The sequence below is a fragment of the Schistosoma haematobium genome, chromosome 1 (assembly GCF_000699445.3).
Source record: "Schistosoma haematobium chromosome 1, whole genome shotgun sequence".
Taxonomy (NCBI): domain Eukaryota; kingdom Metazoa; phylum Platyhelminthes; class Trematoda; order Strigeidida; family Schistosomatidae; genus Schistosoma; species Schistosoma haematobium.
Window position 1 is genome coordinate 48,158,785 of NC_067196.1, and position 72,089 is coordinate 48,230,873.

The following is a 72,089-nucleotide window of genomic DNA, read 5'->3' on the forward strand; positions in this document are numbered from 1 at the left end:
TAGATCATGTTTCAATTCTGTGTAATATATTCTTTAGTATAACAGTCTTTTCAGTTTACTGTGACATCTATTCAGTGTGCCAGTCTCTTTACATCAGTTTACTGTAATATTCATGCACCACAATATTCAGTAGATTTTTATGTTGATTCAGGGAAAAATCACTTGATGACTAATCATCAAATCACCGTAAGAATCTATGTACAAGCAAGTTTATGTAGAAGAGTTACAAAATGTTTGGACTATGAATAAAATCTTTATTCGCCTTCAATTTTGCATTCTCTCTTGTTCTTGTAAATGTCAGTTTGCAGTTTTCAAGTAACAGTGAACAGGATATCACCTGAAAAGATATATTTACGTGAAAAAAATCCGAAGTACTTTACATTACAGGGTATCAAGATAGAATAAATAAATAACGACAGTGGATAACTAAACAACTGTATCAAAACAAGAAGTTTCCACCAGAACGAAGCAGTATGAATGCTTGATTTCTGCAGTTCCGGACCACGATTGACGTGTGGAACTGTAAAACAGAGCAGTCACAGTCATGTCTACAGTGGAAGTGGACGACTCATACAGACAAGACATACTTGTCACGTCGAAAGACGGTAGTGCAAGTATAATAGCAATAACTAAAGGTTGGAGACTTTACAGGAGAAATATTAACGGAAGATCCAAGGGAAAAATATAAAACTAACAGTAACCTGAGCGTCAACCACACAGCCACCTAAAGAGAACCTAATCGTTATGAGGGGGGACAACTAACTTCTCGGTTGACTCCTCACAAAGACCTACCAACATTTAACCAACTAAGGAGAGGAAGGCGTTAGAAATGAGTAATTATGTGACTGTAAATTAATTACGTTGGTTGGCTTTAGAAGTATAATTTTATTATATGGACTGGGTTTCTACTTTATTTTGTCAAATAATTGATGTATAGTACTAATCAATTAAATTTATTTAAACTTCACTGTTGATCAGTATAATTGAATATTCAAAGCTCAAGGTAGTCAGATATGGTTTTGACCCGCTTTCGGTTCATAATAAATTTTCATGTGTTATAATTGTCTTCTTCCTGAAGTTGATTATAATACCGTTTTGTTCGATTGTAATAATATTCAACATAGTTATAAATAATGAATGTAAAATTTAAACTATCGTGAAGCGAAGAAGACATTAATAATAATAATAATAATAATAATAATAATAATAATAATAATAATAATAATAACAATAATAATAATAATAACAATAAGTTAAAAATAGCTTTTCACTTACTCGGAACTTCGGATGCTGAAAAAATAAGGTCGCTGATTAGTTTATTCACTTAGTAATCTTAATTGTCGCGTTTTATAACCCACTACTGATTTTTTCAATCTAAAACTTATTTATCGTTCTGTAAAACTTATTTGAGTTACTTCTTTCAGTAAATTTTGATGACGGACATGTTATTCGTCAGGTTTTAATTATCGCGTGAAAATTGAAAAATAAACAAGATTAATGGGAAAACTTTTACACAGAAGTAAAAAAAAAGAGGCGTTTAGACTGATTATGGATTCGTTACTTGTCTTCTAGTATTTTTAAAGAAACCCAGTCAGCGAAATTTCAATTTAAGAAATTATGCACGACGCTGAACATCGTGTAATTCGGTAGAGCTATAAACAACAATTTCCACTCTTCCTTTTGTAATGTCGAGGCAGAAAGGTTAAGTACCAAGACTAGACGCCTCGTTTAGAGTGTATTAGTGTGAATGCTACTATGAAGCAAGTTACATTATCCGGTATTCTCAGAATGTACAAATACATCAACTTTAAAATGCTATTGTGTATGCAATTTTTAATGGATAACTATGTAATTCAATACTATACTTGATTGTGCATTGTATTATTTACTTCATTTACGATTGTGATCGATTGTATTACATGCACAATAGAATAATCAATTTTCTGTTCGAAAAACTGCTTACACTAAAATATAAATTTCAGTGAACCAGATCAATAGTTCACAAATGTTACGCGATCAATTAAATACGTATCTTTTAATAACTTAATAATTAGAGGAATAAGGAAAACGCATTATAATCAAAGATAGTGGCTAGCAGTGGGATCCAGAACACGAGTTTCGTCTTATTTTGGACTCATCAGCTGGATGTACCTGCATCTCAGGGCTAATGTTCACTCTGGGACTCGAACCCAGTACCGTTCGCTTCAAACGCCATCGCGTTATCCACTTAACTATTGACTTCGGATAGCCGCCTGCTTGTGCAATGTGGTGAAGTTAAAATTCACTTGGTTTTTTTTACTGGTCAATCGCAGTCCTAAACATCAAGTGGAAAATTCAAGTAAAAATACCAAGTGAATTTATGAGGAAAAAGCGTTATTTAGCTACTTATGATTAGAAAATTTCAAAATAAACACTTATTATCTAAATGTGTTTTTGATTTCGAAATAGTCATATTTATTATCAATTCAAACCTATTTGTATTGCACTGAATGAGTATTTTTCTGTAATGTAAACATAATAACTTACCTTTTATTGATTCATTAAGTAGGCAAATCAATATTATAATTCCGAGGGCAGATCCCATAGTTAATTACTGATCTTTCTCACAAACAAATACTAATAATCTATATTAAACTCGTCTTTATATTCTTCTTGAAAGACTGAAATTTCATAATAAAAACATTAACGTATCAAATTCCTTTATATAATTTTATTTATTGACTTACTTTGTTTAAACAAGTTAATAATATCATAACCGATCAGTAAATACATCGGTCTGTAAAGCATTTTATTGTTCATCATAGCAAACTTAAGAACAAATGAAGATTCTGGACATTACTGTTATTTTATTATTAGATTATGTCACTATTAACTCCGCCTGAAGTCCCTCCGGGGGCTACTGCCGGTCCCAAGCCCAGATAAAGGAGGAGGGTTGGGCATGTGGTTAGCGACCCCATCCCGTAGAGAACTAACCCTCTAAAAAACGCTAACCAGAAAAAATTATTCTAGCCATTTAAATTCTGCCCTGGGAGTTAGAAGGTCTTCATTTAGAAGAACTATGACGCCTCATGATGAAAGCCGAATTCCTTCCGAAGTCACGAAGCCGATGCCCCTTCTGACAACCAGAGCAACCATTTATTTAGGTAAATGGAATACTCTTACAATTTGGGAGACCGGGAGAGTCATCCAAATTGCTGCAGAAATTATGAGATACAACCTAGAGGTGCCTGGGATCAGTTAAACACATTGGACGCAAGTTGGACAACAACGACTAGCTTCAAGGGAGCTTCTGTTATACTCCGGCCATGATGAAAAAAATGCCCCACATACACAAGGAGTTGCATTGATGCTGTCCAAACAAGCACAAAATGCACTTATAGGATGCGAATCTCATGGATCAAGGATCATCAAAGCCTCCTTCAAAACAAAGAAAGAGGGCATTTCAATGAACATCATCCAATGCTATGCGCCTACCAACGATTACAATGAAGACGCTAAAGATCAATTCTACAATAGGCTGCAGTCAATCATCGAGAAGTGCCCAACAAAGGACCTGACCATTCTGATGGGAGATTTCAATGCCAAGGTTGGAACGGACAACACCGGATATGAAGACATCATGGGACGACACGGACTGGGAGAAAGAAACGAAAATGGTGAGAGATTTGCAAACCTATGTGCCTTCAATAAACTGGTCATAGGCGACACCATATTCCCACATAAACGCATTCACTAAACCACATGGACTTCACCGGATCACTCCACACAAAACCAAATCGGCCATCAACAAAACGTTCAGGAGGACGATGGAAAACGTGAGAAGCAAAAGAGGAACTGATATAGCCTCAGACCATCACTTGCTGGTTGCCAAGATGAAATTGAAACTCAAGAAGCACTGGACAATGGGGCGGACAATATCTCAAAAGTTCAATACGGCCTTTCTTCAGGATACTAACAAACTCAACAAATTCAAGATAGTCCTCAGCAACAAGTTCCAGGCTTTCCATGATCTACTCAATGGAGAAGGAACTACTGTGGAGAGCAACTGGAAGGGGATCAAAGAGGCAATCACTTCAACATGTCATGAGGTCCTGGGTCACAAGAAGCACCATCACAAGGAATGGATCACTGTTGATACACTGGATATGATTCAAGAAAGGAGGAACAAGAAGGTAGCAATCAATACCAGTCAAACAAGAGCAGAAAGAGCCAAGGCACAAGCTGAATGCACAGAAGTAAACAAGCAAGTGAAGAGGAACATCAGAACCGACAAGCGCAAATATGTGGAAGATCTAGCAATGACGGTTGGAAAGGCTGCAAGAGAAGGACACATGAGACAATTGTATGATACAACAAAGAAACTCGCTGGAAATTATCGTAAACCAGAACGATCAAGGAAAAGCAAGGAGGGCAAAGTATTCACCAACATCGAAGAGCAACAAAACAGGTGGGTAGAACACTTCAAAGAACTCTTGAATCGATCAGCTCCACTGAACCCACCCAACATCGAAGCAGCACCCACGGACCTCCCAATCAATGTTGGCCCACCAACAATTGAAGAAATCAGCATGGCCATCAGACAAATCAAGAGTGGCAAAGCAGCAGGACCGGACAACATTCCAGCAGAGGCACTAAAAGCAGACGTAGCAGCAAATGCATGGATATTGCACATTCTCTTCTGCAAGATTTGGGATGAGGAACAAGTACCAACAGACTGGAAAGAAGGACTCCTGATCAAAATACCAAAGAAAGGCGACCTCAGCGACTGTGATAACTACAGGGGAATCACTCTTCTCTCAATACCGGGAAAAGTCTTCAACAGGGTATTGTTAAACAGGATGAAGGACTGCGTAGACGCCCAACTTCGTGACCAACAGTCAGGATTCCGTAAGAATAGATCGTGTACAGACCAAATCGCAACTCTACGGATCATTGTGGAACAATCAATTGAATGGAATTCATCACTCCACATCAACTTCATTGACTACGAAAAGGCATTTGATAGCGTGGACAGAACAACACTATGTAAACTTCTTTGACACTACGGCGTGCCTCAGAAGATAGTCAATATCATACAGAACTCATATGATGGATTACACTGCAAAATCGTGTATGGAGGACAGTTGACAAAGTCGTTCGAAGTGAAGACCGGTGTCAGACAAGGTTGCTTACTCTCACCCTTTCTCTTTCTCTTAATGATTGACTGGATCATGAAGACGTCAACATCTGGAGGGAGACACGGGATACAGTGGACTTCTAGGATGCAGTTAGACTATCTAGACTTCGCAGATGATCTGGCCCTCCTATCGCAATCGCAACAACAGATGCAGGAGAAGACGAACAGTGTGGCAGCAGCCTCAGCAGCAGTAGGTCTCAATATACACAAAGGGAAAAACAGGATTCTCCGATACAACACAGAATGCACCAACCCAATCACAATTGACGGAGAAGATTTGGAAGATGTAAAAACCTTTACGTATTTGGGCAGCATCATTGATGAACAGGGTGGATCTGATGCAGATGTGAAGGCGCGGATCGGCAAAGCAAGAGCAGCATATTTACAACTGAGGAACATCTGGAACTCAAAGCAACTGTCAACCAACACCAAGGTCAGGATTTTCAATACAAATGTCAAGACAGTTCTACTGTGTGGGGCGGAAACCTGGAGAACTACGAAAGCCATCATCCAGAAGATACAGGTGTTTATTAACAGCTGTCGACGCAATGTACTTTGGATCCGTTGGCCGGACACTATTAGCAACAACCAACTGTGGGAAAGAACAAACCAGATCCCAGTGGAGGAAGAAATTAGGAAGAAGCGTTGGAAGTGGATAGGACACACACTGAGCACCTAACTGCGTCACAAGACAAGCTTTCACATGAAATCCTCAAGGCCGAAGGAGGAAAGGAAGTCCAAAGAACACGTTACGCCGAGAAATGGAGATAGACATGAGAAAAATGAACAAGAATTGGATGGAATTAGAAAAGAAGGCCCAGGACAGAGTGTGTTGGAGAATGCTGGTCGGTGGACTATGCTCCATTGGGAGTAACAGGCGTAAGTAAGTAAGTTACATCACTATTATTTTACACAAAGTAAAGGAACTTTTCATAATTAACTAACAGTTGTTTTAATGAAACATAGTAACTGATAGAATTAAAACACTTAATGTTATTTATGGTATTTTATCATTGTTTACTAAAACAATTTGAACTCGTCTTGTGGACATATAATACACTTTATGTCATAAATAGAATAACCTTAGTTTTTGTATTTAAAAGTTGTCAGTAATTATATTTCTTTTACATCGATAGTAAACTTGAAAAATAAACTTAACAGTTTTCAAATTCATTTGGATCTTCATACCTTTTATTCTTCACTATTTTTGTACTTACAATTTACCTAATTATTTGTATATATCCATATATACCTCAGCCAACTGTATAAATTTTACATAATAATCTAATGTTTGTTCTACTTTGAATGTTGAGATAATTGTTTATCATTTTGTATTATCTTAATTGCTCTTATTACAACTAATTGTCATTTTCTAATTATCACTTTTAAATGTTTTAATTTTAATTTTATATACTCCTATTTGTGTGATCATTATCTTTAACGCTAACTCACAAATTAACTGAATTAGTTAAATGTTTGACATGCTGTAAACAATGCCATAAAAGTATTAGTAATAATAATTTAGGTACTTATTTAACTAGCTTAAGAAAGAGCATCTGTGTTTTTTAAGTTTTTCAAGCACAATAATAGACCAAGACTAATACGGGTTGTATTGAGCTCCAGGGATTTTGAGAAACATTTGGAGATACCTTCTGAAAAGATTAATATATATGAAATAAATCCTCTGCTCAGACTGTTACTTTACGAGATCAACTGCCTATCAACATCTACCTTCACGATTATCATATCTTCATATAACTGGTATTCTCTTTGCCACTTTACATATGTATGGATATGAAGGACTAAAACCTGTTTAGTACCATGGAACTTTATTATTTATGTGCATACTATGTACCAAATACGTATACACAGTCATATATATATACAAAAGCTCAATCTTGCAGCATCTAGTTGATTCCGGCCACTTTGCTTCACCAGAGGCCTTCTTCCACGACACAATCCATTCGTATAACTTGCTTATGTCCTCTAGAATTACCGTTGAAATATAGTTTTCTTTGGTAAGAAACAAGAATCAACAAACTTCTTTTAGATCAGAAAGGAAAGATTTACCATGTTAAAAGAGTGAGCACGTGTCATTGATGAAAAGGAGAAAGATTAATGGACCAATCACACTTTCCCGTATAACCCTACTGGTTACATTCATAGGCTTAGACTATCAAGATTCAAAGAGAACGACATGGCTATGTTCTGCTAAAAAAGATTTGGACCAGGATAAAAGGGGATTCCGTATGCCAAATCAAGAAAGGGTTAAATGATTTTTTTCCATGAATCATGATAGCACTTATGTCACGTTAATGAGCCTATAGTTAGTAATATCGCTACTTGATCCCGTTTTGAATCTAAGGATGATAAGCGATGTTTTCTATACATATGAATAGGCCCCATAGTTTATAGATAGATTGGATAGTTTCAATCGAAATAATGGGAATTCTCTATCACAGTACCTCACGAACGATGCACGAATCCCATCCGTTTCACCTTCATAGATCTTTTTTCAGGGTAGTTATAGACTGATTGATGTTGGTGGATAAATGATTAGGTGTCAACATTTGAAGCCTGTTGGTAAATGCTTTGGTTTTTGTGTTGTAGTATCGCGAGTAATGGCAACTGAATTGTTGACAAACAGTATCGGGGTCGTCTACAATTCTACCGTTAACTAAGATGTGTCTGGCTGTATTAGGAAAATTTGATTTCATGTGAGCTTTGCGAAGCCGAAGTATAAATAATTCTGAGCCTTTACTTTTATTCTACATAATCATAAGATACTTACGTTGAGATGAATCATCTACGTCAATCAAGTATGCTCTGAAGTGTACATACGTTATGGTACTTGTGGTAGCGGTGCTTCAGTTTTCTCAGCTTTCTCTTAAAAAAATTAAAAGTATTTTCGTCCCTGTTAGCATTACAAGTCATATGGTCGATAACTGGAGTACTGCGGAAAAGGCGATCAGTTGGATTGAGGTATAAATTGGAAACTCAGTGTCAACGTTATTTGTGAGGAAATAAGATTCGAATGGTAAGCATCGAATAAGAGTTCCAATGTGCTTCCAGGTTTGTTGGTCAAACTGCCTGCTCTGGTAGACTGATGCAGCCTCAGAGTTCGATAGTATAATGTTTAAAGAATGAATAATACTCAATACAACTCTGCGGTTCCTCAATAAAAATTCATGACTGATGTGCACTGAGATAGAGTCAGTGTTGATTATAAATGTTAAATCAAGTATATTATTCCTCCTAGTCGGTTTTTGTACTTGTTGAACCCATTCACAAAATTCGACCTGATACTGAAGTCGAGTTCCATGTAATGTACAACAGATTAAAATCAACTCCGATAATTTGGTGAGAAGCAATGAAAAACATGTTTGTTGACAATTTGCCAATTCAGTATCAGCACGGAGTGGTCTGTATATACATTTCATCAGTAAACAATTATGTGATCCACAATTTACAGCAACTCAAATGGAGCACTCTATATCATAGAAACACATATACTTAAATTTACACGCCCGAATTTTTGAACGGTTATAGATAATTCTACCACTTTTTATTCCATAATATCGATCACGTCGAAAGAAAACGTAGTTATCTACGGTTAAAGAGTGCTCAGATATGAATGATTTGCACCATGTTTCCGTAGTAAGCACAATACTTGGATTTAAAAGTAGTAAAAAGGTTTTAAAATAACTAGATTTTTTGGATATAGAGCGGGCATTGAATGAAAGAATAAGAAACTGAGAAGTATTGTAACGGAAAGAGAACGATGAAAATCCCTCTGCAGCTTCTTTGTTGAACAGTATTGTCATTTATTTGTTCCTTCTCCCTGTTGTGTATTTTAACCGTTGTTCAGATCCCGATTAACCACATCTTTTGTTCTTCAGTCTTCCTCGTTTGAGCCTTTATTATGTGATTCTGATTAAAGACTCATCTTTTGTTACCTAATTTTCTATTGCATGTTGCCGGACTATTGACAGTAAGGTCGTGTTTGACTTAGCTAAAGGTCACGGCGTGGTTCAATGTGTGACTGTTAACCTTCTGACTGTCTGCTTGGGAGGATTGCTGGAATCCCTGCAGACAGATATTTGATCCCATCTTGTCGGGAATATTTGTATTGATTCTCAGGTATCAAACCCTTTGGTATTAACTGTCTCTTTCATTGTTTAGCGCGCTACTTTGCGTTAGAGAAACTTCTGACTGTATAGCACAGGCTGTACCGTTTGAGGTATTTTGTATTTTTGATGTAATTTGTTCTGTTTTCTAAATTAGAACAGTTTATATTGAGCACAGAGTTTGTGTTTTGATAAAATATAATACGAGTATCTCAAAAACGCGTTGTGAACTATACAGAGGAACATGGTCTGGTCTAATCGAATAAATTTTGGGTTCGTCAGTCCGTTGTTCCAACCAACTATTGGTTGTTTGGTCGCTATAGGTATCATGAAGAAGCAGGTTAGAGAACTGGTCATAGATAAAGGTTTCATGGGTACTCATGGGATCGGCCAAGGTATGAGTTATTTTTCGAGGGGCGATAGATTCTGTAATCGTAGTGTTTGTATGAACTATTGATTCCTTTGTACTTGCTGAATGCTTAACTTAGAATTCCAAATACCGTTCATTCGTTCGTGCTTATCTGTAATTCTCGATTCAATTTCGTTATTTCTGGGATTCTTAGTTTGTACCATAATTCAAATACTGCTAATAATCACAGCAACTTTGTCATTACTTGTAACATTTACCATTGCCTGCAGAGAACCCTGGAGAAGCACAAAAACGTCTCCTGACTGTTATTGACTTTTGACATCTGATGTTGGCGTGGTGTACATCCTGGGAGACGGAACAAGGAGGCTATCCGGTCTACGTAAGCAGTCATGTACAATTCTAATTACTTTTAATACCCGATTTATTTGTAAAGTGTTACAGACGTTTATTTTTAAGGTTTTTAGTTTTTTAGCCCCTTTGTAATTTGAGGGGATTCGAGTGTCTTTAACCATACTTCCGGTGGTTTACAGGGTCCGAATATGTCGACGTCTAGTGCATAGGTAGTTATATAGTTATTGCAACTATTTCGCCCGTTGGCCGTTGCATAGTTACTGAAACTGGGTATTGCAGTGACGTGAATGTGAACTGTATTGTCCAATTTGTCATCAACAAAAACATTTATGGTCAGATCTAAGCCAACATTTTAAGAAGACGGACACCATTTACATCAGGGTCACTTTCCTCTGGGTTCTGAATTTTAAGAGATTCAAGAGAGTTGTGTACTAAAAACTCCGTGTTGAAAAGATGAGAACTAAAGCAATCGAGCGAGCACTTTCAACGTCGCTTAAACAATTAGGGTGTAACTGAAAAAGATATACTTCGTCGGCGGATAAAGTTCACCCCAGCTCCAACTATTAAAGTGAATTGCTGTCAAATTCTCCAGATCTAACATGTCGAGGCGCCAACAATTGCTGACACTAATTATTGCCATCGTGATTACGGAATATGAGCAGTGAGGATGTCTATGGGTTATTCGATGCTCGAGTTGTTCCTGAATGAATTATTTGATTGAATAATTCTTTCAATCCTAGCTTTTCAGAAGCTAGTTGGTATATTTTTAGGAATCCAGGTGACCCTGTATTTGTGATCTGGCATAAAACAATGCTTATTGAGCACAAATTAATTCTGCTAGGCTTTGTGGCGTTTAGGATACCTACCAATTCTCGATACGAACCATAAACCGAGAGTATCCTCGAGTTAAATGCGGCATACCCCAGACCAGAAACTTAAGACCTATAAATAACCAGATTTTACATTTTTCCGCTAACCTCTGTTGGCTTAAGTGGACGATGTTATAGGTTGCGATGTTCTATAAGAGATGAGCGAATGGTAGATACTGGAACGTCAGCAGTAACAAAGATCTAGTGAATCCGTTCGCGTAAACCTCAGCTCAGATAACTGTGATGATCATCCTCTCAGTTGCCGCCAGTAGATAAAAAATGCGGTCTTTCTGAAGACCTTTCAATTTTGTGAAGTGGATCCTCACTTCTGCAATAGCGTCGGGGCGCAAATGAGCCTTTGGTGATGCTTAACTGATGGTCACACCAATCGGCTACTGTAAATAAACAAGAAGGCTTTCCAGAACAATAGTTGTAGTGAGGGTTAGGTTGAAGTTGAGGAATCTGTAGGATTTTCTAAATTTGCCAGACGACATTAAGTACTTTTAGTGGTACCGGAACCATCTACGGATATTTTTGGTGTTCGAAGATGTTTCTAATGCGAATAAACTCCCTAGGGATTGTCAGATCACACAATTTCGTCTTAGAGACTGTTGAAACGAGCAAGACTATTTCAGAGATCTGGGTACGATGAGATTTTTCCTCGACAGAGAAAACGTCAGTGCTAGGAGTTCACATATTCTCTAAACATCTGATGGAGTGTAAGGCCTTTTTAACTACGACACTATTGTTAGACGACTCAACAGAGATCTACACTTGTGGAATCTTACGTTACGAAAGTTCATTTGAGAGATCTTAATTGAAAATCCGTTGACCAGTAACTTTCTCGTTTCGAAGCACTTCTGTTTTCGAACCGCGTTCTGTTCTGATTGTCTGAGGCTTATCGATCAGTGAAATCTTCACACCCACAGACAGCGGTTTTAAGGGTCTTGTAAGATGCGGGCTAGTCATTACCGAACATATCTGATGTAACGTACCTGTCCATCTCGCATACCTATCCTCTAATAATTTTGTGAAGCTGTATATGCGGGTCAGTCACATTGTACTCACGAAGATGTGCCTCTATGTAGGGGCATTGAACTCCTTTATTGCCAGGCAATAATGGAATTAACTGTAAGGTGTGAGATTTTAGCGTATTCAATCTACTATGCCTACAAGTGTTTTCGGCTGTTATAAGAATAGAAATATATAAATATCAGAAAACGTATCAGAAAATGCAATACGTGCAAACAATAAAGCTAGAAAGTAACTTAAAAGATATCCTCAAGACCTAAGTAACGCAGTGAGACCACTAATGAGAGGGGGTCGAATACGACCGGAATTGACAATGTATATATCAGGGTCTCTCTTAATGGGAATTTTTGAGGACAATTACAAAACTGAAGAATGATTGAGTAGGAAGGTCTATCTCGTAGCCTATAGTTTATAATCTGACTAGTTACCAGAACTATACTCTGATTCATTCTAAAATATCTGATAAAGTTCAAACAAGCGCCTGACATAGTCAATAAATTTTACTCTGTTGTAACGTTTAGTTCTTGGTGGATTTGCATTTAGTGTAAAGATGCGTTATATGCTGGTAAGGATTGTGATGAGAACCAAGCATAAAGCAACGTTGAAGCAGGGTAAATGACTGCTAAGGCAAATGATGCGCCTACCTTTTGGTGGTGGAAGGAGCCCATAATGACTATCAAAAACACCAACGTGAAGTCTTAATCATCTGGTGGCCGAAACTGAAAGTTGTTTAGGAAAAAACGTGCTTTGTAAATGAGCAGTATTATCTTAACGTGGTTTGCGTTCTCAGACTTTTAATGCGTTCTTAAACAACTAAAGTTCCATTGCCGATCCAAAGAATCTGTCATGAGCTTCAGTTTCGGTAGTTTTTTCCCTTTTGTATCGTATCCGAGTTAATAGATAACTGTCGTTTTGCCTTGGCTTACCATTTGGTTTAGCGACTTTTCATGTCGTGGCCAGCTCTACCATATCCCTACGTTTTATACCGTTCGTTTTTATCCGTTCTGAGTATATTGTTTTTCCACAACATCAAACGTTTGCTAGATATTTTTTTAACAACTTATATTTCACCATAGTTACTAATATCACATACAAACGACCTGGATAGCGTTTTGCTGACACTTGTGGTGTGCGCAATATAAATGTGAAGGTTGGTGTCGTGAAGTATGTACAAACAATACAGTAACTGGTAACAACAAAATTAGAAGGTAAAATTGTAAGTGAGCATGTGATTTATACAACATGAATGCTGAGGATTTCCTGAGCAATATCATCCTCCTGAAAGGTTTGTGGGAAATTTGTAAGCTACCCTGAAAACGCGCAGTCCTGATTTGGATAAACAAATAAAGACGCACAGTGATGTAAAGAAGGTCTTGAACAACATCAGAATTGATAGAAAAACACGGCCACTAATGTGGATTTGCCGAAACTCAGTATAGCTATGAAAACGACGACGTGCCCTCAGAACAAACTCTCCAGATACAGCCGTGGTCTTCAAAACTTTCACGGTAGGCAACTGAATCCACATTAATGGTGTAAGTGTGAATAGAAGGTCACCGTCGAAAATGCTGGAAAGCTCAGGTCTTGAAAGAAAATCAGCTAATAAATTGGTCTTTCAATCAGCCCTTAGGCCGCAATCTAACTGTCAAACATCGGAGAGCTCCACCTTAACGTACTCAAAAATCTGAGAAGACTATCACCGTTCCAGATGGTTCTCCCATAACCATAAACCAAAAACACAGTTCTAGCCTTCTTCCCAGTCTGTAGAACAAAAATTGATAAAATAACTTGGGAAGAGCTAAACAATAAGCTCAAACTTCCCAAAGTTGAGCCACCAGCAGTTACAGGACCTATTTGATGGAAGAATACCAAACATGGAAATAATCCAACACTTCTTCGCCTAACGTCTGCAAACCCAACTGATATAGAAGTTGTTCTGCTGGCCAGTCGCTTGCCAAAATCAGAATGGAATAAGAGTATATTGTTTGATAGACCATATTCTGAGCACACTCTTATTAAAAACACCCTAAACTGATTACGTGAGAGGTCGTTTAGCGGAATAAATATGGTTGCGTAAGATGTCCCAGAAAACACAGACCCTGACTATGCAGACTATGATATTTTGAACCAACTATTTATGACAATTATAAGTACTCAAAGTAATGTGCTAACAATTCCCGATATAGTGCAATCCAAGGCAGGTTAATCAAGGTGAGCACAACTGAACACATTATATTTGGAATTTGCGATTTGGTGTATCAGAAACAGCACCATCTAAACAAGGACACCTCCTGGCTCCGATATAGTTCATATCGCTGTGATAGAAGTAGTAGTTGTTGTTGTTGTTGTAATATTAGTAGCTTCAATCTTGGCGAAATCCCCCAGTGTGATGTCTTTACAATCTCTTTGTGTGTTCCGCTGTTCGAGTAAGACATGACTGACTCAAGAGGCAAGTGGCCTTCTTCAGTTGACCAGTAGGAATGATGATGTGGGCTGGACTTTTAACATGAGTACTGACGGTGAAGAATATGCCAGTGTTGTAAGTTCTGCTATAGGACGAGCTAAACACCTGATAGCAAATCATGAAAAACGGAGATCTCTTCCGAAACAAATGAAGAGTTAAATACCATTAGATATTGATGGTCAGGACCATAAAGCAGTGATCAAAGACCTCGATAATACCGTCGACGTCCCAAACATTCTTGATATGACCTCCTTGATTGATGACAAATCGAAGGTAGTGTTGAAACAATGAAGAGAAGGAAAAACAGACATAAACAATACCTGTTAGGTTAACTAGTCTTTTAAGGACTAACACTCTGAGTCATTGAATGGCCAACAAAATCCCAAATGAAGGTAGTACCTAACCGTGGTGTGATTGTACAACATTTATCGTCACTGGATATAACTATGAGCGATTTGCACGAACCAAGCGGCTCTGATCCAAAAATAGCTAAATAGAAAGCCCCCAGTAGTTAGCGTGCGGGAAATGATATCACTATCGCGAGCCGTGAACACTTTCAAAGACGTCACATCGGTTTCTATTTGGAGTCTGGAGGATCTTAAGTTACAGGAACCCACCATCGGAAATGCACTGCAAGAATAGGCTTCCGGAGTATCAATAAATTAATAACACTCGGTAGGTGAGTTGGAGGAGAGACCCAACCAAAAAAGATCTTGGAGTTAGTACTCAGAAGCCTCGAGGAAAGCTGCGTTATACCAAATAACGCATAAAACCTCGTAATTCGAATGTTTGTATTGGACTACATTGGCCACCTGAGGATCGAAGTAAATGGAAGAATGTCCTTACTGAGTCAAAAACTTGAAAGTGAGACGGTAAAAAATCCTAAGATTCAGGATTCTCTGGTAGTCAGGTCTTGGAAACCAATGATGCCCAGACAAGTATCAGTAAGACGAGTCATCCTCAAAACTATTTAGAAGTGCATAATAGAAACGCCTGCAATCTTAGAACTAAAATATCCGGGCCATAAAACAGTTGTTGTCACAGTAACTTGGCTCATCGTAGATGTAGACTGTTCTCGGTTTGTATTAGAAATGATAGAGTTATGGACCGCAAGGGAAATGACATAATGTTATGTTTTCGCCAGGTCTGAAGCTATTACGAGTTCACTTAGTATGCGAACGGAACAAAGACTTGTGACCGTAGGCCAATAAGCTAGCTATTTGTTGCGTCCCAGCCCCGCTAACTAGAGGGAGAATTCCAAGCTTGGAACGTAAAAGTATATTCCGTAAGCCAGAAGCACGAGTGAATAATAACAGACACGAATCAAACGTTTATATACGGCATAAAACTGTCCTTTGGAAGCGTAGCAAAAATAGCATGCTAAAAATACACAACGGACCAATAGTGTTGAAGATTCTCCCAAGTGGAGATACGACATAAAGGTGAAAAGTGTGCTCTTGGCGCGGAAACAAGGAAATTTAAATTTTCAAAACATAATTATAAAATTAAGGCACTTACCAAGTGAGTTCTGGGGATCTAACATCTTCAACAGTGTTAGAGATCACTTCCATGTGCATTCGGGCACATCAGAGATGCATGATGGGGGGACATATGTGGTAGTTTTTTGCACAATTAAATTAAGACATGGGTTAGTGGCTAAAGAAGGAATATACCTCAGCCCATGTTGCCATGATAACTACTTGTATTGAGTCATGTCTGTTCTTGTAGTAAGGCTCGATCTTCAATCTGACATAGGCGAATTAACTAGAAGGTCTCAAAGTTGGGGCTTAAAGATTGACTTTAGAATTAGTATGCCAATACAAATCCAACGCAGCAATAATTCCCACTAGCAGTATAGGGTTGTGTAAATTGCTGAGTTGTAATTGAGGTCGTGAATCAATCTGTCTTAGGCAATCAATGAAAGCCTGAAAGCACTGGGCGGCATCTTTGTCCTAGTACGGGACACTTGTGCAGTGTGCGTCCACATAACTATTGTCATGAGCTCACTAGTAGCTAGGATGGAGAGGCGATTTACAGAGTTCTAGTGAAGAGCCGTGACCAACAGAGTTCAGCTGTGTCGCGTGTGAGGCAATTACTCACTGGAGACGATGGAAGATGTTCGCGCAATACCGTGGATTGTTTGGAGTTAGACTTTAACACCCGTGGATCCCTGCTCAGTGGTCTAAAGGTTAAACAAACGAGCACAATAAAACAATCACTGGTACAATTGGTTAGAATAACAAATGTTTCAATTAAATCAATCGCGTTCTCTTGGTAAAAGTAGGTCACCACAAGCGTTCACGCGCGAGACTGAGGGTACCAGATCCGAGTTCCGCGTGCAGAATCGTGGATGTGCACTTCTATGTAGTCTCATACTTGAACGAGACGGCCTTCCAGTGCGGTCTAATACTGATCGGCTCATGATCTCAATTAAAACTACTAATATGCCGCAAACAGCACATCGCCCCCATGAGTGCAGAAGCACAAAGACTTAAGGACAATAACAAGTCATGACCTAAAAACAACTGCTCATTCCAACGCAGCAGCTTCGAAAGATTCTTGAGCGTCCTGATCACTTCGCCAAGCATTCATACGGTAAGGCGAGATGTTGCGGGTTTTATATCTCGTCTATGTAAGAGTACTGTGTTCAAGCAGCCAGTCCGTGCCTTATAAAGGATATCAACAAACTCGAGCGTATGTATCGTGTAAAAACAAAGTTGGTGAAGAGTCTCTTCAGGCTACTTCAAGAAGAGCGCTGAAAACGCCTAAACTTTTTCCTTTATTGTATCGTAGGTCGCGAAGTGACCTTATATCAGCACTCCATATTTTTAATAACGATTTAGGTATAAAGCGAAAACTAACACAGGTTCAAAGACCCACCATCCTTACTACTGAGAACTCTTACTCCAACTGCTGCGAAAATACATTTCGAATAAATTTTGCGCTCGTAACCCTGAAGCGCAATTTTGACCAGTTTGACTGAAGAACTTCCCACTTAATCTTCAACAGTTTTGTTTGACTCCATTTAGGGTATGGAAGTGCAGTATTTTCTCTCTTAGTTCAAAAGGATAAAAACACACTGAAACGTATCCAACAGTGGGCCATGAAATCAGTTCGGGGACTCAAATTCAATGCACACTAGGGGAGCCTCCAATCACTTAACCTTTACTCATCAGGGTATAGACATCTTGGAGGTGACTTTCTAATGACCTACAGCATCCTAAGCACTTTTGTGCATCCTTCTTAATACTTACTTAACCTCAGCCTCAATAAACCTTGGGGGTGACACCCAGAGACTGAAAACAATATAGCAGAAAAAACTAGACACACCTTCTACTCCTCAAGAGTAGTCAAGTGCTGGAATTAACTGATGAACGAGCTAGTCCAGATGACTCTCAGGAAACTATTAAGAGAAAGCTTGACATATTCTGAAGGACAAAGGACAGTATCTCACTAAAATTTACTAATATTTCGATTTTTATCGTTAAGTATAGCTAGGGGCCTATCTGAGGACATCGGTGATACACTGCTAATAAATATGGAAGCCCGTTAAGCAGAAGATTCTTCTATTTCGTCTAGAACCATTTGAACCATTTAAAGATTTCAAATACGTAACAATACTACATTTGCACTCTGGCGTTATTATGAACCTTAATCGTTCGGTTACCTAGTTGCCTTGTTCGTCCAAGTATGTACACACTTTGTATTATGGTCAGTTCACTGTAAGTATTCACGAAATTCTCCTAGAAATACGTAGATTACCATGAATAAGTCAGAAAAGCATTTATCTTCAGTGGTCTACCTAAGTAACCAAGGGAAATGTCTATTTTAGCCACTATATTGGCTATCTCTATGCTTATAAGCATAGAGATATTTCAGTATTGATGGTAGAAGCCTAGGTGAACTTTAAAAGTGAAATCAGCAAGTCAAGTCACCTCTACTAATCTTCATGGTTCGTAGTGCTTCGTAAATTAATTAATTCATCTCACATGAGACGTGACGTACGTCCGATATATCGACAGAAAGTGCTTATAATGATTTTTTTTTTGGTGGTGAATTCCAATAAACAATGCTCCATGTATAAGTAATTTGGTCTTAGTTTTCGAAGATATTGAGATTATTCTATGTAATAACTACATGAAATAAATCAAGGAAAAACAGGTCTGTATCAGCGCTCACAATTCATAGTACCATAAGGAACCAATCCTACCTCAAACGTATCTAAAGATGCTAACATCCTTGTGTTGGCGGAAAACTACAGTAATTTTTGACTCTACATCACATAACACTGAATAAAGCTACTTATAATGTTAAAATAATCTCCAGACGTAGGCCTATGTTTTCTAGACGATTTAATCTCGGTCTGTAAAATTTTATTACTGGCTGTACTCGAGGACAAATCAAAGCTCATGCAGTTAACTTGGACCTTTTCAGAGTAGGGGCTAAAGCTGCTAAAATTTTTAACGGTCAGATTCCTCTTTCTCGAATAATTTCTGCATTTTGTTAACTCGAATCATCACAATATATGAGGAACGTTTCATTGTCCGTGAAAACATGGTTAGTCCTCACTGTCTCATTAAATGATAACAATCTCCATATTCTACTAAGAACTTGTAGCACTTCTTCGCTTTTTTGTATTAGTCCTCATTGTGCTTTATTGTGGTTATTTGATTTTACGATCATTACATCACACAATTTAGCAGTCGAAGTATAATTGAATTGACTAACTCACGTGTTAAAATAATAATGTTAGGCATTGGGAGATATTCTAATTGTCAACATTTACATGAAAGTTCACTGTATTTGATTTATTCCAAAACATTCACTTTTTCTGTCTTAGGTTAATTTCCTTCGCGTAATCAGAAATACTGTTGTCACTTGGTCTCTGTGTCTTCTCAGTATTCCCCTTACCAATTCGTTTGGTGGACGCATTTTTCTGTATTCATATGGAGAAGGAACATCGCGACGTCATTAGGAAGCTGCGTGTTTTTCTTGTAAAAAATATTTCTAACCTTGAAGAAATCCTCGATATACTGGAATCCGCACTAATTATTACTGAAAATCAACGGCACTCAATACTCTCTGGAACAACATTAGCTGAAAAGATACGTAGATTCTTAGATATTATAGTCAGATGTGGCCCATCAGCATATGACAAGTTTAAGCAAGCTCTTCTAGAAACCAACCAAAAGAGTATATATGATCGTTTGAACGAAACAGAGGAACTAAAAGTCCTAGCTGGTCATGGTATATCATCAGAACGCTTATCTGATACAAGAGATGAATCCATTATGATCCCAGATAGAGTTAGCTCACATCCGTTGACACCCTACACTGTAACTTCGTTCCCGCGTGGTTACGTTCTCATAATAAATATAGAAGATTACAGTTGTGAATCCGGAGTACCTAATCGTCATGGTTCGTCACACGATGCATCTAAACTCCAAATTCTATTTGAGGACTTTATGTATAGTGTTGCTGTCATTAGAAATCTAGAGGGTGAAAAACTTAAAAAAGTAGTGCGAGAATTCGCTTGCAAACCAGAGCATAGTAACGTACATGCGGCTGTCCTTATTATTTTAGCACATGGGTTAGAACATCATATTATAGCAAGTGACGGCACCCATGTTAGCATCGACGAACTTGTTAGTTGTTTTACTAACAAAAAATGCCCTCTTCTAGCTGGAAAACCTAAACTCATACTTATACAAGCCTGTAGAGGTGAAGAACGTAATCATAATGCTCTTGTAAAGCGTGATTTTCTAGACTCCCTACCATCAAACTTTTGTGAAGTTTCATTAGATCCCAGCTCTTGGCTGTCGCTGCCACATATGAGTGACTGTGTAATTGTGTATTCTACCTTACCTGGATTTGTATCTTGGCGGTCTGAAATAGAGGGGAGTTGGTATGTAAAGGTGTTTGTCGAAGTAACAAGGTTGCATGGGCACAGGCTTCACATTCTTGAACTGTTGACAGAAGTCAACAATAGGCTTGTGTCAGAGGCGTCAAACTATGGCATCAAGCAAATATCACAACCAGTAACAACGCTAACTAAGCCTTACTATTTGTCCACTCTGAACACTTGAAAAATTTATTGTATCCAGAAATATAGTAATCTACTTTCATCCCATTGCTACTAGCTTCATTCTCTACGGAACTTGTGGTATAAGATCTTACTTTGATTGTAATTAGGCGTATCAATGCATGGGCATTCGAAATATTTCTTAATAAATAAAGCTCTCCTCCTAGCATATTTCGTATCTACCCATTTTCGCTTATATTGGAGCGTCGTGAAAGCGGGTATGCTTAATAGTTTACGGTACGATCCATCAGAACAGCTAGATATGCTGCTTACAACTCAGCATAACATAACTAGGTGGTTTGTCGGTCCGTGTTTGCGAGAGACAGTTAGTATGCTGCTTAAATGCTTTCGCCGGTGTGAAATTACCTTACACAGTAGATAAATCAAATATGGACTTCTGGACGCATATATATAAGCCCATACGCAAACTACATGGCTCGTAATTCTTTAGTAGTGTTTAAACACGTAATTCCGACTTTCTGTTACGAACAAGTCCTGGGACTTGATTTACATATCTCCGAACGACATGAGTGAACATATTTCGTTTTGATAATATTCTTAAATCTTGTTTATGACAGAACTGCTTTCGTCTGTATTTTTGCGCAGTCTAAAGAGGTACACTTTACGACAACAGTAGACAAAATCCCGAAAAGTATGAAAACTTATCGCAATTATCTTTTTATATCACTTAGGAGAAATTACAAAGAAAATCTGGAAGTAACTATATACAATAACCTTGTGAGAAGTAATGTTTGAAAAAGAAATTTACAAAGTCAAAAGATTAAGTCAGTACTGAGCACGGGTCATCAACTCAGCAAATGTAACAGGAAGCCAGCCACCATCACTGGGATTGTACACATAACTGACGTTGCGGTCGAAAAACACTTGTAATGATTCCAGTCTGTATACTTGTTGACCTTCGAACATCCTGTTTGAAATAGGATGGAATAGGAAGCCGCGCTGCGCTGCTACTTGTTCAACTTGTTTACGTAGTGTTGTCGGAGGAGGAGCAACCAAAGGTGTTGATGATCCAAAAGCTGGCGGAAGTACGTCTGATGAGCCAGCAGGATACCTTGACACATCTAACTGACCTTGCTTTGAGACCTGAGGTTCCTAAATAAAGTGCGGATTCCCAGAAGTACACAAGACTTAAAGCAAGTTAGAAGTTTATCTTAAGTCTACAAATAATATATGATTTTTTTTTCCAGACTAGACTACTACCATTATCTGGTACTCTTGGGAGATGTCAGCAGTATTGTTTAGCAAAATGACTTAGCAAACAGTAATTACTTTGTAAGTTACGTACTCTTAGATTACGTGTTTCCTGACATTTAGGAAATGCGTACGTATAATTAGAAGTTACACATTTGCATCGCAGAAAGCCTCGTTACGTAATCATTGTGGATGTAATTGATACATTTTGCGATCTTATAATTGATTTAAAATTATGTCAGGAGTGAGAGATCCATGGTTAAATTAAATGAACTATTTTACTTGACAAACAACATTTATCTAAATTTTTGAAAGCCATTAGAGTTTAGGTAATGGTATTTTGAGTTTCCCTACTTTTTAGTGGAATTCTTGTATCGCATATCCACCTGAACTTTGTGAATATACAATTGAGAAGAACTTATGGTTAAGAAGTCACCTAAGTAACTCAACAAACAGTATTTAAAATGACATCTCAAAGAATCCAAACCCATAATAACTTACTTGAGGCGGTAACCCTCTCATTGAACGTTCCATCATTGCCAAAGCTTTTGTCAAAGCATCTTTGACACTTGCATATTCCATACACTCAGGAGGTAACTGACCTTTCCAACCAGCATACCAACGGCCAACTTCTTGATAAACTTGACCGGCAGCAGTGTGGTCTCCACGTTGCCTAGCTTCTACTCCCTGATTCAGCCAACTTGAAAGGACTGACAGCCAACGTGACCAGAAATGATGTTCAAGTAGGTTTACAAGTACAGCCGGACCAATCAAGTCTGCCCAACGCATCACCCAATTCCACGGATCCATGTTTTGCTTAGCGGGATTAAGCTAAATATTAGAATTTTTTCGAAAAAAATATTGCATAGAAACTCGACATCAGAGGTATGATCATAAATAAATACCTAACATATGAGTCCCTAAACTGTATATTATGTGGAAACCCCCTAGGATTTAGTTGAGAGGTGCAACAACAGTAATAATTAAAATATCAGTAAAAAAGGTATTGTCAGTCCATTTGGAAGTTTTAGCTTCCAATCAACTGTTTTGTTGTCAGTATTTTCGAAATTATGTGTAGGACTACATTCTATCATAACATAAAATGTACTAGGCTTGTATACACTTGCCAGACTGAGCAGGATTTTCTTATACCTACTGTTTGTAGCTTAGCATACACGCAGTGTTGGTAATTTATTCATATTACTGCGTGTCCGAGATATTTTTATCGTGTCCAAGTAGACGACATCTGATTATCATAGGATTTCCTTTTGGTATGTTTCAATCACATACTAAGAACGGATGTCAAACGATGCATGTGTTTAGTTCCTAACGATAATTAATACGTAAAATGGAGTTATGTATGCAGAAACCTCAGCAATTGAAGTTAAACAGTCACAAATATTTTATCAGTAATCTTCAGAGAAATTTATGTCATATTTGGTACACAAAATATGGCATATTCAAGCACCAGAAATTCATGCGCCACATAAATAAGGGATAAAGTTCATATAGGAAAGTGAACAAGAACATAATAAGAAATATAATTCAGTTAGGAATACAACCAAGAAATTCCCAGTAGACAAAGTTCGTTTTTTATTCAGATCTTCATAAATGATGTTATTCCGAATATCACATATTTGGCGATCATAATTTGAGTGTAAGCGCTCGTTTAGATTTTGATGAAGGTTTATGTAAACTAAAATATACTGTTATAAAAAACAATAATAAATACTTAAGACATTAAACTAAAGGACAACACTTATTTTAAAAGCTGATAATAGATTACTTGCACCACAAAGGAATTATAAAGAGAGTAGTCAACCTATTACTTACAATGAAATGAGAAGTATACCACCGCACTGGGTTTATTAGGAGCCAACTAAGAAAAAGATTGTGAATGCATTGACCAGTTAACAGGTGATATTTAGCGATCAAATTAAAAAGCCTGTTAAGGCCAAACTATTGTAAATAAACGAGTAAAAACTAACCTGAAACTGTTGCAACGCTAAAGCAAGTTTCGGCACCACATGGCGACTTAAGAAAGCTGCCATGGACGTGACCGGGAAAATGGTTCGCCAAGGCATTAGGACTGAGCGGGCAGATGCATCACTAGGATGCCAGTTGGTAAGGCAACTTCCTAACTTCTGGAGAACCATATCATGCAAACACGCGAGACGTTCAACTCCTCCAAACCAAGGTAGCCAGGGATGCAACCAAGTGTGAACAGGTACTGTATCAGTTAACGGATTCCATGAGGAAACAGCATCCTAAAAGTTGGACGTGTTTAGAAACAACATAGTAAGAAGGAATTACAGAATCATTCGAGAAGTTAGTAAGTGATATTGTGTCACTACTTTATCTTAAAAAAATAAGACACTATTTACAAGTCAAGCGGTTTAATAAATATCACATACAATACAAAAGTACACTTAACATTTACCTTAGCTGTGAATCAAACATGCACTAATATATGAAGTTTAGCGTTAACGGAATTAAATTAGTCAAGAAAACTTCGAACCAAGTTAACGAAGATGATTGTGAGATTGGTATCTGCTGAATAAATTTGTATGCATACCTGTAGTTTTCCGGAGAAAAATGTAAAAACCAACAACTACAGATCTTGGTTGACAGAAACACCAGGAGTACTGAATACATTTTTTACAAAATATTGAGTCTTGAAGTTCTATGATACCTGGGTTTGTTTTGTTAAAGTCTACTCCTTTTATAACGTTCTAATGTGAATTACCCAGGAATTTCGAAGTTGAGTAGGTAAACTATGTAACTATATCAAGTAGTAAAACTGAGATGGAAAGGATCGTTTTTAGACAAAAGTAAAATTAAGACTAAGACAGACTGATTCTTTAAAATCTCTCTATTTAAATGAAGTTTTACTTTATGGAATCAATACATGTCATAAATGTATAGTGTGATAACTTGGATCCACTGCGCATATGCTCACGACTGATTAAATATAAAACACAACAATATACAAATAACCGCAAACTGAAAGTGGCCTTTGGATACCCTTTATTTTAGGCTACGGATAAGCAGTTCACTGAAAATAAGGTAAAATAACTAATTAAAACTAAACAGCAAGTATTAAATACTTATGACAATTGTAGTAAATGTGCAATATCAACGAACAATGGCAGAGGAAGTTATCGAAATCTAAATTCAACGAACCTGTAATTTTGGAAGAATCAGTTGGTCGAGTATTTTGCGCTGCAACATATCATCCGGTAACAAAGGTTGCCAGGCTTCGAGAACCTCCAGGAGAGGTTCGCAGTCTCGAGGATTCCATTCGTTAACGATAGTGCGGCGTATGGCGCTCAACCAGCTTGTTTCAAGTATAACATCAAATGCGCAAGAATTTTGAAAGAAATCCCTCCAATGTCCCAACAAATCGAGACAAAATGTAGGTTCCTAATTTGGGTATGTTAAAAGAATTAGTAATAAGGACCCACAAGACGACCGTTATACTCATTCAACGCACGAACAAAAACTAGGAAAATCAAACCACAAAATACATAAGATTATTTCTTAAATTTATTTGTGGCGCACTAACATTGTGTTGTATTGAATATTTTAAAACGCAAATAAATATATGTAACAGTGAGTGGTCATAGATATGCGTGATTCACATGTTTCATGAGCAATAAGTTGTTAAACTTTACTCGATAAACATTAAACGAGATCATCTACACAGAGCCTGTGATAGATACGCGTTGCCAAAACTGATTAGCACGAGATGAAAATAACAAAAGAGATTGAAATAATGTAGTAGCAATGACAAAAAGTAAAACCTTGGGAATATGATTTACAAGGAAAGAGTAGAAAGTTATGAATGGATATTGAAATTCAAGGTCGAGAGAATGAAGCGTGAATATATCGGCGCCAGTATGTTATAACTTGTCGCTTTGTGCCCCTACCAACATATAACGTAATGATTCCGCCAATTAAATGGCAGTGATTTATCGACCGGACCAATGACGCGTAAACCCGTGCGAGCAGTCTAGAGTCCTTATCCGTCCTTCTTACTGCCTAGCCCTGCCTGTTGAGTCCAGAACACCAATCTCAGCCTCTGTGATATGAATCATGTATTTCAAGCATACTGGGTTAATAATAAACCAAACAGACTACATCGTACCATAAAAACAGAAATGTTTGCTCTCATTACGGCTTGGTCAAGCATGTACTTCAGTAAGTTGTAGCCTACTATCGAACTTCTCTAATGGCTGACAGCGATATGATCTAGTTGTGTACATCGTTGTTTTGATGTTGAGGCACGCTAAACTAGACAGTGATGTTATTGCTGGTAATAACCGGTCATCTTAGGCTGACATCTCAATATTTTTCAGTTCGACTTGGTCTACAGACCTAGACGTTAAACCTGCCTGCTACTATTACTTCTGACCTTCTAAGGGTCGTACATTATCCTGTAAAACTTTTTTTTACTCCATCTGGGCTGCAATTAGTGGAGGTGTAGGCAGAAACAATAAAGAGGAAACGGTATGTCTTTATATCTCTGAATTCCTATTGTACCATTGAAACCAGCAGCACATAAACGACTTTTGATAGGAATCTGGTCAAGAAGTCCCTATCTAGCTTTCAGGCTAGGTGACGTCAAGTGGGAAACCATGTTAGAACGCTATATGTGTATCTCGGAGACAGCATATATCGATATCAAGAGATTCCAGGGTCTTAGTTAATGATGCCTGTTGCTCGATTGGACATGCGGTCCGGATAGTGAAAGCTATAAACATGTAGTTCGGAGAGCAGTTTCAGGGGACTTGGGGTGGCATTTTGTGAACTAGAATTATTAGCGTTGGGACATACATTGAAACAGTTAAAGGTAGATGAGGGTCAATATTGAGAGTAGAAGTAATGTTTAGTGATGACTTTAAAAGGGCAGCATCTCTGCAGTTTCTGGTTTCCTTAGAGAAACAGCTTACTGTCGTCACATCTGTACAGTCAGCAGCATTATTTCGCCCTCGGACCTTAATTTGGGGCTTTAAGTCTTACTGTTCCCCAAACGACCTGTTGGCGCAATAGGACCTAAAGGAATAAATGTTCCAGCTAATACGCCTCGGTTGGATCTAAGAAAACGAAACTCCAAAATCCTTAATTTCAGCTACAATTATTACCCATCAACACTAAAACTGCCGGATTAATGAGTTTCAGCAGGAAATTGTTTCAATCTGGTATAAATTAGATTCGCATTTAGGTTAAAAGTCAAGTAGGTTGACAATTAACCAGTGAATAAACAGTCAGTATCAATTGGACACTAGTAATGTGTATACTAAGGAGAAAATTTAGAATTTTGAGGAAGTAAATATTTAATAATACGGAATAGACTAGATGAAAATCTTCCCATATGTAATAAATTCTATTCATTAAAATTTCATTCAAACCATTTTTAAACTGATTATTGCAATGGCTCAGCAAGACATATATGCGTAAAGATGAACTAATAAGGTCTTGTTGATAAAAGTTTTGCATTGATAACACTGGGCAGAATATCGAGAGCAAAAACACATCGCCTACCTTTAGAGGATCCCATCTAGCAAGTGAATTATCCAACATTGGGCGAGCGATCGATGCTATGAGAACAGGCATTTCTACTAGGTTAGCACATTCCTCGCGTATAAGTGATACCCAAGATGAAATAGCTTCAGATGTTAAGTTCGTATCACAGCCTGAATGAAACGTAACTTCATCTTCAAACTTCTTTATTAAAAATAAAGCTTTCTTGAGGTGATTCACTTCAGATTCTTCTCCGTCAACTATCTGAAAGGTGATGAAAAGAACGAAATTCATAATAGAAAATATCGACAACATAACTAAATTAGTATTTTGTCAGATGTGGTCCGGACTATCCAAAAAAATTATAAGATTTCAGACAAAATTTGAATGTGCTATAATCTCACACACCATCATCGATAGCAAAGTTGAAGAGAAACGGTAAGATTGAGCAACCATACCTAACCTCAGTGCTTGAATGGAACAATGGAGAGAGGTGGTTGTATGTCCTCACTTTGCCTGAGGTGCTTGTATATAGGTCCTTTTAAGCTGTCATCTCCAAATAATCGACACGCTCCGACCAACAGGTTTCTCGGACCTAACGCAAGCTTCCACAATTTCATTACGTAACAGTCCCCGTTTATAGTCAAACTCGTGGTCACTCTATGTAGGCTGACGGGCTTCAATCAGTTGTGAAAAGCCTGAAAAAACTCTGTGCTTATAAGCGGGACGACTCGAAAAGCCGCAAGCGACTTTACTCGTCTTTTCCATGGCGTCATGAAATTGCAACCAGTACTCATTTATACGTTTCGGTGGGATGGTAGCTAGCCTTGAAACTCAGTTAATCAGTAATAACGTAGAACTTCGTACGTACGTAGATCAGTTCTAGTTGCCATATCACACTACCACAGAAATACAATTATCGGTTCAAATCTCATAGTGGTAGAGGTAGTGAAAGTATAAGCAGTAATAGGAAGATGTTAGTCAAGGAGTATAATCCAGTGAAATAAATTTGGAAGGAGAAAAAATAAGGGACATGAAGAATTCAGAAGATTAAAATTTGGGAGAACACAAAGGGTGGATGCACCTGCGCCGTTGCAAACGATTTTGAGCTATATCATTCAAGGTCTCTAACCATCGGTTGCTATCGTCCAGCGAATCCCAACCAGGTAGTCTACACCTACCAACATGGCTCAGTTCACTTGTCGGTGACTTCATGGATTTGTGCCGTGTTTTGGTCTGGCCGCCCCTAGCTTTCTTCCAACCTACCCCTACACCATAAAAAATCGTACGTCGGGGCAGTCGGTGGTCGGGCATACGTAACACATGCCCCAGCCATCTCAACTGATGAAGTTTCATTACTTCATCAATTGATTTTCCATCCTAACCTAGTACCCGTTTCCTAACAACTGCATTACTTACTCGGTGGTCCCAGGATATACGAGCAATGTTTCGAAAACACCTATGATCGAATACTAGTAACCTAAAAATATCCCCTACTCTTACCGGCCATGTTTCACTGCCATAAAGTAGGACGGAACGAACAGCTGCACAGTAAACTCGTCCTTTGGTTGGTAGACGGATATCTCGCCTACGCCCCAAATGACGCAAGTTAGCAAACGCTAAGTCGAGCCTTCTGTACCCGTGCTGAGATTTCGTCACACACCAGACCACAAGGGCTGATGAGACTCCCAACATGAGTGAAGTGGTCGACACGCTCAACTACTTCACTCCCTATCATTAGTTCGGGTGTCGATGCCACCCAATCCTGAGGCAACATTCTGCATTTCGAGGGAGAGAATCGCATCCCGAACATGTTTGCGTTGTTGCTTGTTGAATTTTTCACATGATTTGTAGTTAACTGATTCGTTTTATCCTATTTTACAAAAATCAACATCCAAATTTGATTGGTTTAACACAGTATAGTTTTGATTGTCAAATAGCTACATATTTCTTTGATAATTTTGATTTTGATTATTACCCTGAAGAAATCCAGACAAGTTAGTTGGACTGCTGAGATTATTTCAAATATAATTTTCACATATAATGACTTCTCTATACTCGGCGCCCAATTTCTGTCAAACTATTCGTTCTAATCTTGACGAATATTCGTATGAATGATTTATACATAGTCTGTGGATGCGGTGTTTCCTAATCCCGTTCTTGCTCGTTATTGTTTATGCATACTATTTCCCCTCTAAATTACGTGAATTTGTTACCAAAGTACTATAGTTGTGATAGTCATGATAAAATGGTTTATATTGGATTTTAAATTAGAACTTACTACTTAGGTACTGATTATGGGCTTATTCACCATGATAGCTAAAGGATACTACCCTGTTGCCAAAACTAACGTAGGTGGAGCGGGCTTCAGACTTAGGACTTAGTGCTTGAAGACCAAACACGACCACTAGGCCACCACTCTATAGGTTTATATTACAACAGGCAGATGTCAGAGGTCATTGCGTGGTGACCTGCATTTTTATCCTCAGTTTATCGTGTTATTTGATGAAAAGTACTTTCTTGATTGAATATTTTGTGTATTCATTGTGATTTTAATTTACTAGTATATTCAGTTGTACACCCACTGTTCTTCCGACGACTATGTAAGTATGGTTCAGATGATTGTTTCGTGAGCTAATTGTTTTAGGCACTGGATATTGTAGTTAAAGTATCAGTCTTGGTTTTAGCTGTTTATCTCTGCTACTATTAGACCAGATAACATTCAAAATACATGTTATTTCGATTATCTGAAAAACTAGGTAGGTTTTATGAGGAGCATCTTTGTATTTCTTCTGTGTTCTGCAACTGACTGCTAAATGAAGATAACAACAATGAAGCGTATCCCATCACCGAAATACTTGTTATCATGTCAGTGTTCAGCTGAACGGTCGAAGCTCTTTTAATTAGGTCAAAACAGTTGGTTGCTACCACTACCCCCGACTCTGTAGCTGATAATCTATGGTTGATTACTGGATTGTAGTGAAAGAATTTGGAGTTTGTCCCTTACCTATTTTATTCTTGTCCCAATCTCTAACCACTAGTGTATGGTTGTATATGCTAAACTAGCTGGAACCACATTCGGACTGTTCTACGTTATTCATCTTAAAACCGTCTCACTAAATGTAAGGGGAATAACGTTCAGTTTCCAACATAGCTTCGCGTTTTTGATTTTCATGAATACCAATTAGTAAAGTAAATCGAATGAGGAACGATGCAATATGGTTAAGTAATAACTGTTCAGGAGGTTGTTTACTGACTCGTTACGTTTATTAAATCTCCTAATAAACGGTAAATAGAATGCTTGACAATTGATCTCGCAATTAAAGTTGCGTTAACTTTCCGATAAGAAAACATTACCTTATATACAAAGGTATAAAACGAAATAAAAATGATCATACATTGCGTACAGCATAGGCTGTTAAACTACGATGATACTGTAAATTCAACAAACATCCACTGAATTTAAGATTTCGGGTATCAGTCGTATTTCTGTTCTTCACGCTATTTAACTCAATAGACCTTAGAAGGCTGTGCGTGTCCATTGTTAGTTATCACGTTTACTCATCAGATGTCTACTAGACATACTCCACGAAGGTTATAGTGATTCATTGTGATTTTTGGCGGCGTTGTTGATGACAAAAACCAGGACTGAAGGTATTCAACTTTATTTCTGCCACACCTCAACACAGTATGACGTCATCATTCTCGTATGTATAAAGCACTTTGCACACAACAAAAGAATCAACGTAGGCTTTCATAATATTATTTGATTAACAAATGGTTTTCCTGTAAATGACATCAAGGAATAAGGCTTTGCTATACTATAAAACTGGTTTGGAAATACATTAATGCGTACGTAATTTTTCCCTGTATTTCACGTAGTCGGGCCACGTTACAAGAAGAGGCCTGGGTTACAACGGAGTCAAGCATCAAAGCCTATACTGGAGTATAAAACTACTGAGGAATTAGTCGCCGATCTTTGTCCTGCAACCCCTGCTACAGCTGTTAGGCGACATGGGATTTTCTTGGAGAACAGGTAGGTACTATTTGGGATATATATATATATATATATATATATATATATATATATATATACACCTGTTCTCTGACCTGCGACCAACAAGTCCCTACTGGCCACCTAAACGTCTCTCTTGTGTGCCTAAACTGCCCAACTTGAGTATTTAAATCTCCGGCTATTACTACAATATCTATCGAACGCACTTTATGTATAAGACCTGTTACCTGTTGCTAAATCTCATTCTTGGTAGCATCTGGCCTGCAATCTGTCGGAGCATAGGCAGAGATGACGAAAAGACGCCTTTTCTCACATCGATTTCCTTACACTTTGATGGAACTTTCTAATTTAACAACATGTAACCGACTGTTAATTGGGATCCAATCGATCGGTGCTGCCTCAGCTCTAGCGTTTGGTGCGACATTAAAGCCAGCACAACCAGACGAAGATGCCATAGGGTCTCCGGATAAACGTACGTGAAACAAAGTTTTCGAAGCGACAGAGGGAAAGCGAATTTGTAGTACTTTACTAGATTCTCTAATATGGGTAACGGACAGACAATAGACATCGAGATTAAAACTTTCTAAAGACATAGTCAACCATATCTGTTGTCCAATCTGCATTAGAGTGCGAACGTTGGACGCCAGTTCGAATGGTAAACATGGGTTCAGGAAGACTTTCAGTAATTGTAATCGGTGGTAGCATTCAAATTCCGACCACTCAGTGACTCGATATACTTTAGGTAGCACGGGGTTTTCACCACAGGCGAGCTGCTGTATAAGTTGGAAAATACGCAAAATGAGAATAAAGGGGAATGAATAAGTGACGTAGTATAAAAGAAATAAAAACAAATGATTGTGAGTACCATTTTTCTGAATGCGAGTTGAAGTAAGAATAATTTTTCCAGTAGTAATCATCACTCCTACATAAAGAGTGACATTTAGTACGTCGACCACTCCAGTTCTCTTAGAAATCTTATGAGTCCTGGTGACCCAGTGTCTGGTGAAATTTTCGCACGAATTCAGAAAGTTCGCTTGGCTTCGTTAGACTAAGAAACTTGCGTAGACGAGATGTCTGTCTACCACACAAAAGGAGAATATACTGCATAGTAGTCCGTTCCGTATTAGTATTTAGATGGTGGTTGGAGGTAGTCAACAGGAAATCCTGGACCCGGGTTTCGTGCTACTTGGCACTCGTCAGCAAGGTGTACCTGTAATCTTGAGGGAACTGGTGCTCCATGGCGGATTCGATCTCGTGTCACCCAGCTTCACAGTCAGAGACGTTACCACTGAGCTATCCGAGCCGTGACTAACCTCCTGTAGTACTGAGATGTAATCACAATTGATTGATCGGGTCCAGGGTTTCCTGTTGACTACCTCCAACCACCATCTAAATCTCAATACATAGTGCCCGCAGTGTCGAGTCACCTAGACTGGTGGCCACATTGCAACATGATCGATAGCATTCGATCTGCACTAATAAGGACTAGACAAGCATGACATTGATCACCACCCAGTGATCAATCAATTGTGGTTCCGTATTAGTCTACGGCTGTGAGATACAGGGTATGAAAGTAGAAGACATGCGCAGGCTTAAAGTTTCTGATCGTAAGTTTCTTCGGAGAGTTACTGAAGTATTTTAGGACGACATAGTGAATAATGATGATGTTGTACTAAACACAGATAGCAAATCAGTTGATGAGGTTGTAAATTTTTAACTAAGATGGGACGTACAATGTGTCGCGCGGACCCAACCACAGCCTACTTGATGTGTAATCCTGACCGGTAAAGCAGGCAGATGGAAGATAGCTGAAGATGATCAAACCAAAACGTCATATCAGTCCATAAAGTCATTTGCATTCGGTGTATGCCGTATTGTCCGATCATAGAGACGCAGATGCATCGATTTCTCGTCTTCCCCTAGATTCTAAGCTTTTCAAACCATATTCTCATGGTTTAATCATTTCTATTGTAATTGATGCTATCATTGGCACAACCATCTTGCTATTAATTTTGTCAATCTCGTCTTATAGTATTGAAATTACATAGCAAATTGGGATCACATACCCTTGTTTCAGTCTCTACGTTGATTGATTAGCTGACTTAATGAAGTGAAATATGTCCTAAATGATTTTAGTTAGTAGTAAAATGTTCCACTGTGTACTCGACTTCCGCAACTTAACCAAGAACATTCTCATCGAAATAAAATGGCGATATTACAAAGCATGAAAATGTCATACCTTTTGCTAATTAATTTGAGAAAAAGGAAAGCTAAACAGACCTCAGTTAATTTTTCGATTTCATGTTCTAAACCAACTGCGCGATCTTCCTCGAATCTAGCAGCCCGATCAAACCTCCTAATTTCATCTTCAGCGGACCGCATTATCAGGGCGAAATTGTGTCGCAGAGCGGGACAATCAAAGAAATTCCCTTCCAACCTTTTTTCGATTCGTTTACCATCAACATCTGGATTTTCTTCATCTGAGAGAGTAGAATTATCTCCCGGTTTTCGGCGCCTTTGCACAACACGAGATAAAGCAGCTTCATAACCAGAGTACACCTTTTGCTCTTTACTTGTCATATCGATAACCTTTACTTTGGACAATTCACTAAACAAACAAAACATAATAAATGGGTAAAAAAATTAATGCAGTCAACTAGAGATGTCCGAGTTATATTACCATGAATGAAATATCACTATTTTATCAAGTTAAAACAGTCCTGTTAACTGTCTGGAGATATTATTACATAGTGTAGGTTTATGTAATTGGTTTTGGGCCATAACTCAGTGTAAAGGTGGTGGTGGTGGTACCACCAACCTGTTCAAAATGAAGTAGATTAATGGACTGCTATGCTGCAGCCCAGCTGTCAAAGGCTAACTTCAATCACTAGGACATCAATTCTCTAACTTACAAAAAATTGGACAGGAAAAATCCTAACATTCTAAACCATCAATAGAATTAACTCATTATTCGAAACCTTTAATCGGTAACATATATTTTGACGATAAAGGTAGAAATCAACTTCACATTGTTATCCTGCAAAGAGAATCATATACTTGAGCTGATTAGCTATAGTAAAAAATAATTGTAAATGAGCAGATAGGTATTATTTATTAAGATACTTTGAGCTAACCGAATGCCCGAAACAAAATAGGTGGAACAGGGTTCTAACTCGTCACTTGGCTGTGGGAAGTCAAGGGCCTTAACCATTGAATAAGCTTTCTACCTTACTTTCAGTCTAACAGTTTGTTGTAAAAAAGCCTTACAAGCGCTTTAATCTATACTTACGCCTGATATATATACATATATATATTACGCCTGTTACTCCTCGTGAAGGAGCATAGGCCGCTCACCAGCATTCGACATCCAACCCTGTCCTGGGCAATCCTTTTCAGCTCCTTCCAGTTGTTATTCATCCTTTTCATATCTGCTTCTATTATCCGACGTAATGTGTTCTTAGGCCTTCCTCTTTACCGCTTCCCTTCAGGATTCCAAGTTAGGGCTTGTCTCGTGATGCAGTTTGACGATTTGCGTAATGTATGTCCTATCCATTTTCATCGTCTTTTCCTAATTTCTTCTTCAGCTGGAAGCTGATTTGTTCTCTCCCACAAAATGCTGTTGCTGATGGTATCCGGCCAATGGATGTTGAGTATCTTGCGAAGACAGCTATTTATAAATAGTTTTACCTTCTTGATGGTGGTTTTTGTAGTTCTCCAAGTTTCAGCTCCATACAGTAGAACTGCCTTGACTTTCGTATTGAAGATTCTCACTTTGATATTGGTTGAAAGTTGTTTTGAGTTCCATATGTTCTTCAATTGTAGGAATGCGACCCTTGCATTGCCAATCCTTGCCTTTACGTCTGCATCTGAGACTCCTTGTTCATCGATGATGCTTCCCAGGTATGTGGAGGATTCTACATCTTCCAGAGTTTCGCCATCAAGAGTGATTGGATTGCTGTTCTTCGCTTTGAATTTGAGGACCTTGGTTTTCCCTTTGTGTATGCTGAGGCCTACTGATGCAGAGACTGCTGCTACACTGGCTGTCTTTGTCTGCATCTGTTCGTGTGTATGCGATAGGAGGGCTATGTCATCTGCGAAGTTCAAATCGTCTAATTGATTTTGAGCTGTCCATTGTATTCCGTGTTTTCCTTCAGATGTCGAGGTCCTCATAATTCAGTCGACCACCAGAAGAAAGAGGAAGGGAGAGAGTAAACAGCCTTGTCTGACTCCGGTCCTTACTTGGAATGCATCCGTCAGCTGTCCTCCATGCACGACTTTGCATTGTAGTCCGTCGTATGAGTTCCGGATAATATTGACAATCTTCTCAGGAACTCCGTAGTATCGAAGAAGTTTCCAAAACGTCCTTCTATCCACACTGTCAAATGCCTTTTCATAATCACTGAAGTTGATGTATAGTGATGAGTTCCACTCAACTGATTGTCCGACGATTATCCGTAGTGTCGCAATTTGGTCAGTGCACGACCGATCCTTAAGGAATCCAGCTTGTTGATCTCGAAGTTGGGCGTCTACTGCATCTTTCATCCGGTTCAACAACACTCTGTTGAAGACCTTCCCTGGTATTGATAGTAGTGTAATGCCTCTGTAGTTCTCACATTTGCTCAGATCTCCTTTCTTTGGAATCTTGACGACGTGCCCTTCTTTCCAGTCCATCGGCACTTGTTCCTCAGCCCAAATCTTTTTGAATAGAAGGTAAAGCATGTTTGTAGTTACTTCGATGTCTGATTTCAGTGCTTCAGCTGGTATATTGTCGGGTCCCGCTGCTTTCCCGTTCTTGATTTGTCTGATGGCCATTCTGATTTCTTCCGTCGTTGGTGGGTTGACATCTATAGGAAGATCTGTGTGTGCTGCTTTGATGTCCGGTGGATTCATTGGAGCTGGACTATTCAGGAGTTCCTCGAAGTATTCTACCCATCTGTTTCGCTGTTGTTGAATTTCAGTGACTGGCTTGCTTTCTTTGTCTTTGACCGGTCTCTCTGGTTTACTGTATTTCCCTGATAGTTTCTTCGTTTTATCGTAAAGCTGTTTCATATTTCCTTCTCTTGCAGCTTTTTCCGCCGTCGTTGCTAGCTCTTCCACGTACTTCTTCTTGTCGGTTCTAATGCTCCTCTTCACTTGCTTGTTTGCTTGTGCTTGGACTTTCTCTGCTCGTGTTCGGCTGTTGTTAATTGCTGCCATCTCATTCTTCCTTTCTTTGATCTTGTCCAGTGTTTCTGTAGAGATCCATTCCTTATGATGGTGTTTCTTTAGGCCCAGAACCTCTTGACACGTTGAAGTTAATGCTTCTTTGATGCCTTTCCAGTTGTCCTCCATAGTAGTTTCTTCTTCATTCAGTAGGTCTTGTAAGGCTTGGAACCTGTTATTGAGAGCTATCTTGAATTCATTGAGTTTGTCAGTATCTCGAAGGAAGGCTGTATTGAACCTTTGTAGTGCTGTTTGTCCAGTTCTTTAGTTTCATTTTTAAATTGACCACAACTAGGTAGTGATCTGAAGCTATCTCAGCACCTCTCCTGGTTCTCACATCTTCCATTGTCCTTCGGAATTTTTTATTGATGCAAATATGATCTATCTGGTTCTCTGTAGTGTGGTCCGGTGAGATCCACGTAGCCTTGCGTATACGCTTGTGTGGAAATATTGTTCCCCCTATGACCAATTTGTTGAATGCACATAGATTTGCAAATCTTTCTCCATTTTCGTTTCTCTGTCACAGTCCATGTCGTCCCATAATATCTTCATATCCAGTATTGTCTATTCTGACTTTGGCATTTAGATCTCCCATCAGAATAGTTAAGTCCTTTCTTGGGCATTTCTCTATGATTGACTGCAGCCGCTCGTAGAACTGATCTTTAATGTCGTCGTTGCTATCATTGGTGGGTGCATAACATTGGATAATATTCATTAAGATCCCCTCCTTCTTTGTTTTGAATGATGCTTTGATGATTCTGGATCCGTGAGATTCCCATCCTACAAGTGCATTTCGTGCTACTTTGGACAGCATAAGACCGACTCCCTGAGTGTGTGGAGCATTGTCCTCTTCGTGACCGGAGTATAGCAGCATCTCTCCCGTAGCTAGCCTATTCTGTCCAGCTTGGGTCCAGTGGGTTTCGCTGATTCCCAGTACTGCTAAGTTGTATCTCCTCATTTCCATTGCTATTTGACTGGTCTTCCTGGTCTCCCACATTGTTCGGACGTTCCATGTACCTACAAAAATTTTGCTCTGGTTGTTAGAAGAGGCATCGACATTGTGACATCCAAAGAATCCGGGCTTTTACCATGAGGCGTCTTAATTCTTCTAAATGCAGATCCTTAAACTCACAGAGCAGAGTTAAAATGGTTTGAATTATTTTTTCTGGTAAGCGTTTCTTTTAGCGAGTTAGTTTTCTACAGGATGGGGACGCTAACCCCATGCCCAACCCTCCTCCTTTACCCGGGCTTGGCACCGGCAGTATATATATATAACCGCCTGTAGCTCTTCTAGAGTTACTGCCGGTGCCAAGCCCGGGTAAAGGAGGAGGGTTGGGCATGGGGTTAGCGTCCCCATCCTGTAGAAAACTAACTCGCTAAAAGAAACGCTTACCAGAAAAAATAATTCAAACCATTTTAACTCTGCTCTGTGAGTTTAAGGATCTGCATTTAGAAGAATTAAGACGCCTCATGGTAAAAGCCCGGATTCTTTGGATGTCACAATGTCGATGCCTCTTCTAACAACCAGAAAAACAATTAATTAATATAGACACATGGAATACCTGGACAGTGTGGGAGGCCGAAAAGACCGGTCAAATAACCTCTGAAATGTGGAGATAGGACTTGACGGTGCTCGGAATGAGTGAAGCCCTTTGAAACCGAGCTGGACAAAAAAGATTGACATTGGGAGAGATGTTGTTGTACTCTGATCATGAAAAAAATGCTTCGCGCGTTTAAGGAGTTGCACTGATGCTATCCAAAAAAGCATGTAAAGCACTAATAGGATGGGAATCTCATGGATCTAAGATCATCAAAGCATCCTTCAGAGCAAAGGGGGGGATCACGATGAATGTTATCCAATGTTATGCACCCACCAATGATAGCAAAGAAGATGATAAAGACCAGTTTTACGAAAGGCTGCAATCGATCGTAGAGAAGTGAACAGGAAAGGACCTGACCATCCTAATCGGAAACCTAGACGCCAAATTCGGAATGGACAACACTGGGTATGAAGATATCATGGAACGACATGGAGTGACTGAGAAAAAGGAACGAGAATGGTGATAGATTTTCAAACTCATGTGCATTCAAAATAGTTATAGGCGGCACAACATTCCCCCACAAACGTATACAATGGATGGAGCTAGACGGTTTGGAGTTCGCAGACAACCCAGCTCTTCTATTTCATACACACCAACAAATACAGGTGAAGACAGCCGGTGTGTAAGCAGCATCTCTAGCAGGAGGCCTCAACATACACAAGGGACAAACCAAGATCATTAAATACAACACAGAGAACACCACATAAAGTGTGATCAATAAACGAACCCACTAATGCTGAAGTGAAACTCCCACCATCACATTAACTTTCTTTCACCACGTATGACTTTGTCTTGTTTACTTACCAATCACAATTTTATGTTCATTATAAAACAATATTCGCCTTGTTGACTCATTTTTCCCATCCTCTAGTTACTGTTCGGTACGTTATTTATGTCTCTCATTTCCCCTGCTTAGTAGACTGTGTTGTTTATTTTGTATACTAACGGTGTTAATTTCTGTTTTAGAAATAGATAAAGTTTATCAAGCTAAATAGCTTACTTGTTTTGACTTTGGCTAAACCAAGACTCTGTGCTCGACAGTCTAGAGAATAGCTTAGAAATCGCTTCCTATATACCAACTCAATCAAACTTGATGGGGAAGCCCTGGAAGAGGTGGAAACTCTCACGTACATGGGTAACAACATCAATGGACAAAGAGGATCTGATGCAGAGGTAAAGGCAAGGATTGGAGAAGGAAGGGCTGTATCCCTACAGTTGGAGAACATATGGAACTCAAAACATCTGTCTGTAAGCCAACACCATAGCCAGGATCTTCAATACGAACGTCAAAACAGTTCCACTGTACAGAGCTGAAACTTGGAGAACTACCACAACCATTATCAAAATAGTACAGGTATTTATAAACAATTGTCTACACAAGATACTCAACATCGGTTGGCTGGATACCACAAGCAACAGCCTACTGTGGGAGAGAACAACTTCCAGCTGAGGAGGAAATTAGGGAAACACGATTGAAGTGGATAGGATACACATTGCGGAAATCATCAAACTGTATCACGAGGCAAGCGCTAACTCTGAAAGGAAAAGAGGAAGGCCAAGAAATACATTGCTCCGATAATTGGAAGCAGACATCAAAAGAATGAATAGCAGCTGGAAAGGATTGACCAGGATAAAATTCAAGGAATGCTGGTGGGCAGCCTACGCTCCTCTATGAGAAGTAACAGGTGTTATATATATATATATATATATATATATATATATATATATATATATATATATATCCCAAATAGTACCTACCTGTTCTCCAAGAAAATCCCATGTCGCCTAACAGCTGTAGCAGGGGTTGCAGGACAAAGATCGGCGACTAATTCCTCAGTAGTTTTATACTCCAGTATAGGCTTTGATGCTTGACTCCGTTGTAACCCAGGCCTCTTCTTGTAACGTGGCCCGACTACGTGAAATACAGGGAAAAATTACGTACGCATTAATGTATTTCCAAACCAGTTTTATAGTATAGCAAAGCCTTATTCCTTGATGTCATTTACAGGAAAACCATTTGTTAATCAAATAATATTATGAAAGCCTACGTTGATTCTTTTGTTGTGTGCAAAGTGCTTTATACATACGAGAATGATGACGTCATACTGTGTTGAGGTGTGGCAGAAATAAAGTTGAATACCTTCAGTCCTGGTTTTTGTCATCAACAACGCCGCCAAAAATCACAATGAATCACTATAACCTTCGTGGAGTATGTCTAGTAGACATCTGATGAGTAAACGTGATAACTAACAATGGACACGCACAGCCTTCTAAGGTCTATTGAGTTAAATAGCGTGAAGAACAGAAATACGACTGATACCCGAAATCTTAAATTCAGTGGATGTTTGTTGAATTTACAGTATCATCGTAGTTTAACAGCCTATGCTGTACGCAATGTATGATCATTTTTATTTCGTTTTATACCTTTGTATATAAGGTAATGTTTTCTTATCGGAAAGTTAACGCAACTTTAATTGCGAGATCAATTGTCAAGCATTCTATTTACCGTTTATTAGGAGATTTAATAAACGTAACGAGTCAGTAAACAACCTCCTGAACAGTTATTACTTAACCATATTGCATCGTTCCTCATTCGATTTACTTTACTAATTGGTATTCATGAAAATCAAAAACGCGAAGCTATGTTGGAAACTGAACGTTATTCCCCTTACATTTAGTGAGACGGTTTTAAGATGAATAACGTAGAACAGTCCGAATGTGGTTCCAGCTAGTTTAGCATATACAACCATACACTAGTGGTTAGAGATTGGGACAAGAATAAAATAGGTAAGGGACAAACTCCAAATTCTTTCACTACAATCCAGTAATCAACCATAGATTATCAGCTACAGAGTCGGGGGTAGTGGTAGCAACCAACTGTTTTGACCTAATTAAAAAGAGCTTCGACCGTTCAGCTGAACACTGACATGATAACAAGTATTTCGGTGATGGGATACGCTTCATTGTTGTTATCTTCATTTAGCAGTCAGTTGCAGAACACAGAAGAAATACAAAGATGCTCCTCATAAAACCTACCTAGTTTTTCAGATAATCGAAATAACATGTATTTTGAATGTTATCTGGTCTAATAGTAGCAGAGATAAACAGCTAAAACCAAGACTGATACTTTAACTACAATATCCAGTGCCTAAAACAATTAGCTCACGAAACAATCATCTGAACCATACTTACATAGTCGTCGGAAGAACAGTGGGTGTACAACTGAATATACTAGTAAATTAAAATCACAATGAATACACAAAATATTCAATCAAGAAAGTACTTTTCATCAAATAACACGATAAACTGAGGATAAAAATGCAGGTCACCACGCAGTGACCTCTGACATCTGCCTGTTGTAATATAAACCTATAGAGTGGTGGCCTAGTGGTCGTGTTTGGTCTTCAAGCACTAAGTCCTAAGTCTGAAGCCCGCTCCACCTACGTTAGTTTTGGCAACAGGGTAGTATCCTTAGCTATCATGGTGAATAAGCCCATAATCAGTACCTAAGTAGTAAGTTCTAATTTAAAATCCAATATAAACCATTTTATCATGACTATCACAACTATAGTACTTTGGTAACAAATTCACGTAATTTAGAGGGAAATAGTATGCATAAACAATAACGAGCAAGAACGGGATTAGGAAACACCGCATCCACAGACTATGTATAAATCATTCATACGAATATTCGTCAAGATTAGAACGAATAGTTTGACAGAAATTGGGCGCCGAGTATAGAGAAGTCATTATATGTGAAAATTATATTTGAAATAATCTCAGCAGTCCAACTAACTTGTCTGGATTTCTTCAGGGTAATAATCAAAATCAAAATTATCAAAGAAATATGTAGCTATTTGACAATCAAAACTATACTGTGTTAAACCAATCAAATTTGGATGTTGATTTTTGTAAAATAGGATAAAACGAATCAGTTAACTACAAATCATGTGAAAAAATTCAACAAGCAACAACGCAAACATGTTCGGGATGCGATTCTCTCCCTCGAAATGCAGAATGTTGCCTCAGGATTGGGTGGCATCGACACCCGAACTAATGATAGGGAGTGAAGTAGTTGAGCGTGTCGACCACTTCACTCATGTTGGGAGTCTCATCAGCCCTTGTGGTCTGGTGTGTGACGAAATCTCAGCACGGGTACAGAAGGCTCGACTTAGCGTTTGCTAACTTGCGTCATTTGGGGCGTAGGCGAGATATCCGTCTACCAACCAAAGGACGAGTTTACTGTGCAGCTGTTCGTTCCGTCCTACTTTATGGCAGTGAAACATGGCCGGTAAGAGTAGGGGATATTTTTAGGTTACTAGTATTCGATCATAGGTGTTTTCGAAACATTGCTCGTATATCCTGGGACCACCGAGTAAGTAATGCAGTTGTTAGGAAACGGGTACTAGGTTAGGATGGAAAATCAATTGATGAAGTAATGAAACTTCATCAGTTGAGATGGCTGGGGCATGTGTTACGTATGCCCGACCACCGACTGCCCCGACGTACGATTTTTTATGGTGTAGGGGTAGGTTGGAAGAAAGCTAGGGGCGGCCAGACCAAAACACGGCACAAATCCATGAAGTCACCGACAAGTGAACTGAGCCATGTTGGTAGGTGTAGACTACCTGGTTGGGATTCGCTGGACGATAGCAACCGATGGTTAGAGACCTTGAATGATATAGCTCAAAATCGTTTGCAACGGCGCAGGTGCATCCACCCTTTGTGTTCTCCCAAATTTTAATCTTCTGAATTCTTCATGTCCCTTATTTTTTCTCCTTCCAAATTTATTTCACTGGATTATACTCCTTGACTAACATCTTCCTATTACTGCTTATACTTTCACTACCTCTACCACTATGAGATTTGAACCGATAATTGTATTTCTGTGGTAGTGTGATATGGCAACTAGAACTGATCTACGTACGTACGAAGTTCTACGTTGTTACTGATTGACTAATGGTAACAATACTCGTGTCCAGAATATACCTGCAATAATATAATTACTAAACAGACAATTTTAGATTTAAATATATAGTATAAGTATAATTCACTAGACTTATTTGACGCATATAGTTTCAAATCTAAACAATAGCATACAAATACAACTACATTACAAAATAAATGTTTGAGTACTCAGCTTTGAGTCAGATAGTATTTGTAGGTTACTTATAGATCAAAAATAACTTACCAGAGTCTGAACCTTCAACGACAGTCTCATTTCCTCGACGAGGGGCGGGAGCTTTTTCAGATCCATAGTACCCTACTGATACTTTCCCCACTCGTTGGACAGCTTGAACTGGAGTAATAATACCCCGACCGTCAGAACCAAGACCCTTGCCCGGTTCGTAACCCATCTGCTCTAAAAGTTTCATTCCAATACCCTTTGTGTGCCTTTCCCAAGCCCCGAAACCAGAGGTCGCAGACTTCGCCGCTGCAGCGGCTGCTGCTACACGTCGACTGGCCCCAACAGATATGCCCACAGGCTTGTCAGGTTTACGATAAATATCTGAATTTGGTGAGTCAGAGTCTGAATCATGATAAGGACGCAAACTCCTTAGGACAGATTTGTCGTCTTCATCATCCGAAATCTGGTCGACTTCTTCGTTATTTTCTTTTGGACCAGACGAAGCACCGGCACCTGCCTACAATAGCAGAAAATACTTAGGACCTTCGAAAACACATTTTTACATGACAAACGAGACTTGCAAACTAGTTGAATAAATGAACGAAACAAACATGAGACATAAAAAATGCATGTTCTAGACAGCTATTATGCACAAAAATAATTGGCACATCTTCCATACGACTGAACTACTTAATCATTTTGACAGTGCAGGTTTACTGCCAAAATATTAGCTAAACAATGGGTATATCTATCCCAGGCATCTTTACTGGAGCCTAGTGAGTTCATACAACTTGAAATAATAAGAAGCAAAAAGGTGATTTATAACTAAGCGGCAATGTAACTATTACAACCTCTCAGATTATCGCAACACCTAAGAATCTATTCACAGCATAGAATTGGGAACACTGAATTGTTAGCTCGTCGATGAATCTCATTATTTGTCACCTAGCCTTCCTTAACATAAATATACCCTACCTTCACTCCACCACTGACAAAGGTGATCGGTGCTGAATAATTGGCACCCTTACGCTTGAAACCAGCTTCACGTCCACCGAAGCCACTTCTTTCAGGCTCTGAATCAGAATCATCTGAGGTGAAAATCCCGTATATTGTTTGTTTCTTTGATTGGTTGTGGCGTCGTTTTAAAGGATCCATCATGAACGAATATTCCACATCAGACAAACCAAACCTCTCCATCTCTGGTGACGACCCCATAATTCCAATAAATCCGATGACTTCAAAACGCTGCGCCCGCCAGTTCGACTGTACAACATTCAATTTCAGTTCAAATCACTATCACTAGTGATGTAGGTCAAACGGTTAATAACAACAATGTCTGGTTCAATCTTGTCCCTAATATGCCTATGCAGAACGTGGAGTGAAATCCTAAGTGAAGACATTTCTTCATTTACTCTTCAATGTAGGATTTCACTTCAAAACGGTTAATACGTGGAAAAATCTAGGGATTCTTTTGCAAAATAAAAAGCCGACAACTGCATACACATATGCATAAATTGAGTAAATAAACTACTCGGAATTAAATAAAGCATTTTTGATGCGATAAAAACCTGTACAGCTCTCCTTTGAAACATATTTAGAGATACAAATTATTGAATAGGTCTGACCTTACATCCGTCATATAGTATATTTGCTAGATAAGATGTCACGGAGCTTTCATGCCCCTTTTGCGCGCATGGATTCTGGTGTATTCGCACCTCACTCTGTCAGAAGACATACGAGAGAGATATGAGTGAAGTGGATGTTTAGTAAGTCCTAACACTTGTCAAGTGTTTGTAAACTTTAGATGTCTATCCACAACCATATTATTGATGACGTCAAAAGATTCACCACACACTCTGTTATCTACCTTCAGGACTTCCGGCCAACACGGTAAAATCTTTTCTCCAAAGTGACGTGGAACAGCAATGAATAATAAATCATGTGCAAGAATTTACAAATCGTATTAGTAAATGTCATATAATGCGGAATTCATGTAGTATGTAATCATCTGGATATGAAACTTTTTGTATTTCATTGGTTCGTTGGTCAATTTACGCATTCCCGTTAAAAACCTTTGATTGTTAATAATTCCGCAACTGCAAATTCCGAACATTCACATTTTCAATTTTATGTGTCGGGCTGTGCTTCGCAACGTGTACAAAGTTGGGTTGTAAGCCTTAAAAGACGCACAGAATAACTTGCACTTAATTGTTTCCTATTTTTGATGTAGATTCGAATTTTAGGGCCCAAAGAACATAAAGTCAACATCTACAATACGTCATATGTCCGTTGTCTTGAGTTATTTAGAGGTCGTTTGTACTTGTAGGTTCATCCACATGTCACTGATGAAATGTAAATTCATAATTATTGTAGTGTATTAGAATATGGTCCTATAATTTGGGGGCCATCTGCATAGGGAAAACATTTACTATTATTAAAACACGAATTTCAGCGAAGGGATCTCTTTTCAACGAATTTATTATCAAGCTGTACAATCGTATATATATGAAAATTTTGTTTTTGTAAAAGTACTAATTCCGTGAGGAAATGTGAACACAGTTAATATAAAGGTTATGATACTAGATTACGTAATATGAATAATAACAATAACAATAGATTTAGTGATTATAAGAAGATGATTAAAATGATTTCTTCGTATACAACTTTTAAACATAGCCGAAGCTCTTGCCATCCAGGAGCTTAAACCAGAACTATGCGTACAAAAGAAGTACGTCTTATCGTTATCGTTACCTTGGCCTTAATTAGTTTGATTATCCTACCATTAATGTTATTATTATTATTATTACTGCATTCCCCCTTTACTTATGTCTTATATTCTCATTGTTTTATTCATGAACGCTCATCATATCAGTTTATTTTTGTACACCTCTATGACCTTTAATTATTATATCAAAAACATTTTAATCATTTTAATCATCTTATTATAATCACTAAATCTATTGTTATTGTTATTATTCATATTACGTAATCTAGTATTATAACCTTTATATTAACTGTGTTCACATTTCCTCACGGAATTAGTACTTTTACAAAAACAAAATTTTCATATATATACGATTGTACAGCTTGATAATAAATTCGTTGAAAAGAGATCCCTTCGCTGAAATTCGTGTTTTAATTTTGATGTTTAAATGGGAATTATCTGTCAATTTACTATTATTCACAAACGGTTTATTGATATATAGGTTGTTTTGTCTGTGTTTGTAAGGTGAGTTTACTACGACAATGATCGGCCACTTGTATCGATGCTGAATATCCTCTGGTGTTAAGTGACGTCGGCATACAATATATTGGATAGATATCTTGCAAAAATCTTGAGGTAGGGTTTCACGAATTAGAGTGCCATATTGTTGATCTATCAGTATAATTTGACATTTGCTTACGAGGCCTTTATTGGAAACAGTGAATGAGGACCATCAAGATGAAACACTAGATGAGTAGTTTCCTAGTTTCGTGGTACTGGTGAACCAGGAAATAATGTAAACCCCTGCAACAACAAATGGTATTATAGCTAGTACCAGTGACATGAATGGGCTGTTTCAAGATAGCTCTATCCATTTGCAAATTCTGCTATAAAATCTACCACTTTTACTGTAGTATGGAATAACCTTTCGTAGCGTAAAACACTGACTGGTCTCTGCTAGCCTACCATTAAAAACATAAAAGCACTAAAAGACCATTTCATTATAGTGAGACTTCTCAGAAGTGCACATTGACGACATTGCACCTGCAAAATCAAACACACAGTCTTTAGTCTTGAGTGCGAACTCTTAACATCTGCACCACTGACATGAGATCCGAGTGTTAAAGTTTTGTTTCAGTCAATCCACGATAATGAGCTACCTTCACCCGCTTGACGCCGCTAGATATCGTAACTCTATTCAGGCACTTGTTTCCTTTTACCCAGTAGGTTGACATCTGGTTCACCTATTTTGTATGTGCACTAATCCTGTCACTCTACAATCACAGCATGCTAAAAGAACGGTTGCAGCTGATAGCTTTCTCAAAGAAAGCATTGTGAGTTGAAACTATAGCAATTATTTCTGCAAACCTGTAAAAGATTTGTACTTACTCTACTGAATCTAAGAATAAATGAGTTATTTGATCAATATATTTGGCTCAACATTCCACCAGCTTTCGTCGAAATGACCGAAATTCCAGTGACTGATTCAAACTTGGAGCTAACGAACAAAATTTTATTCGGTTAAATCAAATGACATTCTTCTGTATGGTACACGCAGTGTTTCTGAGTGACTCGTACTAAATTATATCAAAACGTAAACGCTAAGCTTAATTTAATTCATACCTATTCAAGAAAAAAAGCAAATTATATCAAAATTACAAGATACCTCAAACTGTTCAGGTTTAATCTAGAAGAAATAGTGTGCCAAGTAGCAAGGGGAATGGTCAATAAGTAAGTGTTTGGTACCTGGGAATCTGTAGTCCTAAGAAGATGGTATCAATCAATCGTCTCCAAAGGTATGCAGCATGTAGTCAAGGGTCAACGATCATTAACCGGACCACGCCGTGACCCTGAGATTAGTCAAACACATCCTTGTTGTCATTAGCTTGACGACAAGAAACAGAAAAATTAAATGACATGGGTAAATCTCAAGCAAAGTGAAATAATAAAAGCCCAAACAGAGGAGATAGAAGAACATTAAATGTGGTTACAAAATACAAGACAGTACTAAGGAACAAAGAAATAACAATATTGCTCAAACAAACACTTTAAAGGAATTTCCAACGCATCCCTACTGTCAAATTTCCACAATTCTAACATCAATAAGAACTTGATTCAAAGTATTAATAAATGGTTAACCGACACTAGCATCTTTCATTTCTCCGATTTTTGCAGAAAGTTGTTGTTACAGTTTTGTTGTAGCTTCGGCTCACATGTTTCTGTACCTAATTAGGTTACCATTTATATAAGATCCTTGGTTCTTTAATTCGTAGATTTTTTGTTATAATATTGAAACCGCGCATAATTTGTCAGATACTTTCTGCAGCATGAATGATTATGGACCGATGTGTTCTCTTTTGCGGTTTTTGTCTCCATTGTATAATATTCCAACAAACTTCAATCTTCAAGATTCATTTCATGGTAACGGTAAATTACTCATCCACTCCTTGACTAGTCTCTTGAGAGCTATACCGGTTATCAAAATGAGCAGACGCAAATGACATGATCATAGTATACGTTCTGGTTCCTAGTATTTACGTTTTACCTTCGGACGTCAAAGTAGGCAAGCACCCACTGTCCATATTACACAATATTGTTCAGCAATGGTTCCTTTTCCACTAAATCAATCCAATTCAGTGAACGTCTACCAATCATTATTCTTACGGAGATACTTCGTAAGTAGCTTCAGAAGAGTGAAGAAACTGGTCAGTCCAGAAGGTAGAATAGCCTTTATAGGTTTGATATAGCATCGATCATTGCAAGGTGAATTTTTTCTCGATTTCAAAGAGTATGTGGAAATGTTTTAGCAACTACGTTTGTGAAAGAAAACAAAAATGAACAGCATTATATGTATCACTCAGAGAATTTATGGTAGATTACCAATGTAGATTGTGTAAACGGCTGCAGAATTGTGAGTAGAAACTAAAGAAATTGCATTTGCTGAAACGGAGGGAGTAGACTGGGTATATTCTAAGAAAATAAATGAGTAATTAGGCGGGTAGCAAAATCGTAACGTGTGTCGCTGAAGTCGAATGCTCTATTAAACAGTGAGGCGGGAATGTGAGTAACTAGTGTCCCATTATAGACCCTAGTTGACTATGGTTGATAGTGAGTTATGGTATTGAACTGTAGTTACTAATTGACTCCATACATTGTAACTAGGCTAAGCCCAAAATCCAGCGTTGGTGATAAAATCGGAGTGCGAGGACTTGTTACAACCATTCATATGTGGAAAGACAAATCATGAATACTAATGGGATATGTGCATATGGGAGAAGTATTTATCAGCCTACTGAACCTTATTAAGTGCGATTCATATTAGGAAGCACGGAACACAAGGAGTAGTTAAAATGCGTAATGACACATATATGAAAAAAACATGGTAAACACTAGTAAATAACTACACTTATACATGCAATATATGCTTGCAAAAGACATATGATGATATACGCGAATAAGCGTTAACAGTTCATCCTCCAGATGCATATAAAATAATCGAAATTTCACTGACTCATCTATCATGTGATTTACCTTATAATTTTTCAATGTTCTCCAAATAAGACGGAATTTACGTGGGCGTTAAAAAAGTAATTACAGGACGTCCTCAGCCAAACGTCGTCACTCAGCCAACAGAAATCAATGTACACTAATATTCACCGTTATTCAACAGTGATCAGCCCCAATTCAGAGGTACGATCGGTGTGACTGATAGTTTTTTCTACGGTTCGGTTCTATTTTACAGAATTCATTTAAGGCACAAAAGCTACACTACATGATCATCCCTTTGGACACTATATGATGAAGAGATTACGAAACATCAGAGCTCGTTCAGATTTGTCTGACTGATTGACAATGATGAGCGAAGTAGCACTAAATTTCATACCGCACCACTCCTCCTCTTGTTGTTTATCGACGACTGAGGCTATTTTCCGTATTATCAAACTGTGATACGCGGATAGCACCAGGGTTCGATGCTCGACACAAGACCCTTCGGACATCCCGACTCTTCAAGTGAACATGAACGGGATAATAACTAGACCATCAGAAACGTTCTCCATGTTAATGGCATAAACGTAGAATCTTAATGTTGAACAGTGGCAATACATAGATTTCATATCATCTGGGTAATTCACTAACACACTTTCTATTATAGGAGAGGACACACTCCGTGTGATACACATTGTGTCGCCTGTCATCAAAATTCCGTAGCCAATGATTTATCTGGAATAATGAGATCTCTGCTCATGACGGAAACTGGCTTGACCTCCGAACTATTCATGACCACGTCGATCATATTTATTCGGCTCAACATTCAAAAGGTGTAGGGACGATTAGGGTAAAACCTTTCAGATAACTACTTTCAATTGTAGCTTCCGCTTGTTCTCATTTTACCGTATGCTAGAAGAAAAATTTGTGCAAGGGCCCAGAAAACGCATTCTGAAACATTTATCCCCAATTCCTATCCAATTTTCAAAAGTTTCGAATAGTTGTAAACGAAATATGAGATTTTGCTCAGAGAGCTTTCCTGTCTGTCAACAGCGCATCATCGATTTCGTTGGACAAAGGCCTGGGTTCATGAAATAATATATCAGACCTCAGGAAGTACCAAACCTCCTTTTTCAATAGGTGTGCTTTTAATGGAGGCCTGTGGATCTGACTCCATTTAGATTGTACGAATGTTTGTTATCGCTGATTCTCGTTTATCATCGTCGACTTAATCGCGTTAGCCAATAACGGAATTAAATAAGTCGAATAACGAGAATTGATTTGAGAATACATATATTTTGCATATGAAGTGAATGAAACAGAGCCAAGTAAAATGACGCACAGGGAGGATGGCTGGGAAGCCAACTCCATTTTAATTAAGCGTTACTCAATATTTATAGGCAGACAAAATAAACTACAGACATGTGATGAATCATGGGACATGAAGTGTACACACATATACGCTCATGTGAAAACAGCCAAGGCTAATAAGCGAATAATTAACAAGGTCAAAATATGACTCGAGTAGAATGAATAGAATGGAATGTCCGAAAACTAGAATAAGATATATTATGGGCTAAAATTAATGACTAACACTACATGCTCATGTTGTCATTTATTTATGTGCATCTTTAACGAATCCTCCTCATCTCATGGAAATATAGTTCCAATGCCAGGGAATGTATCTGACGATAAGAACTTAGACTTTGGACTCATGGCAATGACTTCACGTTTTCTCAAAACATTGTCAAGACTATTGCCAGTTACACTCCACCCTGGGTTAAATAGTGGTATTGACCCATATAATTTCGCTTACAAATGGAAAAGAAGTGCCTTAGATGCTGCTGTTGTTTTGCACCATATTATAATGTCCAGCATGGAAAAGTGTAAGATGTTTGATGCTCATTTATGGATCATACATTTGTCTCTATTCCAAGGCCATTACCAATAAACAAGTTTGATAGAGTCAACAGTGACAGCTAGATAACCAACTGGCTCTGTTTTTACCTCTCTGGAAGAGAACAGTACATTGTGCTCAGAGAAAAGTGTCCAAAGTCTTTATTAAGTAAAAGTTTACCATGAAGAGCTGTCATTTCTCATCTACTTTTTTCAGCATGGTCTGCTATTTTCTACGTAAACCTGTTTTTTAAGCGTGCGGATGACCACACTGTATTTGCCACGATTTCTAACTATTTACTTTCCATTGAAGTGAATGAGTTCTTGACGCTCGTTGAAAGATGGTATGTTGTCAATAGTCTTATTCTTAGTCTTTTTAAATACAAGATTGTTAATTTTAGCCTGATATATGAACAGTACCTAAATACCCTGTTGAAATTCCATGAAGTTAAATAGGTCATTTATGTTGTTGTAAGACGTTACCCTGGCTTTTCCTAATCCACTGATATTGGAGAAGCTTCTTCGTCTGACTCATAATATAAAGACGCTATATGCTTCTAGCATTAATTGAAATTTACTAATACGATTTGTAAATTCTTGCACATGATTTATTATTCATTGCTGTTCCACGTCACTTTGGAGAAAAGATTTTACCGTGTTGGCCGGAAGTCCTGAAGGTAGATAACAGAGCGTGTGGTGAATCTTTTGACGTCATCAATAATATGGTTGTGGATAGACATCTAAAATTTTACAAACACTTGACAAGTGTTAGGACTTACTAACCATCCACTTCACTCATATAATAATAATAATATATTTCTGCATGTGCAGGTACACACCGTTTTTACAGGCATGATCTATAAATTACAACACTTGTTGGTTTGCAAAATGCTTCCCAACTTATTAAGTTTATAGTTGTTATAAAGTGAAATCGTAGAGCGCTTGCTGTAAACTATGACCTTGAGAGGACGCGTAGGTCAAGTTTGTTCCAAACGTCAGAAGTTTCATAGCTGTACTCTCAGAGCAAGATTATGAAGAAGAAAAAAAGAGAAACGGAAGAGCAGCAAGGCACTTGGATATGAACGCCAAACGTTGCTTAACATTGTGTAGTAGAACGGACAGAGGTATAATAAATTAGAATAAATTCATATTATGTCTTGTTAGAGTGAAATGAAGTCAGAGGCTCTATATTAGAGAATGTACTAATAAAGAACAATGAGTTGTGATGTTTAACAAGTTGGAGTAAGCTCACATGAAGCAAGGGAAGTCAAGGTTGGTACAAGGGAAGCGGTTTATTAGAAGGGTGTGTATATAGAGGGTGAAGTATTAAGAATACTAATGACTATATCTTTTGTTTTCTTTTTTTGTCTATCCGATGCCAGCCACACAATCCTAGTGTAAAAGTCCGAGTTAGCATGTTGTAGGTTGTCTTAGTAGAATAGCTAATCCAGCATAATATTGGAAACGTGAGTCTGAGTGGTGAGCGTAGGAAAACAATCTATATCACAGATTGATTGGCTTATTCTCAATCATGAGGAGCCTGATACATACAAAATGTTCTGCCCCCGCAAACACGGGTGGATTGAAGTTATCGCCCTCACCATCAATGCTTGCTGGTCAGTAACTCCACCCTCCCTCCTTTTGTGATGTTAGGCTCATTTAGGCTTATTTTTGTATATACGTCATACCTCGCACAATCCTCTGTTTCACAACCTGTTGGAAAGCACTATTTTTATAAGTACCATTTTACAAGCTTATCAGGCAGTTACAAGCTATGGACTGTGGGTAAAGCATCGATGCAGTGCCTCTGTTGACTATAGTATAAAGTATAGTTTGCCAATCAGAGTATAAGCGTTAAGAAGGGTATATTGTAGGATAGTTGTTTATTTAAGCAGGCGGAAAAAGTATAGAAGTATATGAGTTGTGGATAAGGGAACGAGTGGAGAAATAATATTAATTGCTAGTCAACATAGTGTCTTCTGACAGAGTGAGGTGCGAATACACCAGAATCCATGCGCGCAAAAGGGGCATGAAAGCTCCGTGACATCTTATCTAGCAAATATACTATATGACGGATGTAAGGTCAGACCTATTCAATAATTTGTATCTCTAAATATGTTTCAAAGGAGAGCTGTACAGGTTTTTATCGCATCAAAAATGCTTTATTTAATTCCGAGTAGTTTATTTACTCAATTTATGCATATGTGTATGCAGTTGTCGGCTTTTTATTTTGCAAAAGAATCCCTAGATTTTTCCACGTATTAACCGTTTTGAAGTGAAATCCTACATTGAAGAGTAAATGAAGAAATGTCTTCACTTAGGATTTCACTCCACGTTCTGCATAGGCATATTAGGGACAAGATTGAACCAGACATTGTTGTTATTAACCGTTTGACCTACATCACTAGTGATAGTGATTTGAACTGAAATTGAATGTTGTACAGTCGAACTGGCGGGCGCAGCGTTTTGAAGTCATCGGATTTATTGGAATTATGGGGTCGTCACCAGAGATGGAGAGGTTTGGTTTGTCTGATGTGGAATATTCGTTCATGATGGATCCTTTAAAACGACGCCACAACCAATCAAAGAAACAAACAATATACGGGATTTTCACCTCAGATGATTCTGATTCAGAGCCTGAAAGAAGTGGCTTCGGTGGACGTGAAGCTGGTTTCAAGCGTAAGGGTGCCAATTATTCAGCACCGATCACCTTTGTCAGTGGTGGAGTGAAGGTAGGGTATATTTATGTTAAGGAAGGCTAGGTGACAAATAATGAGATTCATCGACGAGCTAACAATTCAGTGTTCCCAATTCTATGCTGTGAATAGATTCTTAGGTGTTGCGATAATCTGAGAGGTTGTAATAGTTACATTGCCGCTTAGTTATAAATCACCTTTTTGCTTCTTATTATTTCAAGTTGTATGAACTCACTAGGCTCCAGTAAAGATGCCTGGGATAGATATACCCATTGTTTAGCTAATATTTTGGCAGTAAACCTGCACTGTCAAAATGATTAAGTAGTTCAGTCGTATGGAAGATGTGCCAATTATTTTTGTGCATAATAGCTGTCTAGAACATGCATTTTTTATGTCTCATGTTTGTTTCGTTCATTTATTCAACTAGTTTGCAAGTCTCGTTTGTCATGTAAAAATGTGTTTTCGAAGGTCCTAAGTATTTTCTGCTATTGTAGGCAGGTGCCGGTGCTTCGTCTGGTCCAAAAGAAAATAACGAAGAAGTCGACCAGATTTCGGATGATGAAGACGACAAATCTGTCCTAAGGAGTTTGCGTCCTTATCATGATTCAGACTCTGACTCACCAAATTCAGATATTTATCGTAAACCTGACAAGCCTGTGGGCATATCTGTTGGGGCCAGTCGACGTGTAGCAGCAGCCGCTGCAGCGGCGAAGTCTGCGACCTCTGGTTTCGGGGCTTGGGAAAGGCACACAAAGGGTATTGGAATGAAACTTTTAGAGCAGATGGGTTACGAACCGGGCAAGGGTCTTGGTTCTGACGGTCGGGGTATTATTACTCCAGTTCAAGCTGTCCAACGAGTGGGGAAAGTATCAGTAGGGTACTATGGATCTGAAAAAGCTCCCGCCCCTCGTCGAGGAAATGAGACTGTCGTTGAAGGTTCAGACTCTGGTAAGTTATTTTTGATCTATAAGTAACCTACAAATACTATCTGACTCAAAGCTGAGTACTCAAACATTTATTTTGTAATGTAGTTGTATTTGTATGCTATTGTTTAGATTTGAAACTATATGCGTCAAATAAGTCTAGTGAATTATACTTATACTATATATTTAAATCTAAAATTGTCTGTTTAGTAATTATATTATTGCAGGTATATTCTGGACACGAGTATTGTTACCATTAGTCAATCAGTAACAACGTAGAACTTCGTACGTACGTAGATCAGTTCTAGTTGCCATATCACACTACCACAGAAATACAATTATCGGTTCAAATCTCATAGTGGTAGAGGTAGTGAAAGTATAAGCAGTAATAGGAAGATGTTAGTCAAGGAGTATAATCCAGTGAAATAAATTTGGAAGGAGAAAAATAAGGGACATGAAGAATTCAGAAGATTAAAATTTGGGAGAACACAAAGGGTGGATGCACCTGCGCCGTTGCAAACGATTTTGAGCTATATCATTCAAGGTCTCTAACCATCGGTTGCTATCGTCCAGCGAATCCCAACCAGGTAGTCTACACCTACCAACATGGCTCAGTTCACTTGTCGGTGACTTCATGGATTTGTGCCGTGTTTTGGTCTGGCCGCCCCTAGCTTTCTTCCAACCTACCCCTACACCATAAAAAATCGTACGTCGGGGCAGTCGGTGGTCGGGCATACGTAACACATGCCCCAGCCATCTCAACTGATGAAGTTTCATTACTTCATCAATTGATTTTCCATCCTAACCTAGTACCCGTTTCCTAACAACTGCATTACTTACTCGGTGGTCCCAGGATATACGAGCAATGTTTCGAAAACACCTATGATCGAATACTAGTAACCTAAAAATATCCCCTACTCTTACCGGCCATGTTTCACTGCCATAAAGTAGGACGGAACGAACAGCTGCACAGTAAACTCGTCCTTTGGTTGGTAGACGGATATCTCGCCTACGCCCCAAATGACGCAAGTTAGCAAACGCTAAGTCGAGCCTTCTGTACCCGTGCTGAGATTTCGTCACACACCAGACCACAAGGGCTGATGAGACTCCCAACATGAGTGAAGTGGTCGACACGCTCAACTACTTCACTCCCTATCATTAGTTCGGGTGTCGATGCCACCCAATCCTGAGGCAACATTCTGCATTTCGAGGGAGAGAATCGCATCCCGAACATGTTTGCGTCTTTGCTTATAGCGGTCAGAATACCATATTTTGTCAGCGTCTTCACCAAATAGAACTATGTCATCGTCATATTCTAAGTCAACAAGTGAATCTCTCGGTAGAAATTCAACCCCTGGAAATTTAGATGAGGAATGTGTCGTCTCTAAAAGAAACTGCTATCTTCCTGTTAATATCAATTTGAATATCTTTGTGTTACTTTCAAATTCTCTCTAGTCATTTATTAATACTTGACTGATCCTTGCATTCATAATATGCGACTCAGTTTAGACGTTTAGGAAACTGCAGTTCAGGTTTGAAAGATTTTTCGCAGATTAAAACTATCGACCCACATTTTTTTGATAATTTCATTATTAATTACATTGCATACCTCCGGTTTTCAGGTTTCTGGCGCAAACGTCCCGTAAAACCAAATCGATGACAGATTGAATCTATAATTTCTCGATTTAAGAGATATAAAGAAATAAGTTGAAAGTTTGAATTGAATAAATGCATTCAAGGCACAATGAAAATGTTGTTATTCAGTATTACTTACTATTATCATTTCTTCCTTTAGCATTTACATACACACTGACTTTCATAGCCTGTATTTCTCGAGTGGTTATTGGTATCATGTTGAGAACCTTTAGTTGAAGCCTAAACGCAGGGAATAAAGTTGATTCAAAGACCCTTACATTAAATCAAAATCTCATAATATGCCTTAAAATGAAACCTGTATGGGCACCGCAGAGTAGCGTGTACTAAAATGGTCACACGACTTAAGAACCAAAACCTAGTGTCTCATTAAGTACCGAAGGCATCACTCAGACACAGATTTCCATTTCCAGGTATACTGGTTTGAAACAGAAAGATAGGAGTAAAAAGTCCTAAAACCGTATGGTCGAAAACGCCGATTTCGGAGAATGATGCAATAAGGATATCTATATTATTTCTTCATCACTAGTTAGAACCAGTGATTTGACATTCGAATCCGATTTTCGTGATTGATGTACCCATTGCCGCTGTCACACAAGCAATACCAATAATTTACTTTAAGTTATCCGAGTTCATTGTTTTTGTATATGCTCTTGGATTGCAGAGTATATACACTAACCCAACCCAAAAAGTCCAAGGCTTTATTAACTCGAAAAGCAACCGTACACATCCTGACATATATAACAAATTCAGAAGCAGCCGAAAATGCGACTATGGCCGCCATAAGTCACCGACCACTAAGCATATACTGATGATGAGGAGAAATTGATAGCTGTTAAAAGAAGGAATAGTTCCATAGCACCTACAGCCCACGGCGACGGAGTAAATTCCTTGGTGCCGCTCAATTTCCCACAAGTAGAGAGTAATTTACTAGAAAAAAGGCCAGCCTTTTATGATCAATGATGGGGTGAATACTGCATTCTGCTAAGTGAGGCGAGTACCCTAACAAAACTGTGCCGTTTGTACAATGACCATACCAGAACCTTAACCAAATTTCTCCGTCATGAGTTGCCCTGATCCTGCACATATAGCAGCTGAAGCCCTCTTGAAATCCAAGCGATCGGCTATTAAACGGTCATCCAATATCGTGGTTAAACACGATAAAAAAATTTTGCAAGAAAGGCCAGGAGAAAACTGTGCCAGTAAACTGCAACTTGTTCATAGCCCAACAGGTGGGAGCTATCATAGGGGAGCACTCTATAGGGTGACATAGAGCTGAGCGCCTTTGCAGCAATGTGGGGAACTTAAAAATTAAATAGGTGAGGTAAAAATATGTTTTCAGTCCATCTTAAAGATTATAGCTCACCCTGACGTCATTGATGATGCACTCAGCGTGAATGAAATGACACTATTCGTATGCATTAGGCATCACAAAACAGGAGGCGGTATGGCGGTACAAATAACAATTACTTCAAAACCACAATACCGCTGACAATCTAAGTTGCGTAGCTGCTAGAATCTTTCAGAATCTGCACTAATCCGAACGAGACCAATTGCTTGGGTGAAGGAATATGCCGTCCACCAACACAAAATAACTCACACAAGTAATTGATAATACATATTATATTACTACCACGTTTGAGCAGATACACTTACCAGGTGGCTTCAACACTCCATCCCTTAATCTCACCACGTATTATACAAACCCAACAAGGTGGTTTCATTAATGACGTTTAATGCTCATTAGAAGTTGGGGAATGATTGAACATGTAAGCGATCCCACAAGATGGAGGTCGGACAGAAAACATTAAAGACCAAACTATCTACCATCAAATGACCTAGTGTTAGCTGAGGAGGCCAACATCCATGTATTACTAGGGAATATTGACCTAGGAAAAATAATTTTCAACGAGGTCATTAATGAGGTACCTCAGAAGGATGCGAAGGCTCTCTTCAGTTGTTACATTAGGGCAAGCTACACGACCATGAGGAACCATCCTTAACACAATCGGTGACCACGAAAGTAATGAAGGCTAACAGTAGATGACCACGGGGAGACAATGAGAAGTTTTATTCTAATGGCTGTCGTGCACAACGTATCTAATGGAGAAAGCACATGTGAAAAGAAAATATTTTGGCTTGAGTGAGGTAAAGAAGTCCCACTACATACAAAAACGAGAGCTTGTCACCGATGAAAAGTTTCCTTAGAGGATTTTGACCTCAGCTCTAACTTGACATGGAGAAATAGATCTAATTTCAGAGTAAAAAGCGTCAGGAGACCAAGTTAGCGGATAAAATACAAGCCAACCCAAAACATTTCTGTAAATTCATTTCCATACGAAAACCCATAAACTAGAAACATTGTACTTTCAAAAGGCCTAACGATAAAGAACTTAACAAAATGGAAATGACTGAAATCCCTAGTTCCGACTTCTTTGTTTAGTTAAACGAAGAAACTACACATGTTGAATAGTCTTCAACTCTAATGCCCGCAGACAGTCTGCGAACTATCCTCTTGACTCGCAATCTAGTGCAAAATGAACTAGAATTCTCGGCAAAATCACAACGTCCGCCCAATAATCATGAAACCGGACAGAATCTACCACCACAGCGGTATTAAATCCGTTGAGGCATTCAGTAATCAGGGTGACCTTCAAAATTTTCTTAAGAGTCGGTAGGAACTATCCAACCTTTTAGGGGGTGGGGAAAGGACTAATGGTCGGCAAAATGAGGGAATCCACAGAAAAAACAACTTACCTCACGAAGCTCAACACAGGCTCAGAAGAGCCATGTGCACTCAATCTTCTCATATCATAAGACACCTGCACAACCTGCTGTAATCAAAAGATGACGGTTCGCGGACTCTGATTCGACACCACGCTCACTTGTAAGGAAGATTGAGAAAATGGAGCCAGCTCTCTCCTATCTCCTAAAATTTCCTCATAAATGTAAGTAGAGTGCTTCCATCCTAAAGAGTTTCATTTCCAGGGGTCTCACATGAAGCCTTTTTAGGTTCACTCCTCTTCTGGATTCTAATTAATGACCATTTACACAAAGTCAGCACGATAACTTTCAGATATCATGAAGATGCCAGGGAGGCCTATAAGAAACAAAAAGATTGCCTTGATCTTTAAAAGGACTTTAGAACAACAGGGAAATGAGTAGTGGATAATGGGTCCAAACGTAGCTTGTTAACATATAGTGTTATGAGCATTTAGCCCTACGAGACACAAAATACCTTAGTCTTTCATAATAAACCGCTCTCAATTGTTTTATCAGGACGCAACTTAGGACTATAAACCATATGAAGCTTGAAAACTAACTCAAATTACATTGGGGATGAAGCCAAAGTAAATATAGCCTTTCACTTTATGTGAAGACAACTTGATACAGTCTCCCAGGAATGGTTCCTAGCATTCCTTAAAAAGCACCGAAGGCCTCACATTGACGTATAAAACTTTGTTACAATCCCGCTCTTCTAAAGAGGCATGAAACTCTCCGACAATTTGGATCATTCTGGTTGAGCTTAAAAATGATAAGAGATCACCTAATAATAGTACACAACATACTAAATACGCCAAGTCACCTCAAAACGAACGTTATAACAGAATATCACCATCGCGTCTTGTGAAACAGACCCGGGAAATTTACATGACAGAGGGCGTAAAACTACGTAAAGGCCCACTTTTTGATTGGGGATTGCCCTCAATTCGAAATGCCGTGCCAACTGAAGAAACCACAACGCTCATTAGTGGCTGGCCTAAAGAAAAGACTCAAAAAACACATACCCGCTCATTTTCGCTTTATTTTCGGCATTAAAACTAAATAACTTCCTGTCTTGTACTGTGGTAGCTACTGGTAACAGAAACCCTCCTGCCCTGAGACGGATGCTCTTAAGCAGATTATGAAATATACAGATCCGAAAAAAATTACTTGACTGATCACGACCAATGCAGTTGAGTTGCTTAACCACCTCCCGTTGAACTTCACTAAACACCTGGAACTATACTGGAACATTAATAGATGAGTGAACGAAATCAATCGTTTTATACAGACTTGTAGTAAACATATCTAGGAGGAATTCGTGTGACCTGACTATAACATTCATATTGTATGACAACGAGCTCGGATATGAAAAACTACCAGATCTTCCCCTCAGAACTTAAAACCATTTTGACAAATTAGTTACTGAATGCAAGACAAACCATCGATTTTACCGTCATTCCAATCAATAAAACCGTCTCATCATATGTTAACAGGACCTATTTGCTTTTACTAGTCAAAATTGAATGACCATCGTGGTTGCGTTTTATTAGTCTAATTGCTTTATCTGAGAGGTGAGGCAAATTGATTTGTTAAGGAGATGAGGAACAGGGATTCTAATAAGTAAAGAAATCTATAAATTACTTGTTAAACTTTTATCAATGATAGAGAAGAGCTCTCCTTCAAAGCGCACCACATTGCAAGCTTCATTGAAGGGGAAGAAAAACTTACAGCCTCTAGTGTTGTTCACCATATAAGCTTATTACACAGAGGAGGTCGTATTGACGAGACACCATGTAAAGTCAGACTAGATAAGAAAGGAATTTTAATTGAATTAAATTCTTCGGAGGTAAATATATAAACCTCGTACTAACATATGTTCAAGGAGGTCGTGGAATTTTTTGAATGGTCTTCCATAAGCGACCAAGCAGCAATTTTCAAACGTTCGGATGACTTCCAGTATGGATATCTTATACTTTTTCGGTGCTCACAGTATAATGCCGATCTCGAGCTTAAAGATTCTGAAGTTCACGTCTTTAGTTGCGAAACGAAAGATGATGCTAAACTACTGGTTGACTCGATATATAATCAGAAGAACTCAGCCCTGTAAGATACAGTTCAAATTGATTTTATACCATAGCGGACTCAACTCAAATGGAGACGCTTCAAGAAGTCCTGAAGTAAATTTGCGTCGTGGCAGGTCAGAAGAAGTGAGTTTATTTCCAGTAAATTTGTTTGTAAATATTTTTACATTATACAAACGAACCCATTCATTTGTAAACTGATCAGTCTCAGCCTTAAACTACACAATAGAACACGAGGAGGCTACAGAGTTACAATTTATGCTTTTTGTTCAGTGTGGCATCGAAATGCCAAAAACTACGTCAGGATTACATCCACGAAATACATCGTAAATAATTTGGGTTAGCTTCATCAGGTTATTTTTAACAGAAGTATACTGATTTGGTGTACCAGTTGATTAGTTAGAGCACGATTTCTTTTCTCACGCTAAACTAGGCCGAATGTATTTTTGTATCTGCCTCTCCCTAAATTTCTTCTCACTAAATTTGGTCTCGAAACATTAGCTTCATTCCATATATTTCAGATTATCTTAAAAGGTTATTCGGGAGAAGTTCAAAATAAATTTGATATTATTTCAATAATTCGGCTGATATTTACGTTTAAAAATATTGTGTTATACCCGTTTAATCATACTAGATTTTGAAATGTTTCACACTGACTTCTTTAAAGTAATCTGAATAAATAAATTTTGAAAAATCTTGAGAAAATACATTTAAATAACCTTAAATTTTATACAAAATAGACGTTTATTGGATATTAATAAAATAATAGCACTGCCATCTTAAAAGGAAACAAATTAGTTTCCTGAACTATTGTCAGCCATAAATAGCATGACGTCATTACAGTTATAAGCATATTTCAATACAATTGGATACTTTAAATAAAGAACCTTTACATGATTTTACAAAAAAGAACAGAGAATTGACCTTTTTCTCCTTGGTAATCACATTTTGGTCTTACTCCTATAATACAATTGCTTGATCTTACCTTCTCGCTCACCTCTATTCAGAGTTGATCTCAGTTTGTTTCCTCTTCGTAATTAAATGATATTGTAACCAGTTGTTCGCATTTTTATATTTTCGTTAATTTTTAACTCATATGTTTAATGTTGTCTGTAAATTGACTTTTTTAAGTGTAATTTCTGATTTCGAGGTTTAGATTCTTTGGTCTGTCTAATTTGGTGTCCACAAGTTTCCTCTTTATTTTTTATTGTCGAGCTGTTTTGCTTGATTTAATTGTTTGTCTAACACTCGTAGTTTAGCTCTGTCTATTTTTTAATGAAGAGATTTAGCAGCTTGATTTTACTGTTCGTTCTCTCTTTTGTCTCTGTGTTTAGATATTAGTTGACTATTCATATACAGCTGGTTTGTGAAGCGTTTTGGTAAAAATCGTATTGCTACTAAAAAGACGGCATTGACTTACGACAGTCAAATTGGCATGAGCCCCAGCTTTTAATTTATAAATAGCAAAGCGCTTGAGGCATTTTGAATACATTCTGAAATTTGGTATCTTATGAATTTCATACTTAATGATGAGTGGTGAACTATATAGTCATTGACAAAACTTGCAAATCAATACCTTTGGTTAAACGCCTTTGATCTTATCAATAAACAATAATCGTTAATAAGATATGCTTTACTACCAAAAAAGGGTAACATATATGAAATACTTCGCGCTTTCTTCAGCCTTTATTTTAAAGCTCCAGAAGGCTGACATTCAGTTGTCGTACATTACAGTAAAGTGTTTAGCAGAAGATACTCCTCGCAACAGTAGCAATACAAATCTCGAACTTCAATATACGTCTTTTATATCCCCACCCGAAGTTTTGGATTTCAATGTTACAGTTTAAATAGGAACCGATGTTTGAATCTCTCCACGTCTTATATTCAACAAACGGTTTGAGTATTTGTATTCCGCTACTATCTTATAAGCATTCTCGAGGCTGGTAGTGGTAAAAGGTATAGAATGTTCTTCCAGTCGATGCAATTAATTTGACAGATTTTTTGAGTATTTGTTACTTGAGTTATGTTTGTGCAGAAAGGCTTTTGGTGAGTTCTCAACTAATCAGATTTTAGTGAGTTTTTCTCACGAAATTTCGATAGGGTTTCTGTGACCTTTATAAAAAGCAGTTATGTAAGAAATGAATGTTTCTGTTTGGTAATTCTGTATCACTATTTGATTGATGTTATAAATTATTCTAAGAAGGTAATACCAACAAGAAGCCGAACAATAACTTTAAAATGTTTTAATTACATATGAAAGCTGCTAACAACTTTGTAGATTGGTAATTTGTGAAAGACTGACGTTTTTACTCTTTATGATTATAAGTTTTTCTGCCATTCACAAGAACCTAAGAAGTGCTAAATACGCATTTGTTCTTTTATTTAATCATTTTAACTTTGATAACAACCCTCAAGGGTGAATAATACTCTAAAAGTCATAATGTTTTGGACAAAAGTATATATCCGTTGTATCTTACTCAACAAGTTTATCAAAATCGTTTTTAGCAGAAGAGTACTTTGACATCATAATAAATTAATATCAAATAAGTGACATCTAAATCATAAAATAGAAAAGAAATATTTGACCAGTTCTTTATCATTTAAAATTGTCATGCTTCATGGTTTTTCGTGTTATTTCATTTGACGAATATCTTAAAGCTATCCAACATCTTTTGCACGTACTTATATCAGTTGTATGTACCTGATGATCCCGTAGCATTTGTCTTGTGTTTCATTTATACGAGTGCATTTTTGCTGACTACTCTTCTGATAAAAGAGGTGTTTTTTTTGCTATTTCGATTATTTGCTTTTTAAAACTAATAAATTAGCGAATGTCTGCACGGAAAGTTACTGAATAAAATGCAAATTTTGCTGTATGCTCAGTATAGTACTCACTAGTTATATCACGTGTGTCACCTGTATGAGTTTAAGTTTACAACATAATTAAATTATAAAATATCAACTCACCGTATGATGAAGCAAATATCACGATTGTTTTCTGATAGGTCATGAATAAAAATGGACATTTATCTGCGAATAAGTGTCCGCTTAGAATCTCCTTTAAAAAAGATCTAGCATTTTTAAAAACATATAGCTATCTCCAAACTATGAAATCTTGTCGACACTATAGATCATAATAAATCAGTTCAACACCCGGTAATCATTGTATGAAGATCCTTCTAAAGGTGTATCTGTCATTACTCAAATAGTTAAAAGATGGTCTATGTAAAAGAGTTGTCGACCAACGTAAGTTTACTCCAAAATCAAAACGAGCGCCCAAATTTTTCTAGCCATGAGTTTTTGATGAGTCTGGAACATCCGACACCAGACACATTTCACTTTAACCCGATTATACCGGATTTGTTTAATAAATTGTAACCTCTAACATATAGAACTTTTCGTCTTCACTTTCACTGTTGCTTTACTTCTGTAAAAATCTAGCAGTTGTTGCCATTCTATAAAGAAAATTCTTGAAGTTAGCTTCAAAGCAACAAAAATCGTGTCACTCTTGTCAATCTACAAGAACAGTTTCCGTCGATCCAAGTATTATTCCTTTCCTAATAGTTCGGAATAGTTATAAATTGAGGATTTCAATAGTTAACCACTTAAATTAACACACGAGCAAAGTTCACTAACTAACTGACATATTAGGGATGGGAAAACAACCTTATTTAGGGTTATGGCAGTCAAAATCGTAACAAAGTAGTTTTGTTTAATATCTCCTGAAGATTTATCAACTATTTTTCGTATTTTTACAAGGAGCCACTATTTGAACAAATCCAAATAAATCCAATCCGTATCACCTCCACTTACAGGTTTCTTGGGCTAAAACTTCTTGTATAACCTAAAATATTTTCATAGACTTAAGCGGCATAACACCTCCTATGATAAAGATTATCGAACTTGGATTTTTATCGGCAACTCCGAGCATCTTTAAAAAATGTCAAATAATGTCAAAAATCCTCACTTCTGGAGTTGACTACGTAACTATATGATAGTTGGCTTGAATCGATTACTTTTCTATTTTTGGAGTAGACTTCTACCCTCCCAACTTCTTTTGAACTTCTTCAGGATAATTAATAAGTGAAATGCTTACTTTTAAGTTTGATCTTGACGCAAAGTTTTCCAAGAGGTGGTAGCCTTATCTACAACCCAATGTGTAATGTGAGTAAAAACGATAAGTACGGTTGAATTTCTTATCGAACTAAAAAGTCCCTTTGCTGTAGCTGCTTTTAAAACATTATGTTTAATATATGATTCTATGATGTACATAACTTCCATCCAATTGGTTTGTATTTATTCGTACATCAAAAACAAGTAAACTAATGGGTTACTCAATGAACTCTTACATAATTCATCAGTAATTACTTAAGTGGAAGATTATGTAGTTATACACACATATATTCTACACTTTCAACAACCAATCTTATCTACAGTTTTAAACTTGATTGTCAAAATAAGTCCTCAGATAGCCATAATAAACATTCAATAATAACATGTAAATGAAGGACCTATCTAATAATTATAAACAAAACTTAAGTTGAATCCGCTATGAATTCGTGATTTAAATCATGAAAACTCTACAATTTCCACAAGCCTTTCTAATCAGTTGTACATTAGAACGATTGTTTTACACATTAACTATTCTTATCATGAATCAACTTTCTAACTCTACAATAACCCACTAATTAATATATTATCGATTATAAATTAACAAGGACACTCCATTTTGTTTTATTCTATTTTCATGAAATTTCTCATTATTACTATCACTACTGATTGTTTTGTGTTGTATAAGAAAAAAACCCAGTAAATTTTAGTGTTCTACTCTTTGAAATGAAAGGTTATAATCTTTTTTTTTTCAATGTATACAGATTTTTCGTAATTCAATGTTCATCAAACAAATCAGCCATTAAATTTGATTGATAGTAAATTATATAAGACAACAAGACTTGAAATTACTACTGAATTATTTCAAATTAACATTTATAACTCAACTGTAAAACAATTTATACTTTATTTAATTTTCTATATGTTGAAGACTAAATATTCGTAATTTACTATTTCAGTAATACTAAGGTAAAAGTATTTCTACATTAATTTCAAGTGAAAAACCCTTCAGTGTTTTTGTTATGAAAATTCAGTTCTGACGTTTTTATTTCCATAATATATTCTCGTGGAATTATCTGTAATACAAATTGTACTTGTGTATATACATTCATAGATACCTATTTACACTACATCCAGTAATGTACGAGTTGTTTAATGTTTGTTTTACACTGGCAAACTTTAAATATTATATCAGAACTAAAGAAATAAAGTTAGCCCCATAATTATATAAACAATCTGTCTTTATGACCAGGCAAATGATTATACATATACGCACATGACAACCACTTTGTCCACATGATAGCACTGACTGATTATTATAGTTTTCGTTAAATATCAACTCACTATGAATAATACCTAATAAACAAAGCTTCGAGTATTTTATCAATAAAAATAACTGCTTTGTTCAATATAATGAGTTTTGTGTAGTATCATATCATATCCAGCAGAGGGTAGTAATCTGAAAAATAACTTGTTGGCTTTTGGAGCAATGCCATCAAGTTTCTTGTATGCTGAAGCATTTCGTTGAGTGATTTTAAGTAAAGTTAATATTCATTTACGCCTCCTTTTTACCACTAAAGATCATTTACACTCGTAATAGGATCCCAGATATGATCAGTATCGTCATAAAAGTAATCTGTTAATCAGGATGGAATGATCAAATCAGTTCTACTTTCGCAAAAATAGAGACCACGTAATCAAAATTGACAGAGAGTAGTTTTATCGAATTTTTCCATAAACCTGAAGATAAATGTAGTTCAAACAGGTGAGCACACCATGCCAAGCCGGGTATTGAAGCCATCAGTAGTATAAATGATAGGTATTCAATTCACTAAACTCGACTATGTAGTCATAAGACTAAAAATGAGCTTTGCAAAGACTACTGCTTTATAAGCATCCTTCTAATAACCTGAAACTGATAAGCCAATTCAGCAATTTTCAAAACAAAAAAAATTTGTACATACCAGGGTTGCGCGTAACTTTCTAGATGACTTAGAATTATTCTTTATGATATTACTGTATTGAATAGATTGAAATACTTAAGGTCTAAAGGTTATGTACTAGAAAACCTCTGACCAAAGATAATACTATTGGTCTCGGGAGTTTATTCTCCACTCTGACTAAAAATAACATTCGAAATGACATTTTGGCCATTCTTATTATTTTCTTGATAAATATGACATGACAGTTAGAAAATGACTTAAATATTTTGATTAGTATCAGAAGGGGTTTTTGTGGAGATCGTGGTAATTTAAACAGTTGAGATCATGAGTCAACTGAAGCTATACCACCATGGAAAACCTGGAAGCACTGGACGGCCGTTTCGTCCTATTGTGGGACTCCTCAGCAGTGCGTATCCACGACCCCGCCTCGCGGTATTCGACAATAGTGGATATGTCGCTCAATTCCGTGGATTAGTTGAAGTTAGACATTAACACCGTTGAATGCGGGCTCAGTGGTCTAGTTGGTTAAGCGCCTTGTACGAAACTGATAGGTCCTGGGTTCGAATCTCGCGGGGGACGGGATCGTGGATGCGCACTGCCGAGGAGTCCCACAATAGGACGAAACGGCCGTCCAGTGCTTCCAGGTTTTCCATGGTGGTCTAGCTTCAATTGACTCATGATCTCAACTGTTTAAATTAAATGTTTTGGATGTAAATCACTAGGCTAGTCAGAATTTTTAATTATCCACTAAATATTTAGTGGTAATGGTTATGTTTTTGTAATATGTTTAATATGAAAGTATATGGTATATTTTCTGAATAACAATAAAATGACTACTTTTTGTTTCATTTTATTTTCTTTAATTCTGTAAACAATGACTTACAACCAGTCATTATTGGCCTACTTAACACCAGCACATCTGATGAATAGACAACTGACAATTTTAATTCATCTTTTTATATAAACGTTTAAACTGTTTCACCAAATCAACAAATGTTAAAGTATTCCGGCTAGTCAAGAATACCTTGTATATTTAGGATATTTTTAGGACTATCAGTATTAATTTCATATTTTTAATTCATTTTTCACCTTCCTCATATTCGTCAAGTGCACACAATAGGCTGTATCTTATAATTTTTATTAAACTTCTTCATTGGTACACACTGTGATATTTGACCTATAAATAGGACTGTGCATCTTGAGTAAATAATATCATCGGAACGTAAAACATTTCCTTCAGTGAATCATCTTTAATTTTTGTTCATTGACATAGTGAGTTAATTCCATTATTTAAAATATTTCGATTTATTTAGCATTTAACAGTTTTCACCAATAAAATCCATTTTTGATTACTTGTGGATAGCAAAAAATTATCTTTTTTTTCTCTTTATTAAAGAAAATAGACTCTACAGGATATGATGGTGGAAGAAACTTTTATATGCTTAACCAATGTATAGACGATATAGAATGCTTTGAAAATCGTCTAGAGAAAGCGATCAAACGAAAGTCGTCTTACAACAGAAATAGTTCAGGTTAGTTTATTTGTCTTTTTTAGTTTATACAGGGCGTATATCTAATCATCCCAGTAATAGATAGAGTCCATTCTGTTTGTTCGAGTAAATCTTTTAAGTTCACTAAATACGGCGAATCTGGGATTGGTACTTTAGTTTATTCCTTCATCCTATTTCAGATAAACACAAATGATAGTCATCATTAAAATGATACAGTTTATTGTCAAATTAGTAAAACTGAAATTTAATTTGATTCCAGTTTCATAAGTTTGAGCAGGACAAGAAGAAAACGAATCCGTTTTTTCATGACTTTTCATCAAATTCTAAACATACTAAGATTAACGTAGTAACTAGGACTTGCACTTCAGTAAGTGATTTATTTGAATAATTTGTAGGAAAGTAAGGTCGAAAATGGCTACGACGTAATAGAAAACAATGAAATTCACGACGCCTTTACAAATTTATCAATAGCTGAGTTTTTTCATTCAGTGACTTAATAATACAGATATATTATCTACGGGGTTTTCTTAGGTTACATTATTTTGATTTGTATATACTTACCATCGTTCTACACTTGTGATGGTTGCCCACCCACTAAAACACTATAGATAATAGTCGTCTTTTTTAACATTATCAGTTGAACTACATCAGTGTAAACAACTTATGAAATATTGTTCGGGCTACTGAAAAATGTAAAACACTAGTGAATTAATGATCGTATTAAATGAAATTCTTAGTACTGCCAAAAAAGTATGCCTTTTGATGTCTTCCAAAAACTGTTCGTCGCTGTTAAAGTTTCTAAAAAACAGAACTGTTTTAAGTCATTTTTTTCATTAACGATAGTTAGAATTCTTTAACCATGACTTAATATTTATCTTATTATACCTTTTATTCTTTACTAATCTCAATTACATCCTAGTTTCCTTCTTACTTTCTAACTGCAGTTAATCCTTCTGTTTTAATATCGCCCCTAGAATACCCTTTGGATCATATTAAAATCTTATATATAACGTTTAATTAAGTGTGAAATCGGAATGAAATTTTCCCCATGGTGATTCTATTAGCATATTTTCTTCAACGTTCTAGATCTATTCTTCCCTTTCCATGATCTAGTATATGGCTCATCAAAAGTTGAACTAATCACAGTACCGTTCTGGAGATTATATCCCGTTCATCACCCATTCGGCTACTAATATACCAACTGAGTTATTTCTCACCCTGATTCTTTTTAATTCATAGGAGACAAGAGCAGAAATTTGATTTCAAATACTTTTGTGTCTTTCTAAACTGTTTATTGTCAAATTACTATCAGTCAAATTTTTTTCACAAGATATTACCATAGCGTTACCTGAATAAAACTCATATGGTCATAAGTGTTTGATCCAATTGACTCTCAATAAAAGGGTGAAGTAAGCTACTGATTATGACCTACCAGATGTACATAATACTCTAAAAGCCTTAATTAGATGCTGTATCCTTCGCTTGCAAATACTAGATACTTAGAACAAATAAAATCTATCATGAAATATTTTAAGATTGTCTCTTTTACGATATATCGTTGTTAAAATATACCACTAAATACTCTTCTTAAACTTTTATTATATTATGATCATAAAAACCAAAGTGTGTTCAGATTATAAAGACATCTTTGTAAAATCATTGCTGGATTTATATTAAAAGGATTGGGAAAAACTCTTATTTTTATTTATATACACGGTTAAATCCATAAATATTATGTAAGCTTCACTACAGCAAACTACAAATGTACATACTGATACTATCAATATAATATGACATTCACAGCTTCGTATTTTAAAAATGCTAGGGTTTTATATTCTTTTTTGTTACCGCTTTAACTATAAATCACTCAGGAACTTTGAATATCTTCAGGTTCATCATTAAGCTAAATAGGATCATATGTGCTACATTGGACAATAAATTCCACTAACTATGTTAATTAAATAAAACACACATCATTTAAAAGTGGCTATTGTTCATCGTGGATATTTATGCCCTACCGGAGGATTATCTGAATGTTTAATAATAACAATAATAATCAAAAATGATAAATTCCTCTTACGAAACTTGTTTATTAATCTGCTAATATAAATTGATTTGTCAGTAGATTGTATGAAACACTATGATACATTCTGAAGTGTAACCGTTAACAAAAAATTTCACTTTGAAATAAAACTACAAATATTCACGCTAATTTTTATTGTTTCCCTAATGATTTACATTCTATTTAACTATCAATGAATTGTTAAAGTTAATAAAAGTCACATGGTTTAAACTATTTTATTGCATAAAAGTATATGATAAAATAATAACAGTCAATACAGCAGTCGATGTATCAAAACCTTTTTATTCATTAAAATAATATGACTAATTTTTGTTGTATAGAAGTTGAAAATGAAGTTTGACAATCAGTGCTAGGAACACATTAATGATTTTAATAAGTGACTTATTATCAACTAGTTAATGTTTCATTTTCTTATACTAATGAACATCTTTTTTCTATCATAGTAATAATTTCAGTTTGTTAAAATGTAATATTGCTTTGTCAACAGTTGTTTAGTCATTCTACTACTTTTAATAAAGTCATCAAAAGATAAGGGTATTTCGCTCTTTCAGATAAATGCTTCCGTTTCTTAATCAAAAATTTCACTTCAAATAACCACTATTATTTTACAAAAGTCAACTGAACGTCACAGTAGTTTTAATGCTGATGAAAAACTTATTCCAACTTGTAAACACACAGCTTAGATATCTTGTTTGACAGCCTTAGATTGTTTTATAAATTATTTTTGGGTAAATTTTGTATAAAATACAGCTAGCGGTGTCAGTTACACATAACCGGAAATATATGTACATTAATATAACATTAATATATCTACATTACTTTTTCATGCAGTTATATATCTAGGATTTTTAAGATTCTCTGAATCAGGTAGGGAACAAGAGTTTCAAGAAAGTATGAAGATAATACAAGAAGATAATTTTATAGCTAAAAGATTCTATAGTTTGAATTTTCCTCAAAATACGATAAAATCTCACAGTCGATTTTCAATGTAATGGTCGTGTAGTCTTTGACAGGACAGATTATTTAACAATATATATTGTGGTTTCTCCATGAAGTTGTAGTCTAACTGTTTTATATAACATGAT

General features: G+C 37.3%; 3 protein-coding genes across 3 annotated transcripts in view; 2 read left to right on the forward strand and 1 right to left on the reverse strand.

The window, feature by feature from the left end:
- The first annotated feature begins 17,765 nt into the window (after positions 1-17,765).
- MS3_00001440 (uncharacterized protein) lies at positions 17,766-21,191 on the forward strand. The gene is made up of 3 exons (XM_012940646.3): positions 17,766-18,077; positions 19,230-21,123; positions 21,167-21,191. Exon 2 carries the CDS (start codon positions 19,336-19,338, stop codon positions 20,473-20,475), a length of 1,140 nt encoding a protein of 379 aa, XP_012796100.1. The 5' UTR covers positions 17,766-18,077; positions 19,230-19,335; the 3' UTR covers positions 20,476-21,123; positions 21,167-21,191.
- Positions 21,192-21,559: 368 nt separating this feature from the next.
- Positions 21,560-44,407, reverse strand: MS3_00001441 (uncharacterized protein). Its single transcript, XM_051208896.1, has 4 exons — positions 39,783-44,407; positions 27,228-33,829; positions 22,185-25,185; positions 21,560-21,584 (listed from the first exon to the last, which is right to left on the reverse strand). Exon 2 carries the CDS (start codon positions 32,136-32,138, stop codon positions 31,545-31,547), a length of 594 nt encoding a protein of 197 aa, XP_051074303.1. The 5' UTR covers positions 32,139-33,829; positions 39,783-44,407; the 3' UTR covers positions 21,560-21,584; positions 22,185-25,185; positions 27,228-31,544.
- A 16,433-nt stretch (positions 44,408-60,840) lies between these two features.
- EPS8_1 (epidermal growth factor receptor pathway substrate 8) overlaps positions 60,841-72,089 on the forward strand; it is a 12,267-nt gene continuing 1,018 nt past the window's right edge. Inside the window, exons 1-5 of the mRNA XM_051208897.1 lie at positions 60,841-60,896; positions 60,942-61,122; positions 61,159-61,379; positions 61,414-61,483; positions 68,807-68,942. Of these exons, the coding sequence (XP_051074304.1) occupies positions 60,874-60,896; positions 60,942-61,122; positions 61,159-61,379; positions 61,414-61,483; positions 68,807-68,942 (631 nt within the window). The 5' untranslated portion in view covers positions 60,841-60,873. The remainder of the gene's footprint in view (positions 60,897-60,941; positions 61,123-61,158; positions 61,380-61,413; positions 61,484-68,806; positions 68,943-72,089) is intronic.

Excerpts from the sequence above, each read along its gene's own strand:
- MS3_00001441 (XM_051208896.1), bottom strand. The coding sequence starts at position 32,138 with ATGATTACTACTGGAAAAATTATTCTTACTTCAACTCGCATTCAGAAA.
- MS3_00001440 (XM_012940646.3), top strand. The coding sequence starts at position 19,336 with ATGGAGAAGGAACATCGCGACGTCATTAGGAAGCTGCGTGTTTTTCTT.